The following is a 71,834-nucleotide window of genomic DNA, read 5'->3' as shown; positions in this document are numbered from 1 at the left end:
GCTAAAAGCATTGCAAAAAACACTGCTATTGACAGCGTCGCTAACTTTTGCGGCGTTTTTTAAAATAAACGCCGCTAAAGGTCAGTGCTTCTAACACAAACGCCGCTAAAGATCATTAATTTTAGCGGCACTTCTTCGAAAAACACCGCTAAAGATCATGACTTTTAGCAACGCTTCTTTCCACAAACGCCGCTAAAGAGCACGACTTTTAGCGGCGCTTCTACCACAAACACTACTATAAAGAATGACTTTTAGCGCCACTTTTTCACAAACGCCACTAAAAACATGACTTTTAAAAAAGTATTTCAATATATTTATTTCTATTATAAATATTATATTATGTTTTATTTCTGAATTTAAACTTTAAACTATATACTTTTAAGGATAAAAAATATTCAATTAAATTTTCTATTAAAATTTTAACTTTAAAACTAAATATAAAAATTAATGAATTTAAATTTAGAATTAAAATATTATGTTTAAATAAATGAACAATCTACCTCACAGCTCATCTGATCTATATTAACTCGGCCAAATATAAAATAAGCTACAAAACACGTAATAATTAACAATCATGGTTAAAGAAGCTAATACACAATGTAGCTACAAAACCCTATTTCAATAACACCAAATTCAAGTTCCGACTAAGATAAACGACCATGAAATGCAACATTAAATAACACTCCACTTGAAGAAGTGCTAAGCCTTGCAGATACCTATCTCCACCAACCACGGGGCTTGCATTCCATTTGTAACATCACATTCGGCAAATGCTAATTCACAAGCTTGCATGAGTAGTGGTTTCTTCATAACATGAGCTACCTCGAATAAAAACTGCCAGGAAGAACACAAAACAGTACAATGAGCCATCTACTGATGAAAAAATTGCTTGAGTTGTCTTTTGGACCAAAATTAAGGTGAATTATCATAACAGAGAGAATTTGGATGCTTATACAAGCTAGTAGTGATCAACTGAAGGTAATATAATAGCAACATTATGAGTAATGACAATGTTACCATGGTCATGGCCGGCTAGCAACACACTATACGTAAAGCTAAAATTAAGATATAAATAAATAGAAGCACGAAAATTCTAGGGAGGTAAAATTGCAGCTTACCTGCTTGAATGTAATTGATCCATTCTTCTCCACATCAAGGAAATCATGAAGTTTAACACAGCCACTGCACGAAGAGATCATTAAAAACTATTAAAAGAGAATGGAACGATATATCTTTGTGTTTCTGAACTAGAGATGGTGCAGTTCTATGAGTTGAGCTGGCCCGATAACAAGAAAGGACTACCATAAATACGATAGTGATACCTAGTGTCCGGATTCATGGAAAGAAACTTATCCAGAAAGTCCACGGCCTCCAAGCTGCTTATATGGTACAGCTAAAAAACGATATAAAATGTTTACCGAGTGAGAGGGAGTGAGCAACTTCACAGAAACCAATCTATCAAATATAAGATTAAATCAAGTTCAAGTTCAAATTCAAATACAAATGTATTTTTATGGAAAGACGAATAAGAGTTTCAAATTGGACTCACCGATTCAATCCTGACCATTTCAACCATATAACTCCAGGGCCTTTCCTGCAAAATTTATGTTAAAAGAATTATTAACTCTAAAACAAATAGATATTCAGATGAATTACGTGTTACGAGACCCGATTCCTCACAAAGTTAACATAAGTTTTATCACTTAAAAACGTAGTAAAAAAACCCCAAGAGAAGCACACACTTGTTGCAGTTCAGCAGCTTTCATTAGGAGCATTAAATCCCCATACGAATGAGATGTTTGTACAACATTGAGAGCACTTGCCATAGCTTGACCAGTCTGCCGACAAACATACGACTTAATCAATAATCTAGAAAACCCGACACTAAATATTTTAAATCATCTAATAAAATTATTAATTTTTCAGTATTATTAAAGTAGAAATGAAATTGTTCTAATAAAGATGTTATTATATAGTACTGTTTCCCTAATTCCTCTAGCCACTTCTAATAAATTCTAAGTGATTTTGGTCGTTTTGGATGGGGGTGTTTGAATACGTACTTTTCCTGTCACAATACAAATTTCGTTAGTCACACAAGAGAGTAACAAAAATTTGAGATTAGATACATATAACTGCCTGAATCTGGCAGTGATTAAACATGCACACGCAATAACATAACTTAAAAACTGATTTCACATACGAAAGTGAACCAACCAAAATCAGTTAGTTATAAACTTTTTTAAGGGAGTTGATTCTTAACACCAATACTACGTTCATAAAAAACAACCTTCTTGCATAATTATTCAAAGAAGTATAAGAAATTATTTCTCTTTAAACTCGTTTTTTTTCATGCATGCTGGTGCATCTTCACACTCATGCATTCATTTTAAAAGTATTACAAACATTAGTTAGTACTCCTGATTTTACCCAGGCTCCAATTATTTTAGCAGCTCATAGTTTGAAAATAAGGTGCTAAGATCTTTGTTTTTTTTTCTCTTTATTTATTTATTTTTCTTTATTTTCCTCCTTCGAAAATATATATATAACTGTATTTTCTTTATTTTACTTCTTAAAAAAACAGTTTATATATATATATACGAATATATTAGAAATAAAAAAAAGAGAAAAAAATTTACCTCGAACTCTGGCCACCGTGTACGGCGGCCGACGGCGGTCCCTTCGCCAGATTCTGGGCAATGACTGGTGTTGAAATCGTTTTTGAAAACAAAAACGGAAATCGACTTTTAAAAATGGAAATGGAGTCGCCACCAATAATTTAGGAATTTTTATATTTTGTGAATTATTCAGTTGATGGACTTGAAAGATATTAAAACTATATACTTTTAAATGTTTCAAATGGATATAATTGCCTTCAAAATAATTTCCTTGGGTGATTAATATTTAAGCTATTTTTATTAGGTTATTTCTTTCATTTTTTAAGAGAAGTGTTGTATTACAATTTAATTTCTAGATTGATTCTACTAGAGGTAACCGTTCGATCGAATCAAGTCAAATTGAATAAAAAATATTGAGATTATCAAGTTCACGAGTCCTATTTTACTATCCTAACTCAATTTGAAAAAATTTCGAATCAAATTGAGTGAAATGAAATTCGAGTCAAGTTGAATTGAGTGAAATTGTTCGAGTTAAATTTTAAAAAATAAATATGTCAAATAAAAATATTGTTACAATATAACTTATTTAGAACACATAAATTTGAAACCAAATATATTGGAAATTTTTTTCAAAGCAAAATAATAATAATAAAAAGATAATTGAGTATGATAAATTTGAATCATTAATTAGGTCTCAAATTATTATTTTAGAAAAAAAGTTAAAATTTTAACTTTTTTATATATACTTGTAGAAGTTTTTTTTTAAAACATAAATTTTGAAATTGTTTATAGATATTTTAAATTTAAAAATTATTTTGAAAATTTGAAATTAATTTTTATTTTTATTTTTTGTAATTTTTGTTGTGAGAGAGACCAATTTGCTTATTTTTAAAGTTGACATGGATCAAAAGGGTCTTTACACCAAGCTGTTATTCGAATTATTCGAATTGTGAAATTCTACTCGACTTAAATTCGAAACTCAGATCGAGTTATTCGAATTAACTCGAATAATTCGATTTGATTAATTATCTTAATTATTGATGATTTCTTGGTCAAATGATTTTAATTAAGTCTAATTTACATTCAGTACATCCCTTGCTTTGATAATTTATTTTCGTCCCAATTTAACAATTTAATGCTATTTTTGAGCCATGGCGCAAGACAGGGGCATTTGGATGTTTCGAATGGACTCAATTTGGAATCTAATCTTCATGAATGAAGCTGTTGGATAAGGATCGTCGTATGCTGGTTTTGACAAGTAAACTGATGTGGTCAAAATGCAGAATTGAAGTGACCAATTCGACCGCAAAAGATCTTGACAGCAAAAATAGAATTCGGTCCACCATAAGGTGCAATAGACCGACATCGTAAAACCAGTCAGCAAGGGAATTATTTTTAATTCTCTAATTTTCCTTCTTGCTAGCGGTGGCCGACTTTAATCAAATCAAGGGAATCCAATCAACCCTTGAGAAGTTAAATTTAAGTAAAACTCTGGTAGGCTGGAGCTATTTTTATGCGAAGGGTTGAGCTAAGATCAAGGGATGAGATCAGATTTTGTTTTTGAATTATTGGAGGTTAATTTTGTTCTATAAAAGGAGGAGAAGAAGCAGCAGACGGCAGATTTTTTTGCAGGCATAGCTCGGGTTGCTCATTCCAGGAATTTTTGAGCCAGCACGTGTTGATCAAGCAACTGGAAAGCAGTCCAAAAATTCAGCTAGTCGAGAAGAGGAAATCTCGACAATTAAGAGTAGTTTTCCATACGAGATTGGTTCGAAATTCATGTTGTCTTCAATTAATTTCTGTTCTGTTTTCCTTACTATGAGTGGCTGAATTATTTCCGCTTAGTTAGGCACTCATGAAGCCAAGTACAAGTTGATTCAAAGACATGATTTACTCTAAATTCAAATTTGGTATTCTTTAATTGTTTGTTTTTATCGTTCAAGGAAATTTTCTAAATCAACTTGGATTGATCACCTAGTTAATTTGGGAATTTTCTTACAATCATCTAAGTACAAATTGAGTGATCGAATTTCTTAATTAAACTTAGAGTAGATGATGACTAATTGGCCAGCAGCTAATTAAAACAACTAAGGATTTAATTGTAGAAGCCGCTGGAGGATTCTCTACGATTGATGCTAGGTGAAATCTCTAAAATTCTAAATGCATCTTTAATTTGTCGACAGAGAGATAATTAAGGGTATGATTTCAGTTATGAACGTTCTCTAATTGGATAAAATTACCGGAGATAGGAAGTCACTTCGTAAGTAATTTTTCAGCCTTGTTGCCGAATTAGTCTACTGGGATAATTTAAGGTCACAAATGACTTGTTCTTGGTGGATTGAGGAGTCCATAACTAAGCCTTCTTTCTCTCTATTGGCTTAATTATTTCAAGCAATTTTAATTTGAATTTATTTTCTTTCATTACTTTAGTTTTTTTTGCTAATACTGAAACAAGAACCCCCTATTTCCTACATGCGTGTGCGTGGTTTATATTGGTTTAATTTTGATTTTCTTCAAATAGGTTTAACACAAGCTTCTTCATGGGACGATTCCCTATTTTCCCTATATTAAAAGTCGATATTGGTCGAGTAGCGGATTTAATTCGGTAGAAGTAACGATAGCTACCATAGGTACATCAGGTGATGCAATGCGATACGAATGGAGGAGGAATGAATAATCTAGAATGTCTACCCTACAATCCTAGCACAGAGAACGAACAAATCAATTATATGGGTAATAATTTTAGGCCTCAAAATAACCCTTATAGTAATGCCTTTAATGCAGGTTGGAGGAACCATCCAAATTTCTCTTAGGGTGGTCAAGGAAATCAAAGAGCACAACCCCCTTCAGGCTTCCAACAACAACTTTACCAGCAAGAGAAAAAATCGAACATTGAGGAGATGTTGATGAAGTTTATCTCGGTGTCAGAAATGCATTTTCGAAACACTGAAGTAACACTTAAAAACTAGTAAATGTCGATTCAAGGGCTCGAGAACCAAATTAGACAACTTGCTAAGTTAATTTCAGAACGACCACAAGGAAGTTTGCCTAGCAATACTGAAACTAACCCAAGGGAATAACTTCATGAAATTACTGTGCGAGATGAAGAAGGGTTAGTTGAATCTGAATCAAAACCGAGGCAAAAAAAGTATGGTAAGTAACGGTAAGGTTGAGGTAAGCCAGAATGAGCAAAAATTGGTTGGTAAAGAATATAAACCTCAAGTACCATATCCTAACCTGACGAAGAGAGACCACACGAATGAACAATTTGGTAAATTTCTTAAACTTATGAAAAAATTACATATTAACTTACCTTTTATTGAAACTCTTTCGCAGATGTCCAATTCTATTATATTTTTAAAGGAGCTTTTGGCAAACAATAGGAAGTTAGATGATTCGTCACATATGGAACTAAATGTAGTTTGCTCAGCCATATTGCAAAATAAACTACCCAACAAATTGAAAGATTGAGGGAGTTTTACTATTCCTTGTTTAATTGGTAGTTTGAATATTAATAATGTTTTGGCTGATTTACGGGCTAGTATTTTAATGTCATGCCTTATAAAATGTTTAAGCAATTAGGTCTTGGGAAACCCAAACAAACTAGGATAAGTATTCAATTAGCATACAGAACCATTAGATTTCCTAGGGGTATTATTGAAGATGTTCTTGTAAAAATTGATAAATTCATAGTCCCACTTGATTTTGTTGTTTTAGACATGGATGAGAGTAATTAAGTACCTTTAATTTTAGGAAGACCCTTTTTAGGAACTGCTAGAACTATAATTGATGTTGGTACGAGTGAGTTAGTACTTCATGTAGGTGATGAACGATTACTCTCCAAGCTCGTGATTCTGTTAAGATATCTAATGATCGAGATGATTTTACAAGTTCTATTAATATAAGTAATCATGTGGCTCAACCTTCTTTGCAAGAAATTCCTCGAAAAAAGGTAATGGAGCCATGTTCCAGTCAATACGACAGAATGTGTAGAGACCCAAAATCCGTGGGCAACTGAAAAGTACATTATCGGGCCTCCATCTTAGTAAACTGAGTCATAAATAATTATTAGAAGTAATTATGAGTTTAGTCGAGTGCTGAATTAGGTATTAATTAGGTGAATTTAGTCTAATTAAGAATAATTAGGAAAAAAGATCAAATTGAGTAAAGAATGAAAGTCTAATTATAGATTTAAAAGAAAATAAAAAAAACCAAAATGGCAAATAAGCCATTTAGCATAAGTGAGGCGGCATAAGCCTTTAAAATCTAAGATTTTTATATGATTTTATTATTAAGGTTTTATTTATTATTAAATTATAAATTATATTAATTATTATTATATTATTTAATAAATTAATTAATTAAGACATAACAAATGTAGGGTGACAAGTAGAGGTGATCATGGGTCGGGCGGCTCGACCCGGCCCGACGGCCTGCCCAAAATATGGGAGGGTTCGGGTAAAAATATAGGCCCGAAATATGGGTTTGGGCAAAAAAATGAGGCTCATTTAGAAAACGGGTCGGGCCTCGAACACCACTTTTTTGGCCCGAGCCTGGCTCGGCCCGACCCGAATATATAATAAATATATATATATTTTTTAATTTTAAAATATTTTTAAAATACTTTTTTTTATTTTTTATTTTTTAAATAAATTTTTGGTTTTTATTAAAAAATGGGTCGGGCCGGGCCGGGCTCGATCTTAGGAATTTTTTCCCGGGCCTGGCCTAGACAAAATTTCAAGCCCATATTTCGGGTCGGGCCTAGGATGCGGGCTAAAATTTTTTCTGGACTCGGCCAAGCCCATGATCACCTCTAGTGATAAGTGGTACATGTGTAATATGTGAATATTTATACACTTGTATTAAAATTTATTTATTTGCTTAAAATTTAAGTAAAAAGATATTTATAATATTAATTAATATTATTATCATGATATTATATTGTGCCAAATGTATGGTGATTAAACAATACATGTAAAAAGAAAAATATATTCAATTGTAATGTTATTATTTGTTGTTAAATAGATTTTTATTGAATAAATAAGGTAATGTACAAATATATGGTACAAAATTTATACAAGTGTAATAATATAAATATGTACAAATGTAATTAAATAATTGGTTTACTTAACATTTAAGCATAAGATATTATATTAATTATTAAGTAAATAAAACAAAGTAAATAAAAGAAACTAAAGAAATAAAAGAAACTAAAGAAGTATAAGAAACAAAACAACAGCAGAAGCTAAACGAAAACAGGGGAGAAAGGAAAGGGCAAGAAAAATAAAAGGGAAAACTAGGGATTTGAAGCTTGAAGTTTAATTGGTAAGTTAAATCAAGTCCTTTTCTCATAAATTTGATGTTTTTGGAATCCTAGAGTGAAATACTCTCGGATTTAAGTTGAAAACTTGAAAGTTAGTAGATTTTTAAGTAGGGTTTATGTTGAATAAATGATGGAATTGAGGGTTTATTTGATAGAAATTTTGATTGGAATTGAATAAAGGATTGAATTGTAAACTAAACTATAAGTTTTGAATTTTAGGGATTAAATTGAAATAAATTTGAAATTATGAAAATATGATAAAATTTAAATAGTTAAATGTGAGTTTGACAAGAAATTGAGTAGCAAAAAGGTATGAATTGAGAAAGAAAAATATATAGGTTTAGTTAGGATTAAATTGGAATTAAAGTAAAAGTTAGATAAAAATTTCAGCAATTAAATTGTTTTGTGCTAATGATTGTGAAGTTATTTTAATTGTTCGTAGCTAATATCGAGCCTGAAGCATCAACCCAAAAAGGAAAAGAAAAGATCGTCGAGGATTAAATCTGAAGAGAATTTTGGTTTGTATCACTATTGTAATGGCGTAATATTGCCCGACCCATGCATAAATAAATACCAAATAAAAATGCAAAGTCCATTAAACAGATAACCAAAACTCCTAGCCCAATACAAACTAATTTACCCCAGGCCCAAAATCCACCAAAACCCTAGCCTTAGAGCAATAGCAGCCACTGTTTCTCCAGCGCCGCAGCAACTAAGACCTAGTCTCTACCCTCGCACATGCGCCACCTCTATGTACCACGCCTCCAGCCACGCACCTCCGTACACTGTCCTGTAAATAAAATGAAAACAATGTAGCAGAGAGAATTTTTTGTATTTTATTTTATTTTATTTGGCATATACGGCTATAAAACCAGAGAGATAGCCTTTGTATTTTTTTACACGGATACTGAATAGAAAATAAAAAAAGAAAAAAGAAATCAAATACCAGTTTTTGCTTGAAGGTGATTCTCGAATTTTTTATTTTCTCGATCTATTTTATTTTTAGTTTTATAGATATACATGATAAAATAAAAGAGAAAAGGAGAGGTTTGTACCTTCGCTAAAACGCTGAAGAAGCTCCGTTCACTCCGCTCGAATCGGAGTCGGACAAAGTTTCGGCTGGTTGAGGTGGCGCTGGAAGAGAGAATGTTTGGGTTCTTTTTTAGTTTTTTTTTATTTTGTTTTGAAAAAATGAAGCAGTGGCTGCCATTAGGGTTTTTAAGTATTGGCTTATATACAACATAAAAAATGGCACCGTTTGGGGCCTGTTTCAGTGGCTCCAAAATGATGTCGTATTGGCCATTACCCGCGCGGTGACCCGACCCGAGGGAAGGATCCGCCCATTTTGTGCTATTGGGTAATTTTCGCATTTGATCCCTTTTATTTTGTAGTGTTTTCAAATCAGATTTTATTTATTTTAAATTTCAGCTTTACATTTTTGTTTTTGTTTCACTTAGATCCTAAACAGTGCGCAACGTTTTGGGGGCGAGGAAATATTTCCAATCTGCCCCTATGTAATCCGCATATTACGCTTTAACCCCTCATCTTGTTTATAATTCTATTCTTTTCTTGTTAATTTAGATTTAGTTGCGATTTAATCCATTTTTTAACATTTTTTTAATTAATTAATTAATTTATTTATTATTATTATTGGTATATTCGGTCATATTTTCGTTTATGTTTTTGTACATTATCTTATTATATATATTATCATTTTGAGTTTTAGTTATATATTATTATAATTTTATAATGTGTTGTTTTATTAATTCAACATAATATATACTTTTTTGTGGTCTTATTTTTTATAATATATTTTTAATCCATTTTTATGTACTTTATATTTAAATATTTATACAATAATATTCCTATAATATTTTTATACATGTACAATTTATATCAAATTATTTCTTATACGTGCATATATATACATAATATATTATCGATTACATGTTATTATATTATTTCCACTTATTTCACATATAATTTATTTCTTTTAAAATACTCCATTATATACTTTATTTATTTCAACCTTTTTATACGTACTATTATACATATACCATTATATGAAGTTTTTCAATCCCTATGCATTACTTATTTAAATTAATATAGGTATATTATTTAATGTATTTTGATCTATTTTTATATAATATTTACTTTAAAATTTATCTAATACTATTATTTTATGTAGTGTTTATTTTTTTATTCTTTTTTGAATACATTTCATACTTATATATCTATATTGTTCATTTTTAAAACTTTTTTGTACGTATAATTTATTGATTATAATTTCTTCTTTTTTAGTGTATCTTTAAAAATTGATTAGTAATTCATTTGATTTTTGAATGTCGTGTGATTAAAATCATTGTTGCTATTCTTGTTTGAATTTATCTATTGCTTGTTTATTACTCTTTGGTGTATGTTTAGGTGACCAATTATCTTTTACGTTACACATTACTATTCATCACGCTACATTTGTTTTAAAGAATATGCCTCACTAAAGCATTAAAATCATTTTTTTTTGTAAATATTCAAAATACTTGGTGTTCACGATTTTCGAGAGAATGGCGCCCTAACTTACTGGGCTTCAATTCTTTTCGTTAAATTTAGATATCCAAGTATCCCTTTTTAAATAAAATCGTACAGATTCTAAATAAAAGTTTTCGAGATTTCAAAATGTTGGATCCTAACTCATTGGATATGACATTTTGCTACCTCGAATTAAGGTTTTAAAAAAAATAAAGGCAATATTCGGTGTTTAGGAATTTCGAGAAATTGAACCCTAACTTACTAGGTTTTGATTTTTTCGTTCAACCCAAATAACCAAATATCCTTCTCAAAATGCTTGGGTTTTAAAAAGATAAACTTAATTTTGAAGATTAAAAATGTTGCGCCCTAACTCGCTGGATATGACATTTTATTTCTTTGAAATAAGAGTGTCTTATTATTCAATTCAATTTATTCAAGTTAAAAGGATAGTATTTTAAAATCTTTTCAAAATTTTGACACTAAGACATTAAACAATCGATTTGGTACCAATTTAGGGCGTTACGAGGGTGCTAACCTTCTTTGTGCATAACCGACTCTTGAACCTATTTTCTCAAAATTTGTAAACCTAAAATTGTTTTCAAGGTGATCCGATCACACCTCAATAAAAGATTAGTGGCAACTCCAATTTTTGTTTTTAAGTAGACAACTAAATTTTTGTTTTCAAAAAGTGGTTTCGACAACTATAATTCAAACTTTATTATTAAGTGTTTAATTTGCTAATTATGTGTGGCAAGTATTTTAAGGTAAGTGTTTAATAAATGATAAATTTATAAAGTGGTATTGAAATTGAAACTGATACTGAACTAAATTATGGAATACTGGATATTGTTTTGAGCATTAAGTGAATTGTGAAAATACTGAATATTGTATGTATTATGCATTGAATTGTGAAATTACTGAAGTAATGAATTATTGCAATACTATGAAACTGATTGAAATAAGGAATTTTAATTGATACTGAACTAAGATGGAAACTGTACTGAAAAGTGAATTAAATACCCTATTAACTAGTCGGGCTAGTCGGATATAGTTGGCATGCCATAGGATATGGAAGAGTACGGGGTATTTGTCGGCTTACTAATCAGGCACTTATGTGCCGACTACTATTACTGTTACCAATTCGGCACTTTGTGTGTCGAATACTATTACTGTTACCAATTCGGCACTTTGTATGTCGAATACTGTTACTGTTACTATTACCGATTCGGCACTTTGTGTGTCGAATACTGTTACCGTTACTGATTACTGTTTACTTGTGTGTTTGGTTGGAATCCGTGTATCCGCCGAGTCCGAGTCAAGTTAATAGGGACAAATGAAATAAATTTACTGATGAAACTAAACTTGAATGATATAGTATATGTGAAAGGTGAGAATTGAAATAAAGAGATAAGAATGATATATATATATTTAATCAATTGATAATATAAAAAATTGAATTGTTCATTAAGTAATGACAATTGTAAAGAAAAAGTATGTGTGTGATTTAATGTATTTAATTATAAATTGAATTATAGTGATACCACTGAGTATATGCATACTCAGCGTACGGTTGTTTCCATGTGCAGGTTGTAGAAGTCAAGTACTGAACCAGCATCCAAAGCTAGACCCGACTTCAACAAACTTTTGGTGATGTATAATTTCTTTTGGTAATGTGGCATGTACATAGGATGTGTATAAAGGTTATTATGTTTTGAATGTAAATGGTTAAAAATGTTAGTATTATAAGTTTAAGAATTATAATGAAATAAATTTATCCATTTCAATCTAATTAGTACATTGATAAATTTAAATTGATATTATATTGATTGAGTTTGATTAGAAGGTATTTAGAATAGGAAATGAAAATGTGAAATAAATTAGTTGAATTGGTTATGTTTGGAAATGATACGTTTTTAATTGCATGGGGTTTTATGTGAAAATAAGCAGAAATGCTGTCGAAATTTATAAAAAAAAATAAAAAAAATATTTTGGAATACTTGAACAAGTTCCGTTCTACTTTAATACATGTTTTAGACTTTGAGAGTTCATCATAAGGATTTAATTATTCAATTATACTATGAATGTTATTTTAATTATGAATTATTCGTAAGTTGTCTGATAGGTCCGGTATTGCCTCGTAACGTTGTTCCGGTGACGGTTTGGGGTTAGGGGTGTTACAAAATGACTCATGAAGAACGAATATTACGAATCGATGAACCAAATGAATGGTGAACACGTGTCAAGGAGAAACGAAAAAGCACAATTAAGAGCCAAAGCGACGCTATGATGAACATGTGGATGGAACGAACCAATTTAATGTTGGAGACAAGGTACTACTAGATAAAATGGAGCCTCGAATTGCCACTTCGAAGCTTTATGCAAACGGATCAAATCCCTTTATGGTACTGAATGTCTTCCCATACGGTATAGTCGAGGTAACTCATTCTAAATTTGGCACATTTAAGGTAAATCCTACTCAACTTAAACCTTATTTTAATAATAGAATTGATACAGAGAAAGAGGAGTTTCGACTCAGTGAACCATCATGACTGTGTGAATACGAGGTAAGTCGAGCTTAGACTTTAAATAAGCACTTTTCGGGAGGCAACCTAGGTGTTAACACTATTAATTTTCTTAATTTTATTTCATGTTATTTTTAAAATTAATTAATTTTCAAAATAAAAAAAGTGTTTCTGACCCACACGGCCTAGACACAGGAGTGTGTCCCAGGCCGTGTGCACTATAAGAGGTTCGATAGTGAGTTACACGGCCTGGGGACATGGTTGTGTGACCCACATGGCCTGGACACATGGGCGTGTCCTTGGCCGTGTGGATCCTAGGACTTTATTTTTCAAAAATTCAATGGAGACACAACTTAAAATAGTTCACACGGCCATGTCCTAGACCGTATGAAACCTAGTGCTAATTTTTTAAAAACTTTAAATTAATTTAAAGAGTTACATGGGCAGGGCACACGGCTGTGTGTGAGATACGACTCAACCACACGGGCGTGTGGGATCTCACACAGGCGTGGGAGAAGCGAAGGAGATTGCACATGGCCATGCGACATGGCCATGTGGCACACACGGCCTGACACACGGGCGTATCCAAGGCCATGTGAAGACTGACACCTGAAATGCTGTTAAATATAAAAGAAGAAGTCAAGAAACAATTTGATATTGGCTTCTTACAAGTATCTAAGTATCCAGGATGGGTAGCTAATATAGTCCCGGTACCGAAAAAGACTACAATGTGTGAATGTGCGTGGATTATCGCGATCAGAATTGAGCAAGCCCTAAGGATAATTTTCCTTTGCCATACATAGATATATTGGTGGATAATACGACAAAATATTCATTGTTCTCTTTCATGGATAGTTTCTTGGGTTACAATCAGATAAATATGGCTCCTAAAGATATGGAGAAAACTACATTCGTGACAATGTGGGGAACATTCTATTATAAAGTGATGCCATTCGGATTGAAGAATGCTGGGGCAACATATCAGAGAGCCATGGTGATGCTATTCCATGACATGATGCACAAAGAAATAGAAATTTATGTGAATGATATGATTACCGAATCCCGAGAAGAAAAAGAGCATGTTGGGAACCTCAGGAAGCTATTCGAAAGATTAAGAAAGTTCCAGTTGAAGCTTAACCCAACTAAGTGCACGTTTGGGGCTACCTTGGGGAAATTGCTAGGTTTCATTGTCAGCGAGAGAGGTATTGAGGTTGATTCAGATAAGATAAAAGCCATACAGGAACTGCCACCTCCAAGCACACAAAAAGAAGTTAGAGGATTTTTAGGAAGATTGAATTACATTGCTCGATTCATTGCTTAACTTACAAACCAGTGTGATCTATTTTTTCGACTCCTTTGAAAACATAATCCGGGAGAATGAAACGAGGAGTGCCAAGTGGCCTTCGATAAGATAAAATAGTATTTGTCTAATCCCCCGATGCTAGCACTGCCGACCCTTGGAAGACCTTTAATGTTGTATCTAACCGTGTTCGAAAACTCAATGGGTTGCGTACTGGGGCAACACGATGAGTCGGGGAAAAGAGAAAATGTGATTTACTACCTCAGCAAAAAATTCACAGAGTATGAGGCAAAGTACCCATCAATCAGAAAATTATGTTGCGAATTGGTTTGGGTAGTTCGGAGGCTCAGACAATATATGTTGTATCATATGACATGGTTAATTTCAAAGCTAGATCCATTAAAGTACATAATGGAATCACCCGCATTCTCAGGAAGAATGTCTGATGGAATCACCCGCACTCTCAAGAAGAATGTCACGATGGCAGATCTTGTTGTCTGAGTATGACATCGTGTATGTGAGCCAAAAGTCGATAAAGGGAAGCGCGATAGTTGACTTCTTGGCAGGTCGAGCAATGGAAGAATATGAGCCTTTGAAATTTAATTTCCTGGATGATGACGTGATTTGCATTTCTGAAAAAGAAGGTGAATCATCAAAAGATCAATCATGGAAGATGAGTTTTGATGGTGCATCGAACGCATTGGGGCACGGGATAGGAGCCATCTTAGTGTCACCAGAAGGGAACATTACCCACTCACTGCCAGGTTGAATTTCCTTTGTACCAATAATATAGCAGAATATGAAGCTTGCATCATGGGACTTCGTGCAGCTATCGAACGGAAAATTAAAATTTTAGAAGTGTACGGGGACTCAGCATTAGTGATTTATCAAATTTGGGGAGATTGGGAAGTGAGAGATTTGAAATTGATCAAGTATCACGGTCTCATTGCAGAATTGGTCAAAGAATTCAAAGAAGTAACTTCTAACTATTTCCCACGAGAAGAAAACCAATTGGCTGACGCCCTAGCCACCTTGGCTTTAATGTTCAAAGCAAACAGAGAAACTGAAATAATGCCTTTTTAAATGAGCATATATGAGGTCCCCGCACATTGTTTTAGCATTGAGAAAGAGTCAGATGGACGACCATGGTTCCATAATATCTTGGAGTATATCAAGAATCAAAGGTATCCCGAGCAAGCAAATGAGAATGACAAAAGAACAATCAGGAGAATAGCGATTGAATTTATTCTCGATGGGGATATTTTATAAAAAGAGGAAAAGATGAAATGCTATTGAGATGCGTGGACGCTATTGAAGCCAGAAGAATACTTGAAGATGTCCATGAAGGAATTTGTGGAACGCATGCCAATAGTTTCATTATGGCTAGGCAAATTATGAGTCTGGGATATTATTGGCTAACGATGGAAAGGGACTGCATTAGTTACGCACAAAAGTGTTACAAGTGCCAAATTTACGGCGATAAAATTCATGCAGCTTCTTCGCCCCTTCACGTCATGACTTCTCTGTGGCCTTTTTCTATGTGGGGATGGATATTATAGGGCCAATTTTCCTGAAGGCTTCTAATGGACACCGATTCATCTTTGTGGTTATAGATTACTTCAAAAAATGGGTAGAAGCCGCTTTGTTTGCTAATGTGACGAAGACTGCAGTCTGCAGGTTCCTAAAAAAAGATATCATATGTTGATATGGTTTGCCTGAGAGAATTATTCCAGATAATGCTTTGAATATAAACAACAAGATGATGAAAGAAGTGTGTGAACAATTTCAGATAAAGCATCATAATTCCTCACCCTATTGCTCGAAAATGAACGGAGCAGTAGAAGCGGCCAATAAAAACATTAAGAGGATTACCGGGAAGATGACTGAGACATATAAAGATTGGCACGAGAAACTACCATTCACTTTGTATGCCCACACCTCTATGCAGAAATCTACGGGAGCAACTCATTTATCTCTGGTCTACGAAATGGAAGCTGTTTTGCCCATCAAAGTTGAGTTCCCATCCCTACGTGTCTTGATGGAATCAAAATTAGAAGAATCAGAATGGGTTCGAGCTCGATATGATCAACTAAACATTATTGAAGGAAAACGCTTGAAGGCAATTTTTCATGGACAGATGTACCAGAAGAGAGTGATCACGACTCATGATAAAAAGGTACGGCCACGAGAATTCCACGAAGGGGAACTTGTACTAAGAAAAATCCTCCCAATATAAAAAGACTTTCGAGGAAAATGGTCACCAAATTGGGAAGGACCATACGTTGTAAAAAAGGCATTCTCCGAAGGGGATCTAATTCACACTGAGATGGATGGGAAAGAATTACCTAATCCAGTGAACTCAGATGCAGTGAAAAAATATTATGCCTAAAAAAAATAAAAGGTGAAGATGAAAACCCAAAAAGGGCGTCTTGATAAACAAAAAGGATTAGGATGAAAACCCGAAAGGACGTCCTAATGAAGCGGGTTCAGACTTAAAGAGCAAGACAACTTGAACAGGAAGTAGAATGGCGAGGTTACAATATTTGAGGCATTCTCAGAAGCTCAAAATCTTCTACACAGGAAGCCATGCTCGAAAAGATCCTTGATGAAGAAGCGTGGAAAAGTTCATGCGTTGGATATCTAGAGCATTTGTGGCCATTAAATTCATTTTCCTTTCTTGGTGACGCTTTCTTTATCGAACTATTCTTTGTCAATTTTCTTTGTTTGTTGCTTTTGAAAAAAATATGAATGTGAGGTATTTCTTTTGTACCTACTTTGCCATTGTCAAGCATCTCATGTTTGGTTCATTTAAATGATAAATAGTAAGATGACATACTCTAAACAAAAAGGAATGTTGAGCATTAGCTGGATGAGAATTTGATAAGTACGAGGGCCCTGAAGCAATGACAAAGTTCAACAGAGGGCATGAGGTGATATGTAGAGAATGTGGGTTACTCGCAAAACTTGAGGATGAGTACAAAACTTGAAATAAAAGTCAAGGATTGAGGCAATGAATGCAGTCCCTCACAAAAAAGGGGCACATGACAAACAGCCCAGGGTGCATGGCATGATTATGTAGGCATAAAAGCATTTAGGGCAAACAAGTGCTTATCATAATAACATCATACATGACATATACAGGTATCCCAGTAGAGCAAGTAATTTTGGGAGAAAGCTGCACAGAATCAATGAAAAAGAAGGCTTTTAGTTTCACCTGATGATTTTTTCGAAACCCTGATTCTTTCAAGAATTATTTTCAATTTCTACTTTTTTCAAAAATCAACTCATAATCCGAGAGGTGAGTTGAGCCTCGGGTCGCACATTGAGGTATTTTCAATTTATGTTTTTTCAAAAAAATCAACTCATAATGCGAGAGGTCAGTTGAGCCTCAGGTAGCTCGCTAAGGTATTTTCAATTTATGTTTTTCAAAAAAATCAACTCATAATGCGATAGGTGAGTTGAGCTTCGGGTCACACGCCGAGGTATTTTTCAATTTCTATTTTTTTTTCAAAAATAAACTCATAATGCGAGAGGTGAGTTGAGTCTTGGGTCACACGCCGAGGTGTTTTTCAATTTCTATTTTTCAAAGATCAACTCATAATCTGAGAGGTAAGTTGTGCATTCGGATCACACGCCGAGCTATTTTCAATAAAAACAAAAAAAAATTGGACAATCGAACAAAATTTAGTACTTTTAAGGCTTTACTCTATTCCTATTTCACAGCGATGAGCAAAGAGGGGCAGCTTAAAGCACTAAATTTTATCCGGCTCGGTTTCATGTTTAATTTTCAAAATTAAAAATTAAAAAAATAAAAAAATTTGAAATTTATATTTTGACCCCTAAACTTTTTAAAATTACAATTTTACCTCATAACTTCCCTAAATTTACATTTTCATCCCTAAACTTTTTAAAATTACATTTTAACCTCCAAACTTTCCTAAAATTTCATTTTAACCCTTAAACTTTCTAGAAATTACACTTTGGACCTAGAAATTTTATTGCATTTGCAATTTAGTCATTTTGGCAGTTAAGCGCGATTTGCGCACCTACCCTCCGATTTTTCGGCCACTGACCTAGGGCATGGCCCCCTCCTCCTTTGCCACTTGCTCACTGTAAAAAGAAGCAAAAAAAATAAGCATAAAGGGGTTTTTTCCCCCAGAAATCGAACACCCATGAAATAAAAAAAAGAGAGAGTTTCAAAAAAAAGAGAAGAAGAGAGGAAGAAAGAGGAAGAAAAGAAGAGAGAAGAGGAAACAGGGAAGAGACGGGGACGGAGGAAACGGCGCAAGCGGCAAAGTGACAGTGGGTTAAGGTTTTGAAAAAGAAGAACGAGAAGAAGAAGAAGGGAAAGAAGAAAAAGAAAAAAATAAAAAAAATAAAAAAAAATAATTTTTTTTTAAAACAGTCGGGTCGACCCGACCCAGGCCAACCCAGCAGGCCCAACAGGCAGCAGGCCCAGCGCAGGCCCAGTCAACAGGTAGCCCAAACAAAAAAAAAGAAAAAAAAGTAGGCCGCCCAGCGGGCCTGTCCAGCAGGCCCAATCCAGTGCAGGCCCAATAGCAAGCCACAGCACAGCGCACAGTAGGCCAGAACTTGGCCCAACAGCTAGCACCCACTGCAGTAGAACCAGGCCAGCTAAGCAGCAGCCCAACAAGTGCCCACCCGAGCAGAAAAGAAAAGAGAAAAAAAGAAAGAGAAAAAGAAAAGAAGAAAAAAAAGAAAAAAAGAGCTGGGGTCTGTATCTCGTTCTTCAAGTCTGTAATTTTGGGCTTTTCGATAATTTCTTTTTTCACTCATTTTTAATTTAGTTCGTGTATTTTTTATGACATCTCCTTCTTAATATTATTAGCATTTTTAACATATTTCTTTTTTAATTTTTGATATTTTATAATTTTTAATTTAAATATTTTTAGTTTAGAAATATTTTATTTTATAATTTCTAATTTAAATATTTTTTTATTTAAATAATTTCAATAAATAAGGCAACGAATCGATTTAACATTAAGCCATTGATTTCATTGCTATGTTGGGTGAATATCATTGACTCGTGTTAAATATGGGACATCCTTCTAAAAATCGAGAAATTCAAAAATTCTCGTGTTTTGAAATAAAATATTTATTTGTGTGATTATTTGTTAATTATCGAAATATCATTTTTAAAATGTGTATGCTACGATAATATGTAATTTATCAAAATCCTCGTTTTTGTAAAAAAAATTAATCACAATTAAATATTAAATTGAAAACGTATTTTTGAAAATCAAGATAACGCACGTTTAACGATATACCAATTTTGGGCGTCGCGAGGGTGCTAATACCTTCCACGTGCGTAATCGACTCCTGAACCCTAATTTTCTCTGGATTTTGACGTGGACCTAAAATTGACTTTTTTTTTTAGAAATTTTAAAAAAAATAATTATTCTTCTAAAAAGAGAATTTAATAGGTGTCTGATCACACCTAAAAAAAATCGGTGGCGACTCCTCTTTTTTTTTAAAAAAAATAAAATGGTGACTCTGTTTCCAAATTTTTAATAATCACCTCAACTAGCGCCCGTGTAAAATTTTTTGGGTCGCTACAGACAAAACAAGATGAACTCCTCACACACCCAAAACTTAGAATAAAAAAACACGACTACACAATAAGTCCCTAACAAGACATCATCCCCAAGCCAAACACCATAACAAGCAAAACCCAAACCATAACAACTATACAAAATCGTAACAATCTCTTAAGCAATCACATGTTGCTATACTGTAAGTCAAGGCTCATTCACCATCATCCCATGTTGATATACTGTAAGCATTATCCCTTTGTAACACAATAACACAACTACCACTCATGATCCCTTGCAGTAAAACCTCAAAAAAAATCATTTGAGACCAAATCAGAACTGCACCAAAAGAACAACCATAAAACCCATTTAAATAACAATGCCTCGATTCATTCACCAACCCTGAAGTCTCAAGAAATCATGAGATTGATATAACACCTTAAACATAATATGACATGTAAAAGTGATACAAACATACATATGAATTATTGAGACGGTAGGATTTAAATAACTTCTTAAACACAATATAACATATAAAAGCAACATAAACATGAAATGGATCGCTAGATGATATAGATTCTTAATTCCTCAATAAGAGACTGAGATTGGATCAATGAGCAAAGAAGTTATCCCTTCTTTTGTATTTTTCCCAACATGTGTGTACTCATCTCCATTCTTGTAAATGAACTCGGTGACCCTTGTAAAATTGAGTATTCGTGTAAGAACTGGCCTTGGAACAACTTTGGATATCTCACTAAATATCAATTCCTGGTTTATATCTTTCCAAGCATTCTCGACTCTCTTCTTCAATTCACTACATGCTTCTTCTTTTGAAACCGCATGTTCTCTCATGTAGCATTCAACAGCCCTCTCTCTTGCTCAAACTATATATTTATATTAGTTTTATTCATCAAACATAAGTTATTGAAAATACTCTTTGAAAAATTAGAAAAAAAAAGATACCTTGTGTGAAGTAACATCATTCATGAGACGAATAGCAATGGATGAAGCATCAATGATTTTAGGCTTGTTAGATGCCCAATTAAAAATCTCAGGCGTCACAAAATCTTCCATTCCAACAAAAGATGTGACAGTTAACATGATATAACCAGCAGATAAAACTCCGTTCCTCATATACTCCTCCATTGTTTGTACGTAATTTTGATTGTACCATTTGGCATCGAAAAAAATGATTCACACAATTGTTTAAACTATAAAAAAGAAAAAAAAAGCGATTTAGGGATAATAAATTTTCAAGTTATAATCTTTCAAATATAAATTTTTTTATATAAAATAGAATATACTCATGTTAAACATATATCTATATTTAGGGATAATAAAATAACCTAAATCCATATGATGCAACCCTATAAAACATATTTTCTTTCTATAAAAATTGAATTGGGAGACAAGCAAAACAGGTTTTTAATTAAAATTTTAGAGTTTCCGCAGTGATAAGGTTTTGATTAAACTTGCATAGTCGTCTTATCTTAAAAAAACTACCAAAATATTTTTTTTTAATTTCATTACTAATTTTATATAATTTAATTATAATTTTTTAAAACTTCTATAAGATTTTATAAGATTAATTTTTTTTAGTTAGATATTTTAATCTTTTATATGATTTTATAATATGCATTTTATTTGAATTGTAAAAAGTAATACAACATAAAAATTGTTTAATATTTTTGGGGTGAGTTGGGTATAGTTGAGAAACAATTTTTTTGTTGGATATAAAATTTCAAATAAAATTATGGGATATCTGAGATGGTTTACTCCTATTACGAGAAAGGGGGCATGATAGAGGATAGAGCTTTGGTTCTAAATGATTGCTTAGAAGTGATAAAGTTATCCAAGTGGTGTCCAAGGTAGGAGGTATAGAAATTGGATGGAGTTGAGATGAATAGTCCCACTACGCCTCACTGCACTACGACTTGCCTCATAACCAGTCTTACTTATATTTGACACTTCCCTCATATAATATATGAGAAAAGGGTTACTAACTTTTACTGCTTAAGTAAAATCATTTAAAAGATGAGATAGGATACAAACATGCCACATCTTTCGCATATTTGATACGATATGATTTTCCTTGCTTAATCATTGTCTCCTCCTTTTCTCTATAATAATCTAAAAATGGTTTGTAAAATGATTTCATGTATTTTGGGAGTTGATCTATATAATCAACATCCCACCTGAAAATTTAATTAGAGAAAAGTTCAAAATCAAACATAATATATATGATTACATGAACGAATTAAATCAATTTTAAAATTTAAAATTGAATCGTGTGTAAATATATAAGTTGCTAACCTCTAAATTGCATTCGTGAGGAGTTGAAGTTCTTCAAATGTACCATATGCGTCATATATGTCATCCATTATTGATGCAATGACCATTGTTTTCACTAATATCTCCCTAGCAAAAGAGTATTGTGGCTCAAAATAGACTCCCAATATCCAAAAGTAACTTTCTACCAATCTATCTCGAACAAAAGGTAGTTTTGTAGTTAAGTCTAAACCTTTCTTCCACCTGAAACAAAACCCACATTATCCTAACTATGTACAGTTTATTATTAGGCATCAATTTGTCCTTTTAAATTAGGATAAACAATTAATGTTGAATGTTGAAGGAGTAATATATTGCCTTGAGATCTTGCTTAGCTCTTCCTTGTGTGAAATTTGTAACAAGTTGAAATCCAACTCTGCAAACTTCAACAGCGTTTTGTTATGTGAAGCATCGCCTTGGTAAATGGAAATGAATCGCTTAGCCTCCAACCTTGGCAAGCCCTTGCGGATGGATTGGTATAGAGCATGGGAGACTAAGGCTGAAAGGGGATATTCGATAGTGCCAGAAGCTTTGGCTAAACCTAAATGAGTGGTAGTGAAACCAAGCGCTTCTTCAAGTATATCTTCCCCGTGCACACGTAAATGTGAAGCTTCATATAATTCGAGTAAGCCTTTCACATCACTTGTTAAGGACATGTTAAAGTTTCCATCATCATCTTTGAACTTGTGGAACCATTCTAATCAACCCAATAAAATATTATTATATTAATCATTGTAATATAGAAAAATTAAATCTAATATGGATCTCGATCTGGAGTATTGAATTGATTATTTATTTGTGTTATATTATAGAGTGAAAATTTCAAAAAAATTATTTTATTTTTTAACAATTTTGATTAGGTTGGATCATCTATTCAAGTTACTGGGAGCTGGAAAATTTTGTTGAATCAAAATAGTTATATTATTTTGTTGACCCTAATTAGTAGTCAAAACAATAAAAAAACAAGATTTGACGTGAAAAACGGGAAGGAAAATGGACTCACCACAAGGAACACCCAATCCGTTCTCTCTAAGCAATCGAAATTGAAGAGAGGTAGTCTCGAGAGTTTGGTCATCCTTATAGTCATGCTCATAAATATTGAGCAATACTTCCTCTATCTCTCTTTCAAAATGGTAACTCACACCCAACCGTTTGATTGTATCAATTAAACGCAATTTGTAGAGCAACTCATCATCCATCACTACCTTAATCATCCTCCTTACTTCTTTCAGTTCTTCATGTTGTAGTTTAGTTTTAGCATCAACGTTCTGCAAAATTGTAATGTAGTACAATACGAAATCAATATAAACACGAAAACATATTTGCTCATGTGCAAACACTTGTATATATGTGATTTAAGCGTAACAATATATTAACGACTGATATTTACTCGTGTGAAAACACAGGTATGTATCTAAACTCTTTACCGTTGTTGGAGATGGAAGGAAAATATCCCCCCAAACGCAAGGATGAAACTTGGCTGTGGGACGCTTCTGGTTGGAGATGGATCCATGAGTTGAAGAAGGAAGCTTTGATGAAGACATTTTGTTAGATAGTAATTCTGTATGTGGGAAAGACTACGAAATGAGATGAATTGGTGTGAGGCAAAGAGCTCCTATGTTGAACTATTTATAGAACTTTCTCAGCATGACATCTTGAAATTGAACAGTATGTTCCGGTAAAAATCAATTGGCATAATGCCTTATTAATTACTTTTTTTTAAAAGATCCAAAAAAAAAAGAAAGTTGTTAAAATTATTTTAAAAAATTGTAAAACTTAGAAATATATTATAATTTTAAAGAATAGTATTTTCATTAATTTCTTTATTTTTGACATATCTTTTCTCGATATTCTTACTTTCTTTTTTAAAATTTTTAGTAGGATATCAATAATAATGTGGATAATTTAAAATAACGACATTTCGCACTCTTGTATTATCAAAACTATTTTTAAATTTTAATGCATTTTTAGTGGTTTCATTTTAAATAAAATTAAACTCATGTTTACATTTTTTAAAGAAAACAAGTCAAAAACAATTTTTTTTAAAAAAATTAAAATAGTTCTACATAATACGGTTTAATGAAATTCATATAAATTATCCTCAAAATAAATACGGTTAGTAGAAATGCCTAATTAAAAAATGAGCCTTAGGCTTGATGGTTAAGAGCTAGTCTTATATCCTAGAAGTTATAAGTTTGAGCTTTCTTCCTCCCATTTATTATTTTTTCAATTTCGGCAAGCATGAATAAATTACCATTGTCTCCCCTAGGGTTTACAAACCCTAGATATATAATCAATTTTTATTTCGTAATTAAATTTTTCAGTTTGCCCCTTTCTCATAATTCTAATAGAATTGTTCTCCATACTCTCTTTTTTTTCTGTTTTTCTCCCATTCTTCCATATTTTCACTTTTGTACTTTAGATTATTTTTCTAACCCCTACAAAATCATCTCTCACTCATTGAGTTCTATCAGTATTTAGATTACCATCAATAACATCTGTATCTTTTTCAAGAAATGATAAATGCACCTTATTTCGATGATTAAATCTCGAATTTCCATAATATTAATGTCTGATATTAATCTTTAGGTTAGATTAATCGATCTTTATGAATCTTGCCAAATCTTTGATAATCTTACAAAAACCTTGATACCAACCTTTAATTCGTTTGTAAATGTTGTTTGAAAGATCAAATTTAGGTGAATCGGAGCAAAATCAAGCGTGAGGAACATTGATCGAACCCATGGTGAAAGGTGTGTATTTTTTATCAAGTAAATCGGGACAAACTATGTGTAGTTTAGGGCCAGACGATCCCCCACATAGCCATGTGCACCTGTAGATTTTAGGGACTTTGTGAACCACATGACCTCAGCCTGTTACACAGTCTGCCACACGACCATATCTCTCCTTTCATCTCTTCCTTGAAAGCTTGCAACTTGGCGTCCATCTTCGCTTCTAGTTTCGTATCTAAGAGGGCCAGATCACTTTGAATCTTTGCAATCTCCTGCTGTAGGCCATTGACCTCCTTTTGCAGATGTATGGTAACCCCTTCCCTGACCATGAAGATAGTGCTTGTTTTGATACCCTTGATGTGGATTGAAATTGTTCGGTAAGAATAAGAGAAATTAGGGAAAAAGAGAGTAGAGAAGAGGGAAATGAAGAGAGGAGAAATTCTTGTGTATTTTTCGGCATGCCTTTTCTGGTTCTCCATAACCAACATAGAAAGTGGAAAAACAACCGGGAAAGATGGTTCAAAAGTTTGTTACTAACAATAACACAACATTTAAGTAAACTAATACTTATGCCAATACGCCGCGTTTAAGCTAACTGTTGCTCCTTAATTAACTTGTTTTCATTGAAATAAAATGCACCGTTTTTCATCATTTCTGATTTTGGCCCATAACATGCTGCTGCTAAATAAGATATAAAAAGAATTAAGCTTACATTTTATAATTATTATAAAGTAATATTTTCCTTTAATAAAGAATAAAATCTTTATTATTATTTTCATCTTCGTCATCTTTGGAGATGTTGAATGTACAATCACGATTATTGGAAGGATTAGTCTTGGGTAGTAACTAATCTTTAAAAATTGTACATTGGGTCAATATATCTACATTCTATGCATTCTTTGTAGTATATGAATGATCATCTTGTTATCCAAGAAAATGAATGTTTTGAAAAACAAAATGAGAATTCGAATTCGTACAAGTGGCAGCCATGTTTTGGCTTGGGTAGTTGATGAATTTGCACAAGGTATCAATTTTAATAGCTTAATGACGTAAATAATGTTTTTTGAATAATAGAAATCACGGAAACATACCTAAAATGCCAACCCAATAACTCGGAGAATCGTCAGAATCCCCACAAATGAACAAACCCTACCATGCATATCCACATACAAAATTATCGACTTTAAAACATTTAAGGAAAAGGAAAAAAAGAAGATTAACAAAACAAAACAAAAAAAAAAGTTCCCAATTTTAACGGAAAGAAAACCCTAAATGTGAAATAATTAAGGGACGCAAAAGCAAAAAGAAGGGTGCTGAAATCATTGAGGGAAAAAGGGTTACCTTTAAAACAAGAAGATCGCAGCTTTGATAACAGAGTGTAGATCGATTCAACCCTTGCTTTGTTTCTTTTGATTTTGAAGTTCTCCTGTGATTTCTTTCTTTGTATTTTAACCAAAGCCTTAGTTGATTTTAATATAATTTTTATAAACATATATTTTATTTAATTTTTCACCCACTGTGAATATGCTACAATTTAATAATTTGTAATGTATTAATAAGTTTCTTAATTTTTTTTAGTTTAATTGAATTTGGATTGAATTACATTTCTACTTGGAGGTTGAATTAAGATTATTTAGTTTAATTGAATTTGGATTGAATTACATTTCTACTTGGAGGTTGAATTAAGATTATAAATAATTAAGAACCCCATGTGATGGCCTAATGATTAAGGGTGTTCACCATCTAAAGTGTGACTTAGATTTGAGTTGTACTAGTCACGTTGGTTGTTCGGATTTTATCCTATTAATTCACAAAAAATATAAATAATTAAATAAATAGAGGTTAAGATAATGGTTCAATGTCATGTATATTAAATAATAAAAAATATCATAAAACACGTTAGATTTAAAATAATATGAGCTGATTTATGAAATCATTTATTATTCTAATATAATATACCATGAATTAAAGAGGTGTTAACACCTCAAACATAGTATGACACGTACAAGACACACAAACATACACTATGAATTATTGAGACTCTAGGACTTAAATAACATCTTAAACACAATATAACATAAAAAAGCAACACAAACACGAAATGGATCGCTAGATGATATAGATTCTTAATTCCTTAATAAGAGGCTGAAATTGGATCAATGAGCAGAGAAGTTATCCCATCTTTTGTATTTTTCTCAACATGTGTGTACCCATCTCCATTCTTGTAAATGAAATCGAGGACCCCTGTAAGATTGAGAATTCGAGTAAGAACTGGCCCTGGAACAACTTTGGATATCTCACTAAATATCAATTCCTGGTTTAAATCTTTCCAAGCATTCTCCACTTGCTTCATCAATTCACTACATGCTTCTTCTTCTGAAACTGCATGTTCTCTCATGTAGCATTCAACAGCCGATGCACAGTGCCCTCTCTCTTGCTCAAACTATATATATTTGTATTAGTTTTATTCATCAAATATAAGTTATTGAAAATACTCTTGCAAAATTCGAAAAAAGGTACCTTGTGTGAAGTAACATCATTCACTAGACGAGCAATAATGGAAGAAGCATCAATGATTTTAGGATTGTTAGATGCCCAATTAAAAATTTCAGGTGCCACAAAATCTCCCATTCCAACAAAAGATGTGACGATTAACATGATATAACCAGCAGTTACAACTGCGTTTCTCATATACTCCTCCATTGTTGGAACATAGTTTTCATTATACCATTTCGCCTCCACAAAATAAGCTTCTGACAGTTGTTTAAACTATAAAAAGGGACAAAAAAAAAAGGTCATAATAAAATTTCAAATTTAGAGTACATATGTATTAACTTATAATCCTTTAAATATAAATATTCTTTTTATAAAATGGAATATGCTCATGTTGAACATATATCTATATTTAAGGATAACAAAATAACTCCTTGTCTCCTTGCCAACTCCACTTATATTCGACACTTTCCCCATATGATATATGAGAACAGGGTTACTAATTTTTATTATTTATGTAAAATTATTTTAAAAAAAAAAGATAAAATGCAAACGTACTGTATCTTTCGCATATTTGACATGATATAATTTTTCTTGCTTAATCATTGCCTCTTCCACTTCTCCATAAAAATCTAACAATGGCTTGTAAAACGACTTCATGTATTCTGGGAGTTGATCTATATAATCAACATCCCACCTGCAAAATCAATTAGAGAAAAGTTCAAAATCAAACATTTTAAATATTTTTTTATATATAATTACATTAATTAATTGAATCGCTTTAAAATTGAATCCTGTGTAAATATAGAAGTTGCTAACCTCTGAATTGCATTCTTGAGGAGTTGAAGTTCTTCAAGTGTGCCATATGAGTCATATGTGTCATCCATTATTGATGCCATGACCAATGTTTTTGCTAATATCTCCCTAGCAAAAGAGTATTGTGGCTCAAAATACACTCCTAATATCCAAACGTAACCTTCTACCAATCTATCTCGAGCAAAAGGTAGTTTTGTAGCTAAGTCTAAACCATTCTTCCACCTGAAACAAAACCCACATTAGCCTAACTATGTATAGTTCATTATTAGGTATCAGTTAGTCCTTTTAAATTAGGATAAACAATTAATGTTGAATGTTGAAGGAGTAATATATTGCCTTGAGATCTTGCTTAGCTCTTCCCTGTGTAAAATTTGTAACAAGTTGAAATCCAACTCTGCAAACTTCAACAGCGTTTTGTTTTGTGAAGCATCGCCTTGGTAAATGGAAATGAATCGCTTAGCTTCCAACCTTGGCAAGCCCCTGCGGATGGATTGGTATAGAGCATGGGAGACTAAGGCTGAAAGGGGATATTCGATAGTGCCAGAAGCTTTGGCTAAACCTAGATGAGTGGTAGTGAAACCAAGCGCTTCTTCAAGTATATCTTCCCCATGCACACGTAAATGTGAAGCTTCATATAATTCGAGTAAGCCTTTCACATCACTTGTTAAGGACATGTTAAAGTTTCCATCATCATCTTTGAACTTGTGGAACCATTCTAATCAACCCAATAAAATATTATTATATTAATCATTGTAATATAGAAAAATTAAATCTAATATGGATCTCGATCTGGAGTATTGAATTGATTATTTATTTTGTGTTATATTATACAGTGAAAATTTCAAAAAAATTATTTTATTTTTTAACAATTTTGATTAGGTTGGATCATCTATTCAAGTTACGGGGAGCTGGACAATTTTGTTGAATCAAAATAGTTATATTATTTTGTTGACCCTAATTAGCAGTCAAAACAATAAAAAAACAAGATTTGACGTGAAAAACGGGAAGGAAAATGGACTCACCACAAGGAACACCCAATCCGTTCTCTCTAAGCAATCGAAATTGAAGAGAGGTAGTCTCGAGAGTTTGGTCATCCTTATAGTCATGCTCATAAATATTGAGCAATACTTCCTCTATCTCTCTTTCAAAATGGTAACTCACACCCAACCGTTTGATTGTATCAATTAAACGCAATTTGTAGAGCAACTCATCATCCATCACTACCTTAATCATCCTCCTTACTTCTTCTTTCAGTTCTTCATGTTGTAGTTTAGTTTTAGCATCAACGTTCTGCAAAATTGTAATGTAGTACAATACGAAATCAATATAAACACGAAAACATATTTGCTCATGTGCAAACACTTGTATATATGTGATTTAAGCGTAACAATATATTAACGACTGATATTTACTCGTGTGAAAACACAGGTATGTATCTAAACTCTTTACCGTTGTTGGAGATGGAAGGAAAATATCCCCCCAAACGCAAGGATGAAACTTGGCTGTGGGACGCTTCTGGTTGGAGATGGATCCATGAGTTGAAGAAGGAAGCTTTGATGAAGACATTTTGTTAGATAGTGTTAAGATATGATACGAACTAATCTTTTATTAAACTCTTGAAAACTTCAGTACAAAGTTGCTGTTTATTTATAGAGCAGGAAGGTTAAACTGCACTAACTGACTTTAACAACAGACGTAATAGTTTGTTTATTAACTAACTAGTTAACTGATTATAGTTATAACATTCTCCTGGTTCGGTTTGAATTTTTCACTTTGATCACACAGTTGAACTTTTAAATCCTGTCGAAAACCAGCAAACTGCTTTGGAGGTATGGGTTTTGTGAGAACATCAGCTATCTGTCTTGCAGAGGGAACAAAATTGACCTGGAGAGCTCCTGCAGTAACTTTTTCTCGTATGAAATGATGGTCAATCTCGACGTGCTTCATGCGTGCATGATGGGTTGGATTGGCGGCCATGGAGACAGTAGACGTGTTGTCACACCAGACAACTGGTGTTTGACACAAAGAGACCCCGACCTCGTCAAGTAACTGTTTAATCCATAATAACTCAGCAACGCAATTAGCCAAACTGCGATACTCAGCCTCAGAAGTTGACCGAGATACAACTGATTGCTTTTTAGAGCACCATGCAACTGGATTGGGACCAAGGTAAATTACGTACCCCGTGGTGGAACGCCTATCTTCAACCGAGGCAGCCCAATCTGCATCCGAGTAACCCACTAACTCGCACTGCCCTTTGGAAAAAAATAAACCATGGTCCATAGTCCCAATGAGATATCTCAGAACACGTTTTACTGCTTTCCAATGATCATCACTAGGAGAGTTCATATATTGACTTAGCTTGTTGACGCAAAAGGCCAAGTCGGGACGTGTAACACACAAATATTGAAGCATGCCAACTATGCTTCGATATAGCTGACCATCAGCAAACAATGAATGACCATCAGATGTAACAAGTTTTTGGTTACTCACCATGGGTGTTGGAGTGGATGCAGCTCCTGTCATCTCCGTTTTCTGAAGAATCTCTGAAACATACTTTCTTTGACTGAGGAACAGTCCCTGAGTTGTGTGATGAACCTCAATCCCTAAGAAGTAGTTCAGTTGCCCCATATCTTTGAGTGCAAATTTTTCGTGCAGTAAGCGAACAACAGTGTCTATCTCCTCATCCGAACTCCCTGTGATTACAATATCATCAACATATGCCATAAGCAGTGATAGATGTCCACCAGATGAGCGAATGAACAAAGATGAATCTGCTTTTGAAGCCCGAAAACCAAGATGAGAAACAAGATGCTGTTTGAGTGTCTGAAACCAAGCACGAGGGGCTTGTTTCAGCCCGTAAAGCGCTTTGGTCAGTCTGCACACAAGTGTCTGCCCATTAGCTCCTTTTATTTCAAACCCAGGAGGTTGAGCCATATATATCTCCTCTGTCAGATCACCATTAAGAAAAGCGTTATTCACGTCAACTTGCCTTAGAACCCAGCCATGCATGACTACAATAGATAAAACAGTTCTAATTGTTGCTGCTTTAACAACGGGGCTAAATGTGTCTCGAAAATCAAAACCCGGGTGTTGAGAAAACCCTTTGGCCACCAACCGCGCCTTATACCGCTCCACAGTGCCATCAGCCCGCTTTTTGACCTTAAAAAGCCATTTGCAGCCAATAATCTTTCGATTGTCAGGGAGAGGGCAGAGATCCCATGTCTTGTTGCGAAGTAGGGCCTGTAACTCCTCTTGAACAGCAGTTTGCCAGCAGCCATGTTGCATGGCATCATGAATATTAGTAGGAGTCTCTGGAACCTCATGACTAACACTACTAAGATATGCCTTTGGTTTATAAATACCCGCTTTGCTTCTGGTAGTCATTGCATGTGAGTTTACAGGCAACGAACTAGGTTCAGTAGGAATAGTAGGGCCAACTGAAGACTGGTGTAAGCTGGTATGTAACCGAGAACCATGATCTGAATTAGTGCTATCAGAAAGCAAATTATTACTGAAGGAGACCATTGGACTGTGCTGTCGAGCTAAAGTATTACAAGGCTCAGGTAAAACTGATGTAGTGGATGGAGCTGAAACAGTTGGGCTGGAATGAAGAACCAGCAACTTGGAGCTAGAAACAGAAGCAGGAGGTTGAGCAACTGTTGTCTGGGAGGGAGACTGTTTGAACGGAAACTCTCCTTCATGAAAAGTAACATGGCGAGAGATATACACCCGACCATCAACTGCCTGACAACGATAGCCTTTATGACTAGGGGAATACCCTAGAAATGTACATGGACTGGATCTAAACTGCAACTTGGAGTTATTAAATGGCCGTAGATTAGGAAAACACAAGCAACCAAATACCCGTAGAAAACAATAGTTGGGACGCTCATGAAACAACTTTTCATAAGGGGATACCCCTAAGGGAGAAGTAGGCAACCTGTTCACCAAGAAAACAGCACTAGAAAACGCATCATTCCAGTAGGTGATGGGTAGACTTGCGTGAGCCATCATAGAGAGACCGGTTTCAACAACTTGCCTGTGTTTGCGCTCTACCAGACCATTCTGTTGAGACGTATATGGGCATGTGACACGTCGAATAATACCATGATGTAACAGATAACCAGCCAAAGATTGAAACTCTCCACCACCATCAGTTTGCAAAGCTTTCAACTTGTACCCAAGAAGCCGTTCAGCTTGTCTATGAAAAAGAGGAAACACACTTAGAACATCAGACTTTCTTTTAAGAAAATATATCCACGTATATCTTGAATAGGCATCTGTGAAAGCAACATAGTAGCGAAAGCCATTTGATGTGACTGGAGCAGGTCCCCAAACATCAGCAGCTACTAGTTGTAATGGGGCAGTGTATTCAGAATTAGAGTGTGCAAAAGGTTGCTTGCGTTCCTTCCCTAAATGACAAGCAACACAACAAGCAGTATTTTTATTTTCAACAACTGAGATATTACATTGAGTCAACGCTTTTTTAAGCGTGGCATTACAGGGATGCCCTAGTCTATAACGCCAAACATCAAGTGGTACCATAGTGCTGGCAGTTAAACAGTGAGCAGAGTTCATCTTTGAGTCAGAAGCATTCGAGTGTAGCTTGTATAACCCGTCACTTACAGAACCAGCAAGAAGAACCTTTCTCGTCTGTAGATCACGTACTTGGCACTGTGTGGGATAAAACTCAAACATCACATTATTATCCTTGGTAAATTTGGAAACAGAAAGCAAATTCTTTGTTATGCCGGGAACATGCAGCAACGACTTCATAAGCAAAGGTCGTGATCGAGTAATTAAGGATGATTGACCCATTGACATAACAGGAAGAGCGGATCCATTACCCACATAAACTTTACCTGGACCGTTGTACGGTATAGTTTCACTGATTGATGCCCCTGAATTGGTCAGATGATGAGTGGCTCCAGAGTCGGGGTACCAGGCATTATCCGCCACCGTTCCAGGAGTTGTAAGAAAGGCTTGAGACTGTAGAATTGGAGTGGATGCAGAGACCTGAGACACGTTACCATGCTGTGGAGAGGCAGGAAGAAATGGATTAGACCAGTTAGAAATTTGAGTAGGTGGACAATACCAACCTGGGGAAACATTCGGATTCACTGCAGGTGTAGGGCCGACCCAAGATGGAGTCGGATAACCTGCTCCAAACATACTGAGATTTGCTTGAGGGGCTGAAGAAGGTCTGTAACCTATACTTTTATATGACGCATCGAAGCGATGGTAACACCGATCAACAAGATGCCCGGTCTTCCCACACAACTGACATTGCACTCTTGACCCATACGAACGACCACGCCCACGTCCTCTGTTATTAGAAGAAGGTCGATAATCTGGTGTGGATACATTCTCATTCACAACATTCGGAACCTGACTAGATACTAAATTTGCCGAACTAGGAACCTCACATACGATAACTTATTTTCGTGTCTCAGCATCAAGAAGAATGGTTGTAACTCCTTGGAGCGTATACGGAACCTGGCTGGAGGTGACAATCGTGATGACGGACTCATACTCAGGTGGCAAGCCATTAAGAATGGCAGTGATGTGCTCATGATCACTAATAATTTCCCCACAGCTCGCAAGACTATCACAATAGGTTTTGATTTTCACAAGAAAATCTTTCATAGAGAGATCTCCTTTCCTTTGTGCATGCAAGGCTCTCCTATACGACATCAACCTAGATGTTGTCTTGCTACCATACAAAGTAACAATGGCATTCCAGATTTGAGCACTGGAATCCATACCAATAAGATGTGGCAATACACCCGGACTTACAGAAGATAACAGCCAGGAGGCAAGAGCGCAGTCTTGTTGCTCAAACCTGGCAAACTCCGGATTCTCCTGAGGAACCCCACTTTGATCCATAACCTGTTGAGGCGGAGCAGTCGTGCTTAAGTCAAGAAAATGCTGTAGACGATGGGTTTTGAGCGCCAAAAGAATCTGCTGACGCCATAGCAAATAGTTATTATCATCAAGCAATACGCTGATTTTCTTGGTTGCAAAAAAACGACTATCAACAATTCCATCAGCAAGATTAGACACCATTGTATAAGCAGCGGATTGCACACCAGAAGGACTGGAAGGCAGATCCATCAAACACAAAAATAAGAAAAGAAGAAAAAAAAACTACAAGAAGTAATAAACCTCTGATACCATGTTAAGATATGATACGAACTAATCTTTTATTAAACTCTTGAAAACTTCAGTACAAAGTTGCTGTTTATTTATAGAGCAGGAAGGTTAAACTGCACTAACTGACTTTAACAACAGACGTAATAGTTTGTTTATTAACTAACTAGTTAACTGATTATAGTTATAACAGATAGTAATTCTGTATGTGGGAAAGACTACGAAATGAGATGAATTGGTGTGAGGCAAAGAGCTCCTATGTTGAACTATTTATAGAACTTTCTCAGCATGACATCTTGAAATTGAACAGTATGTTCCGGTAAAAATCAATTGGCATAATGCCTTATTAATTACTTTTTTTTAAAAGATCCAAAAAAAAAAAGAAAGTTGTTAAAATTATTTTAAAAAATTGTAAAACTTAGAAATATATTATAAATTTTTTTAAAAAATTTAAAAAATAAAAAATAATTAATCTTTGATTTGACTTTTATGTATATGTCCACGTTAGCAAAGTTAATATTTGTTAAGGTTAGAAATGGTATCAGAGGAACCTCATATTAATAGCCCGTTTTCCGTTATTGTTATTTTGGGATTGTAATTATTAAGTATTTTTCTTGTTTTTATAACTTAGGTATGAAATTGTTTAGCTTGTTTATTTTAAAACATAAGGTTTACCTAAACTGTGATATTTGCATGCTTTTAGGTTTAGAAAGCTATCACCTTAAATATTTTTGCTCCTTTATAAATACTTAAATGTTTTGATAAAAACTTTGTAAAACGTAATCGTTTTCTCAAAATTACACCTCAATAATATTGTAATGAATTGTTAATTAAAGTCGGTTTAAATTAATGAATATTTTTTCTAAAAACAAAAGAACAAATTTCATATGAATCCATTTGAGAAAAAAGTATGGCTTTACAGGACCACTTCGATGATCGGATGTAAAGCCTTCGACTTAGCCGAAACTCCTAGACCGGGTTGGAGGTGTTACAGAATCACAAGTGAAGTGATAAATAATTTGCATTCAAGTTTTAAGTTGACATTGACATTATTGTCAATGTAGGAGGATGTGGGTTTAAGAGGGTTAAAGCGTGTTATCCTCCATTTTAAGGATTAGGAAGGGAGTATAGGTAATTCGGGACATTGTACCAAAATTTAAATTAGATTATAAATAAACAATGTTAAAATATTAAATAGCCATATAATCACCATTTAAATTAAAATTTTAAGAAAAGTTGCAAAACTATGTAAAAATTAGGCATAATGACTATTTTGCCTTCCAACTTTACAAAAAAAAAGGACATTTTGGTCCTTTATTTAATTTTTCGCCTATTTTAGTCTTTAAACTTGACAAAATAAATGCAATGTTAACTTTTTCATTTTTTGGGGGTGATTTGATAGAATAAATGCAAGTTCGAGAGTTAAAAAGAGGCGAAAAATTAAATGGAAGCTGGTATTTTTTTGGGGGTAATGTTGGAGTGCTAAATAAGTCCTTATACCAAATTAATTCAATCAAATAAAAATAGAACTAAACTGTAAACAAAATAATTTTTATATGAAATTGAATCACAATTAAAGTGATAAATAATTTGCATTCAAGTTTTAAGTAGACATTGACATTGTGGTCATTACAGAAAGACGTGAGTTCAAGCGAGATGAAATGTGTTACGTTATCCTCCTTCCTTTAAAGGATTGAGAAGGGACTATGGATAATTTTAGCCATTGTATAAAAGTTTAAATTAAATTTTAAATAAACAATGTTAAAATATAAAATATCTATATAATCATCATTTAAATTAAAATTTTAAAAAACATTGTAGGACTATGTAAGACTTAGGCATAATGATTTTTTTTTTTGCCCTCAAATTTTACAAAAAAAAATGTCATTTTGGTCCTTTATTTAATTTTTGTTTATTTTAGTTCTTAAATTTTTTTTTCAAATCAACCCAAAATAAATGGACACGTTTATATTTGTTATCTTTGTTGATGTGATTTATATGTAGATGATATGTCAGTATTTAATTAATTAAAAAATTAAATAAACAAAACATTTTAAAAGTTATTTTAACTTTGTTACTTTTTAAAAATATTTTTAAGGTATAAAAATAAAGTTAATTCCTAACATTTACTCATTTTGTCATGTTAGTTCTTTTTTTTTTTTCCTTTTGAATCACTTTGGTCCCTCAACATTTAAAATGTGAAATTGTTTTTTTTTTATGAGAACTTCGATTGAACGGTTCAAATTTTAACAAGGGCAAAATTTATCATTACACCTATTTTTACTTAAATATGTTTTAAATTTTTTTTCCAAATATGTTAGGGGTAAAATATTTATATTTATAAATATGTTTTCAATAAAAATATTTTTTTCAAAATTTATTAAATTAAAAATATATAAAAACTATTCAAAACCTTATAGAAATAAGTATCTTTAAATTTAAGCAAATTTATACATTACTTAAATAAAAAATTATTCTATAATTTTTAAAACTAATATTTTTTTAAAACTTCATTATAAAAAGCATAAAATAATTAGATATTTTTAATTTATATGCATAACGCAAATTAATATATATTACAAAGCCTAAAACTAATGTTTATATAATTTTAAATAAAATGAAAATCATGTTTAATATTTTTTAAAGGAAAAATGTCTAAAACATTTCTTTTTACAGAACTACTTTTTAATTAAAAATTATATTAATTAACACAGTTCAGAAAAATTTTAAATTAGTTTTTTTTTAATTTCTCTAATCGTATATATATTATATATATTACAAATCATATATCATAAGGTCTTAAAACCCAAATTTGATGTGTACAACTTATTTAATTATTTTTAATAATTTTAAATAAATAAAATTTAAAATTATAAGTAAAATTTGAAAAGGTTAGATTTTAAAATTTTATCTAAATTCTTTAGGTAAGAAAATAAAAATATATAAAATTATTATAAAAATAAATCATATTACCATAAATATAAACATTGATTAATTATAATTAATATTTCAATTTTTAATCATTGGATATTTAAAAAAAATCATCCTTATAATTTAATTTAAAATTTATTTATAATTATTTCATTAAATTTAAATATTATCATAAAGTATGCATTAGTTAATTATCATTGGATATTTTATCTAGTATTTAAATTTTTTTTTAAATCACTTGATAGTCACATGAAAATAAAAATAACCTTAAAATTACTTATTAGGATTTTTTTCTTAAAAACACTTATTCAAAATCGTCAAGATAAAATAATTTTGTTTGTTGAAATATTTTTCTTAAAAAACAATGTTAGCATTTTGATTGAAATGCTTAACAATTGTAACTATTTAGACTAACCGATAACATTATAAATGTAGATGGACTAAATTATGTCAAAAAACAAAGTATATAAATTAAATCTCAAGTTTCAGGATAGTCTAGAGGTCAAAATTTACTTGTGGTCATTGCCTTATAATGTCAAGAAAAAGCGACACAAATCTAAAAAAAATGGGAAGCCATATGTTAGTCTCTAATACTCTTAGAATATTCCAATCATATATAACTATATAATGTTTTATTTGAAAAATATAAGAACAAAATTATGTTAAAGATTAAAGTATATAGATTAAATCTCAAATTTAAACCTATTGAAGGGACTGAAATTAAAAATTAACTATTTTTATAAAATGCAAGTGCATAGTAAAAATGTTGCAGTTAGGATCTGCTATCACAGTGGGTATACTGGAAAACCGTCGCAGATGGAACCTACTATCGCTGTGGGTACACACCAACATTTAATAGCAGATATATTGTCGATTCTTCCTCCTATCACATCAACCCACCTATGCAATGCATTACAATCAATTTGTAAATATTAGGCATAATGACTTTTAACCCTATACTTTTAGAATGTTACAATAACGATCTAAATATTAGGCATAATGACTTTTTTCCCCTCCAACTTTATAAAAAAATTATTTTAGCTTTCCATTTAATTTTTAGCTTGCTTTTGCCCTTAAAATTTGTCAAATCACCCAAAAATGAACGAAAGAGTTAGCATTTGTGAACTTTGATAATGTGACAAACATGTGAATTGTCATGTGGATGATATGTTAATATTTAATTAATTTTTTAAATTTAAAAATTATTATACTATTTCAATAATTTTAATAATTTTTTATTTTTAAAAAATTTATAAATTTTTTGAAATTTTAAAATTTTTAAAATTAATTAAATGTTGACTTGTCATTCATGTGGCAATCCATATGTATTCCATGTCTACAAAGTTAAAAAAATGTGAATTTTTCTATTCATTTTGGAATGATTTGACAAAATAACGCAAGCTTGAGGCTAAAAAAGGCGAAAAATTAAATGAAGGGTTAAAAAATGATTTTGTCCTTTTAGCTCTCTTTTTTTTCTTTTGAATCACTTTGATTCCTCAACCTTTAAAATGTGAAATTGCTTTCTTTTGGATGGAAAAATTTTAACGACATTTGCAACTTGTGTGGTAATTTATATATACTTTATTATAACATAGATAATTTTTCTAAAAAATTTAAGAACTTTTTTTTTTGAAATTTTGTGAATTATATGTGAATTGTCATGCGAGTGGTCATGTTAATATTATTAAAACTTTAACAATTTGTTTAGTGTTTCCGTTTAAAAGAAAACAAATTTACTAAAATTTAAAGGTGGTAGGTAAAAAAGATCCAAAAGAAAAAGAAGAATATGTTTATTATTATGCTTATTTTCACTTGAATATGTTTAAAACATTTTTTCGGGAAAAATATTTATATTTATAAATATGTTTTCAATAAAAATATGTTTTTTTTCAGAATTTTTAAAACTAATATATATATATAAACTATTCAAAACCATATAAAAATAATTACCTTTAAATTTTATCAATATTATAAATTACTTGAATAAAAAATTTATTCTATGATTTTTAAAAATTCATTATAAAAAATAATTAGATATTTTTTCATTCATATACACAATCAGGCATCGCAAATAAACCGTAAGATTAATGTTGATGTGAATAGTTGAAAATGACACTCTAAATGAATATTGCTTGTATTGTCAAAACTATTTTTAAATTTAATACACTTTTATTAATTGTACTTTAAATTAAAATAAAATCATATTTTTATAAAGAAAAATGTCTAGAAGATTTTTTTTTTTTTTACAATTTAAAATAGTTCTGCTTCATATTGTTTACAAAGCTACTTTTTAATGAAATTCGTAAAGTTATTCTAAAATTAATAAAGTTCAAAATAATTGTAAATTAGTTTTTTAATTTTTACAATCGTATATATTATATATATTACAAAATATTATGTTATAAGGTCTAAGACACAAATTTGATATGTACAACTTATGTAATTCACAGAGGGATTCTGATCACATCCCAAAATATAGGGATTATTGTCCTCCCTAAAGACCATATCTTTTCTTTTTTTATTTTCAACAACATAGAGTAAAAGCACCAACTAAAATATATAGGGTTATGAGTAAACTCTTAACTTTCAAATACAGTTGTGTATTTCAGGGATTTCAGGGAGACATGGTCGTGTATGTGACTGTGTGGACTGGGCAGATTCAAATTTAACTCGGTTTAGTCATAAAAGAACACCCATATGACTTTTTGAGGTCTTGAGCAATGATCCTTCATTCAAACTTGATCTAATCACCTACAATGGGTCTTCCAATCAATCCAAAACGCTAAGATTAATGACAATGTTCAAGATTTATCATCTAATCAAAATTTTTTAAGTTAATTCGTATTCGATGTGAAAGATCGACAAGAACGAGATGTATTCCAGATCTCAAGGGTTTAACAAAATTAGGTATGAGAATACTTACTATTCTTGACATGATTGAAACAAAATTGATGGCATTACAACGATTGGGTACTAAAATTGAATCGATTGAAACTTGATTTAATCTCGAGATTTCAACGAAATTTTTAGCAAAATCAAAGAGTTTTTTTTTTGTAAAAGGGGGCTGAAGAGAAAATAGGGAAGAAATAGAGAGGATTAGGGTTCAATTTTGAGTTGAAATAGAATAGGAAGTCCTAGTGGGGTTAGGAAAGGATTTAATAGTTGGGGTTTGGAAAAATTGAGGGGTTGTTTGGCAGATGGCTCATTTTGGCCGAAATTCGAAAAAAGTTTTGGAGGAAACGACGTGGATAAAACTTAGTACAAGGTGGAAATTTAGATAATACTTCGGCCATTAGGCACCCATTTTATGGTTTTTGAATTCCACCACATTTAATAGATAAGCTATTCTAAGTTTGTTCCTTAAAGTGCAGAAAAATAAAAAAGAAAGGAGAAGTGTGGGTTTAAACCTTGATTTTTAGAACTTCACACCAAACTCTTAACCACTAATATTGAGATTTTTAAGATTTATTTCATAATGAATTTAAGAAATTTTTAACCCTATACTTTCATGATGTTACAAAAACTATGTAATTATTCAGCATATTGACTTTTAACCTTATACTTTCATGATCTTACAAAAACTATATAAATATTAGGCATAATGACTTTTCCCCCCTCCAAATGTATAAAAAAATTATTATTTTAGCTTTCCATTTAATTTTTAGCTTCCTTTAGTCCTTGAAATTTGTTAGATCACCCAAAAATGGATGAAAGAGTTAGCAGTGAACTTTGATAATGTGACAAACACATAAATTGTCATGTAGATGATATGTCAACATTTAATTAATTTTTTAAATTTAAAAAATATTATACTAGTTCAATAAATTTAATGATTTCTTTAAATTATTTTTTGAATTTTTAAATTTTTAAAAATTAATTAAATATTGACGTGACATTCACGTGGCAGTCCATATGCATTCCATGTCTATAAAGTTAAAAAAAATGTTAACTTTTCTATTCATTTTGGGGTGATTTGATAAAATAACGCAAGTTTAAGGGCTAAAAAAACAAAAGAAATTAAATGAAGGGTTAAAAAATGATTTTTTTTTGTCAAGTTGGAGGGCCAACTAAATTATTATGTTTATAAAGTAAATATGTTTTAAATTAGAACACTTTAAAATTTTAAATATATTTTTATACATAATTTTATAAATTGTTTTTTTTCAATTTACAATTGTTTAAAAAGAGATTTTAAACTGTTAAAAAAAATTTAAATTTGTTTCAATTAAAAATGTAAAACCTTTAATATAATTTTAAATAATCAAAACATTTTAAAAGTTATTTTAACTTAATTTTTAAAAATATTTTTAAAACATAAAGATAAATTTAGTTTTTAACATTTACTCATTTTGTCACTTTTAACTCTTATTTTTTTCCTTTTAGATCACTTTATCCCTCAATCTTTAAAATATCAAATTGCTTTCCTTTGAATGGAAAAGTGATTAAATTGTTAATATTTTAAAAATATTCATAACTTACACTTCATTGAAACATAAATAACAATATTTATGACTGACAGTTTTTTTCATTTCTTTATTTTACATATATTTTTTTTCCATTTTTTATTGTATAAAATTTGTTTTGGCCAAGAAAAAGAATTCGTGGAACATGTTAGTGTTAGTATTGTCATATTGCATTTAAAGTATTATATAAATTTATAACTTCAAAAAAAAAAACACTTTAAGAAACTGAAATCAATATCAAGCTAGTCATCGAAAAATGTCATTGGAAATTTTGATAGCATCTAGTGATCGGGAAATTAGTGAAGGAGACTCTAATTAAGACCGTATCACAAAGAAAGTTCGTTTCAAAGAGATGACCGAAGACGCTGTTGAAGATATGGTCGTCGATCTGAGTTTGAAGGCTGTGGTCTCTTGGGCCATTGTTAGGCTCTGGTATTATAAATGACGAAGATTTGGTCTTTGTTGAGGGTAATATTTTAAGATCCAACGTCAACGGAATCCCGACCATCGATTTTTCTGATCGTATCAAGAAATGGCTTGTTAAAGACATGGCAACTACTGTTGTTGTAAAGCTGTTGGGACGAAATATAAGTTATAGAGTTTTACATAGTGGGATCTCCAATTTGTGGAGGCCCTCTCAACCCTTTCAGCTTATGGATGTTGAAAACGGGTATTACTTGGTTAGGTTTCAAAGCAAAGTTGACTACAATATGGTGTTTGGCTCAAGGGCCATAGGTTGTTTTTGGCCATTACCTCACTGTTCAACCTTGGACGGTTGATTTCAACCCGTAGAAGCCGTTTCCAAACATGGTCCTAGTGTGGATCCGCTTTCCGGGCATGTTGGGTTTTCTCTATAAACGACAAGTTTTAGAAGAAATTGGTAGCTTAAAGTAACCCGGTTGGATGTTAAAACAGAAAGTGGCGCAAGAGGACTGCTTGCAAGGATCCTGTCTTCGTTGACTTGGAGAAGCTACTCGTCTCGCAGATCCTTGTCGATGGAAAGCTTCAAAGGGTGGAGTTTGAGTCTCTGCCAGCCGTTTGTTTCTCCTGTGGCTGTTATGGCAACCTTAAGGACATTTGCCCTTCCAATGGTCCAGATCTGAATTTCGCCGCCGGAAAGGAGCAGGTTTCCTGTCCAGGCGTCGTTAAACCAGCTTCGGCGAGGATGGGGGATTCTTTTGGCCCATGGACGATTGTGGAACGAAAATCGTGCCAAAACCAGAAGGAAAATCGAAATCAAAAGCCAAAACTTTTTGATAAAGAATTAAGCAAATCTTGTTTTGAGGCGTTAAATTCACTGTATAGTGGGGCTGTTGATTTGGGGGATAAATTTCAAAGGAGAGTTTTGAAAAAAAAAATCTAGGTGCTTAGGCTTAGGGCAGTTCTTCATTGCTTTTGAGGAGTGTTTTTGAGAAATTTGAGTGTTTGGTATTGTTGTCAAAAAGTGGTTTTAAAGAATAAAATGTCCATTTTAGACATGCCATTATAAAGTAGTAAATATATATTTAAATAATGTTAAAATTAGTTAATATTATGATATTTTAGTAAAAATATAAAAAAATAATTTATTATAACTTATTGCTAATATTTTAATATATAATATTAATTTTAAATATTTCTTAGTAATTAATATTAATTATTTATAAAATTTAATATATTTAAAAATTTAAATATAAAAATTAAATATTTTTAATTAGATATTGATACAATTGTATTATTATAAAAATTATTTGTAAAAAAGAATCCATTTCTAATTTGTCCAAGTAAACAAATGGATGAAATTGCATAGAATTCGGTAATTTCATTTCATTTCCCATATAGAAATCGACTTGTTTTAACAAACAGTAATCAAAGCACAATAAGAAGAAAAAGTGATTTGTTATGAACATGGTGTTGGGGTCAATAGTATGGCAACTCAACCTTTCAATAGCCAGACAAGTGTTTCGAAATTTATTAAATTTAAAATAACTCGATCTATTTAACATTTTGACAAAGAAAAGCTAAATCCTTAAAATCGAATGATTTAGATAAAATATAATCTGCATTTGAGCATTAACTTGGAACCTTTTAAAATTTAAATTGGCAGATGATTAAAATTTATTTTTTTAAATTTTAAAATTTTAGTTAAATTGTTAATCTTATAAAAATTATTTTTATTAAATTCAAGTTAATTGAAACATTTTTAATTACATTATTATTAAAGGGGACTTTTTTATTTAAAAAATATCACACTAACCAATTTAACAAATACAATTAATAGTGTTAACAACTAATCTAAAAAATGTGCCAATTAGAGATGACAGATTCAATAAAAAATCAGATATAACAATTCTGAATTTGCACCTTGTTAAAGAAATAAAAATGAGGTTTGTAAGGAAATTAAACAGTCAAGTATATAAAAGTACAATATCCATAAATTTATTTGTAACCCCCTCTTTTTTTCCCATTTTCAATGTTCATGTTGTTACAAGGAAACAAATTATGTACATTGCAAACTGGGGCTGTGTTCATCCTTTTTGTTTTTAAGACATCTCATAGTTTGGATAAAATTATCAGAGAAATCAACTAAAATAAAACATCTTGGTTCAGGAATTTACAACATCTTTTTGTTCATATGGAAAGAGGTTACAAGCTCATGTCCTTTGGTAAGCTTAGTTCGAGAAAGTATAGGCTGCAGACAAAACCAGAACGAGATACGTCAAAGTTCGTAAGAAAACAAACATATATAATGCAAGTATCATTGTTTGTGCACGATTAATCTTTCGATACGAAAACGATAATCAAAGTGCATGTGTACATACGAGCTAAGAACCGAATATTAGAAGTTTGTTACCTTGCAGACATGAAAGCCATCCCGAAGAACACAGCCTTGACAGCTTGCTTCTGCCCGGAATAGTCAAATACCAATGGCAGCATTTCATGTAATGTTAGGAAGGCCATCACCCCACCAACTGAAAATTTTAAACATAAATTTAGAGTAGGTTTTCACTAGATGATAATATCAGAGAGCACAGTAAACCAGATTCTTTTTTTCCCGAACCAAAATCCAATACGAATGATTGATGGTACGACAAACCTGATCCTAACAAGCCCTCGAGAATTTCGGGACTTAAGCTGCTCGGGAACAGATAAGCTCGGGACTTAAGCTGCTCGGGAACAAACCTGATCCAATACGAATGATTGATGATACTTTAACTTGCACTCTTTAGCATGAATAAATATTCTTTGATAGAACAATGAATTAATAATAAATATATCAATACAGAGCAGGGTTTTTTGATTATGAATCAACAATGCAGATATGCTCTCTCTGCTTCGTGGACTGCTCTCAGTCATTCTGTAACTTTATGAACTTTGAACAATGGATCAGGACCAGCATTTGCAACTCCATGACACCATGATATTTTACCATTAAAATGGGGTTTAAAATTTTAATCAATATCTTATGAAGTTTTATTGAGAGAGAAACAACAGGAGGCAAGAAAATCTATCACGTTTAGATTAAGGATTTGTTTTACATCAATATTACATTGAACAAGAAAGAGAAAATAAAACAACTAGCAATGGAGAGAAGGTGCAAGCAACAACCTCCTTTTAACGTGACATTCATATTAGACATTCATACGAAATGAACTGCAGCTCTTTTAACTTCTGTTTCCAGCAGGAAACAAAACTAGACTCACTCCCACAGTGTACTCCCCTCTTTGTTAAAATTTTTCTAAAAAAATAAAACACCTTTCTAGGCCTTGTATGTAAGTTATAACAGTGACATTCCAAAGGGTGCAGAAGGAATTAAAAGAGGCAAGAAAAAGCTGTGAATTTTCAGCAACCAAACAGACAGTAAAAGAGGAAACAAATAAATAAGACAGATACAGTTTGTGTTCTTTTCACATATAGTTGTCAAGCTACCAAACAAATCTAAGATTATCTCCAAGACATGATCTCCAAGAAACAATTTTAACGGACTAAATGAAAAAGAAAAGAATACAACTGTTTGATCTCCAAGAAAATGGAGGAAACTAAAAGTTCATTATCTCTTTCACTCTTAGCTTTCTAATTTCTAAAAAGTAAAAGTATAACAACTTTCAGAACAATAACACAACAGAAAATATACTCGTGGATTTTCAGACCTCATAAAAACGGATCAACTTCGTTTAATACTAAGATTTTACGCACTGTTGTTCAAAATAAAAATAGTAAGTAAATTTTAACTTGCTTTATAACCCTAAATTCAGTCCTTAATAAAGAAAGTAACTAAAAACTTTTCTGATTAGATCAAAATTAAATTAAATCATTGAGAAAACAAAAAAAAAAATGCAATGGTATTCAGTATTCATACTCTTTTTCCTACATTTTCTCAGCATCCAAACAATCATAAGAACTACAAAAAGTACTCACCGAAACGTAGTCCTCCACATCATCAATTCCTTCCAAGACGATTCCGGAAGACGATGCCGTTTCACCGGACATTGTCACGAAACAAAAAGGAAATATACGGAAAAAAATTAAGTATCAACAGGGAAACTGAAATTTAACCGAATCCGAAGAGAAATTCCACTGCATCGCGTTTTGTTTTTCTAAGTATAAAATCTTCTCTGTTTTTTTTTCAGAGGTTGAGAGGTCTTCAATAACCCAGCCCCGGCATTTTTCTTTTCAGAAAGAATCTTCTTGACTAGGGGCCGGCTTTTATATGTAAAAGAGATTCAATCCTTACCCGGAAAGTAACCATTGTTGTCTCTTACTCTTTTCGCTCGATGTAGGAGATGAAGGAAGCGTTGACAACCTAAGTTTATCTCCTATCCAATCTTCAATCAATTACGAAAATCAATCCCAGACAAATAAAAATATACAGAAGAAGAGAAGAAAAAGATAAACTCACCGGCAGAGGGCAGAGGAACAAAGAACCAACAGAGGGCAGGGATGAGGGCAAAGAATCAGCAGAGAGCAGAGAGCAGAGAGCAAAGAAGGGCGTTCGTGTGTGGCTAAAAAAGTAAATGAACCAGCCCAAAAGCACTTTTTGGCTGAAAAGCTAAAAATTTTCACTTCTCCGTCTGGCCAAAAGCACTTCTCAGCTTCTGAGAATTTTGTCACTTTGTCACTTTGTCATTTACTCATTTTATTTTTTCCTTTTGGATCACTTTATCCCTCAATCTTTAAAATATCAAATTGCTTTCCTTTGAATGGAAAAGTGATTAAATTGTTAATATTTTAAAAATATTCATAACTTACACTTCATTGAAACATAAATAACAATATTTATGACTGACAGTTTTTTTCATTTCTTTATTTTACATATATTTTTTTTCCATTTTTTATTGTATAAAATTTGTTTTGGCCAAGAAAAAGAATTCGTGGAACATGTTAGTGTTAGTATTGTCATATTGCATTTAAAGTATTATATAAATTTATAACTTCAAAAAAAAAAACACTTTAAGAAACTGAAATCAATATCAAGCTAGTCATCGAAAAATGTCATTGGAAATTTTGATAGCATCTAGTGATCGGGAAATTAGTGAAGGAGACTCTAATTAAGACCGTATCACAAAGAAAGTTCGTTTCAAAGAGATGACCGAAGACGCTGTTGAAGATATGGTCGTCGATCTGAGTTTGAAGGCTGTGGTCTCTTGGGCCATTGTTAGGCTCTGGTATTATAAATGACGAAGATTTGGTCTTTGTTGAGGGTAATATTTTAAGATCCAACGTCAACGGAATCCCGACCATCGATTTTTCTGATCGTATCAAGAAATGGCTTGTTAAAGACATGGCAACTACTGTTGTTGTAAAGCTGTTGGGACGAAATATAAGTTATAGAGTTTTACATAGTGGGATCTCCAATTTGTGGAGGCCCTCTCAACCCTTTCAGCTTATGGATGTTGAAAACGGGTATTACTTGGTTAGGTTTCAAAGCAAAGTTGACTACAATATGGTGTTTGGCTCAAGGGTCATAGGTTGTTTTTGGCCATTACCTCACTGTTCAACCTTGGACGGTTGATTTCAACCCGTAGAAGCCGTTTCCAAACATGGTCCTAGTGTGGATCCGCTTTCCGGGCATGTTGGGTTTTCTCTATAAACGACAAGTTTTAGAAGAAATTGGTAGCTTAAAGTAACCCGGTTGGATGTTAAAACAGAAAGTGGCGCAAGAGGACTGCTTGCAAGGATCCTGTCTTCGTTGACTTGGAGAAGCTACTCGTCTCGCAGATCCTTGTCGATGGAAAGCTTCAAAGGGTGGAGTTTGAGTCTCTGCCAGCCGTTTGTTTCTCCTGTGGCTGTTATGGCAACCTTAAGGACATTTGCCCTTCCAATGGTCCAGATCTGAATTTCGCTGCCGGAAAGGAACAGGTTTCCAGTCCAGGCGTCGTTAAACCAGCTTCGGCGAGGATGGGGGATTCTTTTGGCCCATGGACGATTGTGGAACGAAAATCGTGCCAAAACCAGAAGGAAAATCGAAATCAAAAGCCAAAACTTTTTGATAAAGAATTAAGCAAATCTTGTTTTGAGGCGTTAAATTCACTGCATAGTGGGGCTGTTGATTTGGGGGATAAATTTCAAAGGAGAGTTTTGAAAAAAAAAAAATCTAGGTGCTTAGGGTTAGTTTGGATGGGCAGTATTTACTTCCGGTGGAGTTAAAAATAATAGTGGCGGTGAGATTAGTTACTCTAGTGGTGAGATTGGATACTGTAGCGGTGAGATTGGATACTGTAGCAGTGAGATTAGAAATAATGGTGAAGTGTGTGTTTGGATTCAAACGCAGCTTTAGCGGTGAGGTGGGAAGTATCATATTAGAATTAATATATAATAGAAGTTTTTAAATTATTTTACTTTTTTAAAATTATTAAAATATATGAATTTATAAATTCATTTAATAAAATATTAAAATGTATCTTCTAATATTTTATTATAAATATTTTAATGAATTATATAATCAATTTAAATTATTTATTAGATAGAATGATAATTATTATTAAATTTTTTATAGTTAAATATTCTTTTATAAAAATGATAAATATTATTTTCACAAATAGTAACATTATACTTTGATTAAATTTTGAAGTATCTAAACGGATGATTTTTAATAAAAAAAATATAGTAACATAAGAATTAACAAGTTTCATTATTACTAGAAATTAGGTTATGATACAAAATGTTTTTACAAATATAGATTCATTAAACCAGTTGTAATGGTTTTCCTTAACATCGCGATTTTAAGGTCACTTTCACTTTTAGAAGAACTCGATTCACCTCTATCAAAATGGCTTGAAGAGATAGGCATGTCAGGTATATTCTCAATTTGTCGAAAATCCTCATCATTTTGCCATTTTTTTCCACACTCCAAATGTTCGTTCAATCACAAAGCGTAACGAAGAATGGGCATGATTAAAGGTTTCTTTTTTTTAAGATACTTGATGATTACCTCGACGTAAATCAGGTAAACGATATCGTTCCTCCTTATATGGACCTAGAAAACCTGCCATTTGTGGATATCCTGAATCCACAAGATAATATTTTCCTACAAAAAAGCAAAATATAATATCAAGTTTAAAAATAAATTAAAAATTTTAATATTTTTATATAAAGATTAATTAAAAAATTAAAGTTCAACCTGGTGGAGGGTGTGAAAACTTTAACTCTTGTTTTCTAAGGGCTTGTAAAAAAATTCTACTATCATGTATTATTCCTTCCCAACCAGGAAATGCAAAAATAAAGCACATGTTGAAGTCACAAACTGCCATAATATTTTGAGTTGGTTCACCTTTCCGTCCGATATAAGGTATTTGACAAGAAGGCGAAATGCATGCTTTTATGTGTGTTCCATCTATGGCCCCAATACAATCCTTTAAAATAAATACAAGTAATGAGATAAAAGTTAGAAATAATTTATATTTTAAAAATATAAAGATTGTGTAAATTTTACCTTAAAGTAAGGCCAACATCTTGTATCATGTCGAATATGGTTCGGTACTTCCTCAAATTGACCTTTAGTGGGTTTAATCATGTCTATTCCCATTCGAAGAAATGTATGCAACATATCAGTAAAAATTTGACTAACAGATTCCCCAGATTGTTGAAATCACTCTGTTGCATTTGAATTTGATTATCTATTTCTAAGAATGTACAATGATAATGCTAACTTCTCCATCGCCGATACTTTTCCATGCTTTAAGCCATAATTTGTTTGCAAATCATGCAACAAGCTGTGAAATATATTTTTTGGCATCCTAAAACTATTCATGCAACGATCATCATGCCCATTTAATGCTTCGTTCACCTACATTTGACCTGTATAATTTAAATCCATACGCGGTTGCATAATGAAATAAGTTTCATGGTGTACCAATACACTACTTAACACATATTCTTCCTCTTCATGATAATTGTTGTGCTCAACTTGGATAACAATTGTGGCTATTCTTCATTGAGCTTCTTCACTTAATTCAGGGGTATCATAATTCATATCAAAACTATTATACATATTGTTAAATTCATCCATAACCTGAAAAAGTAATCAACTGAAAATAAATTAATATTTTGTGACATTCTATACAACACAGAAACTTGAATAAAAACATAGCATAAAAATACCAAACATAAAAAATATCATACATTAGTTTTACATATAAAAAAGTAGTATAGTTATATTACAATAATAATTCTAAGGAGCTTATGGTGGAGGTGGTTGATGGTATGGTTGGAAGGGAAATGAGGATGTTGCTACCAAGGATGAAAATGATGCAATTGGATTTTGTTCAGCATACGTCGAAGCCACCAAACCCTAACATCTAGATCTAAGTTCAAAACCACTTCTCATTTCACCAGTATTTGGAACATTTTGATGGCAAAATAGTATAGTTCATCTTTTTTTTGGAATTTCATCTCCCAAAGCACGCAAAGCATCCATTGCATTTGAAATAGTATATTAAGAGTGAGGAAAAATAATTTCATTCACTGACTTCCTTGGACTAGCCATACCCTCACACAATGTCTCAATCTGAGTAGTTAATGTATTTCTTGATGATTTTCTACTTGAACTTGATTTTTTTCCTTTACCGTGTACAACCCCAAGTGTTTGCTTTCTTCGATTAGGAATTTCATGAGAAGGGTTTGATGGTACCTCATCAGGAGGAATACCTTCATTCTAGTTACTATGTTCAACTGAATCACCGAATCCCTCATTAGGTGCATCATCTCCCATAGGAACCCCACTTGGAAGAACACCAGACAAAGGTGCCCATGCATTCTCTCCAGTGGCTATAATGCCACCAAACATTTGCCACATTAACTCATTCAATCGTGGTTCAATTCCTTTCTTCTTAAATCCTTTAAAATCAGGATTTTCCTACATAACATGTTAAGTGTTAAATGTTATACTAAGATTTTTATAATTGTAAATTATTAATTTCAATAAACTTTATGCATTAAAATAATGATAAAGTTAACACTAACCTGTATTTTTTCAGCCCACCATTCTTCGATAGCATCGATCATCTTTTTAGATGGACACCATCCAATACCTGTAGATTCGTTAAGCAACTCTCTCCATAGCCTCCATTCCTTTTTTAATGTATCCAACTTATTTTTCAATTGAGGTTTTCCATAATTTTTTTTTCTGTTTTTGCTTGAAAAAGAGCAATGACATTTTCCCATCCTTTTGAGTTTAGATGAGTTGTCGGTCTATTACCATCATTGACTTCATTCACGCAAAGTTCACAAAATATCAATGTCAGCTCATCATCTCAAACAGCTTTTGTTGCTAAGATACTATCTCCCTTCACAAAATTTCGTGTTTTTACCATCTATTATAATTATTTTTATTTTAAATGTCAACCGACATAATACCATAAATATATAGTTTCATAAAAAATAAGAATAATACATCACGAATGGATGAAAGCCATAAGATGAACACTAAAGAAAAAATTCTCAAAAATCCATGGTAAACAAGAATGAGGATATAGAAAGGATAATTGATTATGACTATCTTTTCAAAATGAATAAAGGCATTTTGAAAGGATGAAAAAATCATTTAAAATCAGACTACTCAAAAGAAAAGCAATAACAATAACAACAATAATAACAGTGAGTGACAGCAAACCCTTGATTGCATAATAATTGACCTCTTAAAGAGGATTTATCTAGGTGATAGAAGATTTGGCAAATGCAACACTACTAAAGAGGGTAAAAAAGCTACTAGGGAAAATCTGGTGTAAGGAAGAAAAGATTAAAGGCAGATATCAATATTCTTTAACCAAGATACTGCCCTTTCAAGTTTCAATTCTTTCATAAAAGAACATACTTAAAAGTCATTTCTCAATAACTCATTGCTTCGCAACAAAAGAATATGAAACTTCAGAATTGTAAGAAGGATAAAATTAAGTTACTAAGAAATATTCTCTTTCTTTTTTTTCTTTTTAATTTATCTGGATTTTAAAACTGTGTACAGCCAAGATAAGGTTCGATGGTGTTAATCAGATTTGATTGATTAAAGGTAATCAAAAGGTCAGCATCTTTAAAAGAATCTACTTTTATAAATAGACAAAGAATAAAAGAAAGTCGAAACTACAATTTACAATAGACAATTTTTATTTTTAAAAAAAGGGAAAGTTTATCCGTTCATACCACAAGGAGGTTAGCCTCCAGCACCTCTTCCAAGGTTGAATGAAATGCTTCCACCGACTATAAGAGCAATATCCATTAGTGAATGAAGACCGAAAATAGCAAAAAGGGGAAAAATATAATCAATGACACATATACTCAATGATTTTCAGTTACCTGTACTGGCAGATCAGATATGAATCCCACAGTATCACTGAGAAGCACTTTCCTCCTGAATTATTATGTGCATAATTAGATCAATTGCATAAGATTGGAATCTCCTCAGTGATTAAAAAGCATGTTTATATTTGGTTGCCAAAATTTGTGAGAGAGGAAATTAGATTAGATATGGACCATCTCATCTTGAAGGAAGAACAACACTTTTTAATCTACCATCCAATGTTGCAAACAATTTGCACAAAGCCATTGCCTCCAATTAGGAAAAAAACATCCATCCTTTTACTTTTAACAAAGAATTTAACTTTGAGGAAAATTTTTTTTAAAAAATAAATATACCTTGCATCACTATACAAATTACTATCTGAGAATGCACTAATTAATGTAAACTTCCCCTGTTAATTGAGAAAAAGGGTAAATGTTGAGCATGAGAAAATAGAGGGAAAAAACGCAAGATATCTCTAACTTGTTAGTCTGATTGAAACAAAATGCAATTTTGGTCAGAATTTGGCCACCTACAGCATTTGTGTACCATATAATAGCAATAGTAGCCAAACCTCGGCCATAAAGTCCACCTCGTTTCTTACAAGCTGCACGTTGCATAGCTCGGGTACGGCGAACCTCTTCAATCTGGGATAACAAATGATTCTCCCACTACAAGATTCTGAGAATAAGTTCTAGTCAGCGAACATATAAAAGAACACAGTATTGTGATTCGCCTGAAGCCGGGTCAAAGAGGAAGACAAACCGAAAGGTCTCTTGGGGTTTTGGTAGGATTGTAACTTTTTGTGTTTTAACCCCCTAAATGTGTTCTCCTAAAAAGGGGTTCAAAAAATGACCTTTTTTGGGTTTTCCGGCCACCGGAGGCGGCGGTTGCCATCACCAATGACTGGTGGCCGAAACAGATGTGCAACAGCCCCCATGGCCAGACATAGGGTTGGTTTGAGAGAAAAAAATGGAAGGAAAAAAGTTTTTTTTTTAAAAAAGGTTTGAAATGAATTTTTTTAAATAAATTTTACCTTATATAGGCTCCCAAAACAACGTCGTTTTGGACTTAACTTCAGAATTCTCAAAACGACGTCGTTTTGAGTTTGACCCGATGTCCAACCCGACCCCTCACAAGATCCGCGTGTTTTGGAAGGAAGGGGTTATTTCCTATTTTGGCCCTTCTGCTTTTTAGCATATTTTTAAATTAGTCTTGCACATTTTTTATTTTATTTCATTTTTACCCTGTTATTTTGATTCCTTTTTCATTTGATCCTTTGACCTACAGTCAACCCAAGGGAATGACACGGATTGAATCAATTGCCCTCTGAGTCCCTAAACTTTTTTATTCCATTTTAATTTAATCCTTATAATATGTTTCCTTGTAATTTAGGTGCTAAATTTTGTTATATTTGCAATTTAGTCTTTTGCTTTCCTTTTTCTTATTTATTTCGCAATTTATACTTTAAGTTCTGTTTAAATTTTAATTTAATCCCTCATTTATTTAATTTTTCCTCTTTATTTATTGTTTTATTATTTTATCCCCTAAAATTTTATTATGGTTTTGATTTAATCCTTTTTTATTTCACCTTGCCTTTTTTTATTTAATTTTTCGCATTAATTAATTCCTTCGTTATATTTTATCCTTTAATTTACATAAGTTGCATTTTTATCCTTAAGTTTCTTAATCATCTCATTTTAGTTCATTTTTGTTTCTATTTGTTTTATTTTGTTGATGTTATTGTTAAATGATTATTTTTGCTAATTAATATTTTATTTTGTCATCACTAATATTACACGACCATGATCATAGCATTATCATACTCTTTTATTATTATATCTTCCTGTCATTACTAATGTTCCACTTATTATTTTACTATTATTGGCATTAATAAATAGTATTATTAATCGGCTAAAAATTATTCCAACTACCACCTGTTATTATTTTGTTATCATTTTTTGACCCCGTAAGCTATTCTATACTATTTTTTCCATTTCCATATTATCCAGCATGTTTAAACATTCATTTTTTTTGCACCAAGACTTGAATAAATTAATCGCATATTGCATTTAATGTTATATTCGTTTTTACCCGATGCATAAAAAAATGAATTTTTTAAAACTGAGGCAATGTTCTTTGTTTAGGGATCCGAGATAGTAAGTTATTGTAGTAAAATTCACTTTCACAGGCAACAAGTGAACGACCATCGTCCTTGCAAATCAAACCGGGATGGCCAACTATTGTAGTGGGTTTTTGGAGTGTCGACAAGGATGGATAGGTGGAAACTTTAAAACATAAGTTGCATCATATAAAATTTTTATTAATATATTTATTATGTATTTCATGATGAATGCTTTAATTTCTATTGAATTTTTATATATGTTATTTTTGTCAATTATATGCAGGGATTTAGAATTTAGTCTCTCACTGAGCCATTGTAAGCTCATTCTCCCTTTCTTTCCCTTTCAGGTAACACAGAAAACTAGGATTTGGAAAGGCATTGGAGGAACCTCGGATTAGCAACTCGTTTTTTGTTATTTTTATTTTGAAGTTTTTATTTAAGTTTTCTTTAATTGTTCTCAAGATTGTAATTCATTCTAAGACATGTCACTTAGATAATACTTTGTTATTTGCATGATTGCTTTACCATTTAGAAATCCATTACTTTAAGTGTTTTCTGCTGCTTTATAAAATACTTAAAAGTTTTGTTAAGTCTTTTCTTAAAAACCTTACCTCGTTTTCCAAAATCTTTACAATAATAATATTGTAATTGAATTGTTAAGCAAAGTCGGTCTAAATCAAATGAATATTTTCCTATAAACAAAAGAGCTATTTTTCATACAAAAGCAACACACCTAAAAAGGAGGCTTTATATGTTCACCTCAGTGATGGAATGTAACGACTAGGTTGGGAGTGTTACAGTTTAATTCTAAAACTAAATTGAACTTCAATTTGATATTAGAAATTAATTTGAATTTTCATCTTGAAGTGAGGGACTAATTATGCAGTTAACCTTTTCATTTTAAAGTTTAGTAAAATTATTTTTGTGCTTGTGTGTTGGTGGTTTTATTATTATTGATTTTTTTTCTTGAATTACAATGATAAGATAATACCCGAACAACAAATATAACTAGTATGACTTTAACTTAAATCATGCTTCTACTAGTCTCATATAATTTACTCAAGTTCGCCTATATAGAATGATCATCCATAATTATCACGTGTATAAGAGACATCATGACTCATCAAGCGTACCGATTAGAGAACAAAAGGCAACATTAGGTCCGCATAAAAGGGTTGCATATAGAATACTCAATTCTCATGCGTGGAGCATGCAACCACTCTCAATCTCATGCTCTACGAACTTGTCCTCTCTCCCCCCGTATCTCCTATATCCAACAGCTCTCTGCATCCATCTGTGGGGACCGTCACCAAACATTACCTCCAAAATTATACATCAACTGTATAACTATATTTTAAATAAATATATATAGATTGATTTATTGAAAATTGATTTTATTTTGAAATTTTGATAATTAAAAGTCTATCACCAAATTATCTATGGGTTGGGTAGCTCATCCTATAGATGTGATCTAATATAAAATTTTTATTTTAAAATAATAAAATTGATTATTGAATCTACTTGGGTCAAGCAAAGTTAGGAAAAAAAATTAATTCGAATTGTGATTCGGATCTAGCAATCCCTACCGATGAAGCCTATGAACTTCATATTTTCGTTCTACAGAAACAAAAGCAATCAAGCAGAAATTATCGCTGATTCAGCGACTACTAGCAAAGCCTATGGATGATATTTTCGATGGCATAGTTGCATGCCATATTAATAACTGGGCGTTAACACTTCAGCTGCCCTCTACCATTGACTCCATTGTCTCAGTCAGTTAGTCTTAAATTTGTTGATACTTTGAATCCCAAGAAAATGACTCCTAACCACATGACAGAGGCGAATCCTGTGAGGCAGCTCTAAAATGAAAATTTATTATTTTGGTCTTTTTGAAAATTTTAAAATTTTAAATTAGTGAAGGTAAAATTATACTTTGACCTCTCCTAAAATTATGAAAATTTAATTTAATCATTTAAAAATTATAAATATATAGACTACTAAAAATTAAAATTTCATTTCAACCACTAAAAAAGTTTTGTAGCTTCATCTCTGCACATGGAGATCGATGTTGTTTACATCCAACTGCCACTTCAGGCAAGCAAGCTACAAGCTTTGCCCACTGCTTATACCAAAAACTAGGTTGTCTCTAGGTACGGAGGAGACCTGTCAAGTTAAGTTTTAAAATTTTAAAGCTTTTTTGGATTAGGGTTACGAATGGTTTGAAGTTTGACATTTGAGTTTAAGTGCTTCTTTTTTTTTTCTAAATTGGGTGAGAGTAATTTTTTATGATTAAATTGAGTTAAGTTAAATTCAAATGTGAATTAATGGAATCAAATTTTCATATTCGAATAAAGAAAAAAAAAACAACTTTGTTTCAAACTTCACCCCTTTTCTGGACTCTGCCTACTGCACTAACAAAAACGAAGTAGGGAAGTCAAGGGGTAAATATATACTTGCATATACAGAGTTATTTACATATTTGATCCTTACATTTTCATGGCAAAACCTCTTTCCGTTCAATTTTGAATGAGTCTGCTATGCAGTCCACCCCTTCTACAAATCATCTCAAAAGCTACATTCATTTTTCATGCATTAAACTCTGAAACTACACGTTACCTAACACATTGCTTAACGTCATAAAGATTAAGCAATACTGGTTTTCTAGAAAAGAAAATCCTTTATACTTTCAATGCATCGTTATAACTACTTACACTAGGATTCTTTCTGTCATAATACGCCATAAGATTACACTAAGCAAATTTGCCATGGATTATGGTGGATTGAATTGGGTTAAATTGAGCAAATTTGAAGTTCAAAATCATATCAAATTTGACATTTGTTGATGGGTTTTTCATTCTTATCCTTCTCATGGGCTCATTTCATATATTTATAAGTAGAGGTGAAGTTTGAAAATTTTTTAAGGGCGGAAATTAAATTATAATTTTTAATAGTCTATATCTTTATAATATTTAAAAGATCAAATCAAATTTTTATTATTTTTAAGGAGACCAATGTACAATTTTACCTTTACTAATTTAAAATTTTAAAATTTCTAAAGAGCCTAAATAAATAATTTTCTATTTTATGGGGCGGGCCCTGTCAACCCCTAATTTAGGCCACTGTTTATAAGGTATGATCCATGATGGCATGTTAAGGATAATTAGATGGCATGCATAATAACATGTTACCCTCTTTAAGCTTGACACGCATTCTTAAAGATATACCTGCATGCTAAGACCCCATGAAGTGAGAAGCGATGTATGGAGGTGCCAAGCTAACGGGTTTGAAGGTGACAAGCTATATGGCGAGCGAGTAGGAGGATGGTGGTGAGCTATATAAGGAGGGGATCACGCGAGGCAGTGGTGAGGCGCAAGGGGGCCCTGCGAGAGGATTCCGTGAGATGGTGTGCTGGATTGGTCTTTGAATCTCAAAGACGGATCAAATTTGAATGGGATTGTGATATATTGTATAACAATATTTATTTATTTTAACAAGGATATTTAAATTATTTAAGTATCACAACTGAAATTTAATTCAAATTGAGAAGTCCAAAAAGTAAGTTATGGTGTATTATAAAGAGTTCCGTCCGGAAGCATAAGAAAGTGGAGGTAAAGAGAGCGTCAGAGGAGATAGTTGGAAGATTCGTTGGTTGACTAAGTCAACTTGTCAAAATCACGAACGACGGCTATCATACGTATATGAATGAACCTTTTGGTGCTTACGATCAAACAATCCTAATCTCATTGTCCTATTCCCCCAAAAAAGTAACTAACAAAAATACTTCACTGTCCCACGTGTTACATGATCACATGCATGCCATAAAAAGATAAATGTTTCAAAAAGCAAGAAATAAAGATATTATAAATAAAATATGAAAAACATATATAAAATTATTACTGCATAAAAACATTATATTAGTAAAAGAAACTATAATATTATAAACATTTTTTTTCTTTTCTTTTCCTTTTCTCTTATTTCTTCCCTTTTTCTTTTCTTCATTTCCTATCTAATTTCCCTCTTTCTCTCTTGAATAAATTTTGCTATCACTACTTTATTTTAGTCATTTTAAATATTTTTGAATTTCTAATTCTTATTAGATGATAATTGTTAAATTCAATAAGTTACGTTCTTTTATTTCTAAAATTTAATACGGCAAATATATTATCAAATAGGAAACAAGAAACTACGAGCTTTTCTTGAGAAATAAAATTTATTCTTAAAAATAAATTGCCATTATTTTTCAACAGAACAACAATGCTCCCAAAGTTGTGTAGATAGATTAACTCATAATATCAATTTATAGAAAAATAATACAAAAATTCAGTTTAAATAATGTTTAATTAAATAATAAAATTTCAATAGAAAATACAAATTCTACTCTAAGTTGATTGCACAGAGCCAACAGCATCTCTAGGTATCTAGGATTTATCACTCCTCACATTAAAACTATGTTTTATTGCCCATTTTGTGTATTCAGTGCAATTATATGTTTTATCTAAAATTTTATCGACACTTATAATTTATCCAATCTAATAATTATTTTTTATTTTCTAAGATATTATTTAATTTGATTATAAAACACTTATAAATTTATTATCAAGAACTGGTGCACAATAATATTATAATATTTGTAAAAGAACTAATAACTACTTCGTAACACCGATTCATGGATTATGACAAAAGAATATGGTATAATGATATGTAGAAAAATTGGAAGTAGTTGGAATGGTTTATATTTGGGTAAACTATCAAAATAGTTATTTTTGTTTATCTCAGGTTATATTTTAGTCACTTACGTTAACATATTGTAATATTTTAGTCACTGAGCTGTTAATTGTCGTTAACTGTATAATGGTAAGCTAATGTGGCACGTTAAATCATCATTTTAAACAAAAATTTTAAGTTACATTATATAATTAGTTCCCATATTTTTTTGTTTTGAGCAATTTAATTTTTTTCTTTTATGTTCTTTTAACTTTTTTTTCTTTATTTTCCATTATCTTCTGCTTCTCCCTTTGTTTTCCTCCCTTCTTCATCTTTGTTTTCCACATAATTAATTCAAAGAAATGGGATTTCAAACATAAGGCATTTGCAAAGTTGTTTTGCTTGAATGATCTAATAATTAATTCAAAGAATTGAGATTTCAAACATGAGGCTTCTGCAAATTTTGTCAAACAGTCAACTAAAGGTTACTTGTTAATGTGTAGCATTTAACCATATGATGGATTTAAGGGCTAGGTTGCACAAAAATCATTTGAGGCATCTATTGAAACCACAATTGGAATATGAAGAAGGGAACATAAAATAAAAAAAAGGAAATTTAAAAGAATGCAAAAGAGATGGAGAAGGGAGGAAAATAGATGGAGAAGCAAAAAAGAATGAAAAATAAAGAAAAAAAAAGAAAAGTTAAAAGAGCATAAAAGAAAAAAATTAAATTTCTCAAAGTGAAAACATATAGAGACCAATTGTATAACTTTACCTAAAATTTTTGTTTGAAATGATAATTTAACGTGCCACATTAGCTTATTGTTACACCATTAATGATAATTAAAGGCTTAGTGACTAAAATGTTACAACACAATAAGATAAGTGACTAAAACGTAGCATTTCAAACATAAGTGACTAAAATGTAACTTGAGACAAACAAAAGTGACTATTTTGATAGTTTACTCTTTACATTTTGTAATGTTTGAGAGGATTTTGAGAAAGTTTTATTTAAATTTTTTTATTTTTTATTTTCTGATTTTTACACGTGTTAAGATAACAATATCTCAACACCCATAGATATTGAATTCTTTTTTTAACACCCATAGATATTGAGGTTTTTTTTTTTTTGGTAAGAATTTGACACCTATGATAATCAAACTAATTAAAAACGAACATAATGAAACTAAATAGGTTGTTGTATTTCACTTGGATGTTTGCCTCTCAAATGATTTTGAGAGTACTTTCAATCAAGTGTTTGCTTGCTTTTTACTTTGTATTTTTTCACTCTTCTACAGACTTTTTTGGAAAGTTAATATTGATTGTAAGTTAAAGATTTTAGGTGAGTGATTATAACAATTAGATTTATTGTTGGGTTGTAATTATTATTGTTGTAAGAATAGATTAACTTTAACTAATAGGTGATCCGAATTAATTATTGAATAAAATCATACGAATTACGTCAATTAATATCGTGTATTCATTTTTCTTTACCTTACTCTCCACTTATAATTCGGTTATGAAATTGTGAAGTTACAACTTGTGTTAGAACACCGGTTGAGACAGCTAATTGGAACAACTTTTTCAAAATGTTTAAATTTTTTATAATTTTGTAAATGAAAGTTTTTGATTGGAATTCAACTATAAATAAGAAAATATAAAATTTATAAATTGTTTAGTATTAAATGGTATTTTGCGCAACTCACACACCACACACCGCTAATAAGAGAAAATCACCGCCACATATGCAATATCCGTGATAGGCAATTACTGTGATTCTAACCCACAAGTTGGATATAGGGTGATTGCCCTTGGCTAGTAAACTAAATATTAGGGTTGGGTTAATTAGTAAATGCTATCTCTATTAAAATTTAAATTCTTTGATTTTTTTAATATTATATAAATTAAGTTTATTCATTTAATATTTAGACTAATTTGATGTAATCATAATAGATTTACTTGCTATATAACAACATGGCTATAAGTAAAGGAACAGAGAAATCATTAGAAAAGCACAAATTTATTAATTTAAATTTCTTTATATAATATATGTCCGAGGAAGGAAGCCTTTTAGTTTAGGACACTGCAAATTGTAGGATATGCTATATATAGACCAATTAATTTATTTAGATACAGGCAATATGCAAAGGGTAAGTAAAATTGAGGATGGCATGAGTTTCAGAATCCACCGCCTCGCGCCAGAACCTTCGCTTCCTCTTCCGTTATAAACTAGCAGCCATAGGGGGGTGGGTAGTAACGCTTGGCGCCGTATGGCATTGGATCATAATCTAGATCAGTTTGGTCCCCTCCAAATTTGGCAGCTCCTAGCACAGCCTTTGTTTTTTGGGTAGCCGCCTTACCTGCAAAACTCGCAGCATTATCAACATTCATGTTAGGATACATTTCAATTCATGAAATATAAATGAGAGGAGATGATAATTAATTAATTAATTAAAAAGCCATGTTGGCTGCTGACCGTTGTTTGTTTCAGTAAGGTCTCTAGCTGCCACTTCCGAAGAAATGGAAAGAACAATCACAGATAAAACAGCAAGGATGAGAAAACTCTTGCAAACCGAACCCATATTTGACTTTTGTTTTTTAAATCAAAGTGAACAATCTTGGATAAAAGTGTTTGGAGAGTTAAGAATGCTTAAACAAAGGCAATCTACGTCTCTATTTATACGCCCCAGTCATCAGCTTATATGCATAGATAAGAAAATGTGTGAGCGTAATAAAACATAAAGATTTGCCTGTGGACCACGCAATGCAGCTGGCAGTTGAATAGTCGCCAAACTATTCAACTTGGACTTTGGAAAGTGATTGGACCAAAAAGTGGAAGTAGCAAGTTGATGCCTCTCACTAACATAACTCTACATGAATATTATTAAATCACGATTTGTGATGGATGTGGAAATGCTCTCATCTGAAAATGCTAGTCACAAAACCGGTGAACCTCTTAACATCCGGGATAGGCTACCAAGAAAATGAGATTGAGGGAGGATGATCCGCCAAAAACAGCGGTGATTTATGATGGACCTCGTATGTCCTTTCAAAATCAACTAGTAAATGGAGAGATATATGTTCTCACAGGTTTCGAACATGGTATCCGACTGTTGGAGGACGATATTAAAAAAGGATACTATGAAGGGTGTCCCATTGATACGATTCTCGGATCGCCTCCACTTTTTGATAGAATAAAAAGTGTGATCAAGACGGGTATTTTTTTTAAAAAAACAAAATTGTCAAAAAATAGGTTTTAATGCTCTTTAAAATAATACTTTCGTCTGATGGAAGCCATCCTTTAACTTTCAATTAATGAATTTGGAGAACAACTATATGGCAAAATTTGTTCCGATTGAGGATTATAATAAAGTGTTTGCAGGCGGGCTAGCCGCGAGTAATCTTTGACGGTTCAGACATCATAGTTTCCCGTATCTAAAGACCGGTGGAATGGAGAGTTTTAGAAATTTAGTCTATTTTGTTTTTAAATTTAAAAATGTAAATTCAACGGTTAATAATGTTAAGAATCTTTTATTAAATATAATTTTTTATAAATTTTTTATTGCATGATTATTAATTTTCATTTTATTCTAAAATATTACACTAACAAATTTAATAAAATTAACAATTTCATCCGAAATTTTTAAAAAGTAGAAACTAAAAGTAATTTTAAAACTTGGTGGATGGAAGGGACAAAGGAGAAACAGAAAGAATATAATTTTAAGAGCTCCTTGGTACAATAAAAAATGGAACGAAAGAAAATGAAAGGGATGAGATTTCTTTCGCACCATTTGTCCAAATTGAGGGGAAGAAAGGGAAGAAAAGTTTAAATTATGAGATTTTAAGCATAAACATCTAAAATTGCTCTCGATTAAAGTAAATATTCATTTGTATTATTTAAAATACCTAATTTTATGGGAGGGATTCACTAATTTTAGGGTAAATTTTAAGTAGTTTTACATTCTTTATATTTTTTTATGATTAGTATTTTAGTAATTTAATTATTGAATTTATCAATACATTAGTATTTGTCATACATGTAAATTTTTTAATTAATCTGATATTTCTTTCATATCAATCTAAAATATTATCTATACCTATATATTTAATAGTCGAAAGTTCTTTGCATAAAATAAATAACTAGAAAATTTCTTTCGAGTATAAGAGCAACTGACTTTAGGTTGATTAATTGAAATTTCTTTTTAATTAAAATCTCTATTATTGTATTAACTCATAATATGGATTCCCCTATTAGATTTGACTCTAATTCGATATATTTATATCTTACTATTTCTAGGATTGCATACAACTCCACTCAACCATGCAATATCTACTCTTAAACAGGAAGGGTCTATTCAACCACTAATTTAAGCACATCAAACATGGATTAATAGTCAAGAAATATCAAACCAAGATTAAGCACACATAATTGAGAAAAAGAAACAAAATATTTATTGGATAAAATAAAAATGAAACGATAAAATCCATCATAAGGTTCATCTCCTTAGATATTAAGAAAATTAGTTCATACTTAAAAATAAAAACATCCAAGATATAGTATAACTGAAAGAAACAAAGAAACTCATTATAACTTCCCAAAACATCAACTAGGAATATTCAATCTTGACGAAAATTTGCTTCAATGGTGTTTTTTGAGTTCTTTTCTTGAATATTCTCTGATGGCCCACTCCTATCTTCTTATTTTTTGTCATATATACGTCTTAGAATGCCCAAAAACCTAAAAATCGTGATTTTTCGCTGTTCAAAGTGCAATTTCGTGAAATCAACACGACCTACCACGCATTTGTGTGGTCTAACTGTGTGGAATGGTTCAGCCCATGTGGCTCTTGTAACTTGCTCCGACACTTCGATTTTCTCTCATTTTCGATTCCCAAGTGCTCTATTAAGCATTAAAACATGAATTTAAAATATTAGGAGTATAAATTTCACAGTTAAATTGAATAATCACCCAAAAATGTATTAAAAATGGAGGTAAAGTATATTACTTTTAGCATTTATCGTTCATAGAGGGTCAAAATTTCTACTTGAATGATATAATAATTTTTTTCATAGAATGTGATTATTATAAAGAAAGCTGACTATATTTAAACATATAATAAATTTTTAAATGAAAAAATAATAATTATCTTCTTGTCACTAACTTTTTAATATATTTTATTTACGCTATTTTCAATATTTAATTTTTCATTTTTTTTAAAAGAATCGTTCTATTATAATTTAATTTATTAGGTTGAATCTATAATTGACTTAAAAGGAATTATGTTAGCGTATTAGTTTACATTTTTAAAATATCAATATAAATTATCGTAAAAAGAAGTTCTTATTAAAATAAAATATCTAAATAAGGCTGTATTTAGTCAATGGCGAAGGGCGGGGGCAGGCAAAGGCGTTGGCGTTCCCAAAATTAAAAAATATTGGTTTAAACCCTTTAAATGTTATAGATTTATAAGTTAATACGTAGTAAAAAATATAGTTCCTCTCAAATAATAAAATTTAAATTTAATTATTTTAAAAATTATAAAAATATAAATTAAAATGTATTTTTAACTTTAAAAAAATATTTAACATAACTTAAACCATCTAAAAAGGTTTTCTGACAACTACCTTGTGCTTGGTGCTAAAAAAACAAAATTACAAAAAGAAAAATAAAAGCTTTCAACACCAACTGTCCCAAGAAGATGGGAAAGAAAAGTTCAAGCCATGTCATTTTAAACTCAAAATTACAAAAATGCCTCAATCTAAATAAAAGCTTTCAACACCAACAATGGAAGGTAGGACACAAAAATGTCTCTATCTAAAAAAAAAGCTTTCATTTCTATTTTATGAATGTATATTTGAACAATAATCAACAAACAATCTTATCTCCTATATTTTCAAATAGAGTGTGGATTACTAAAATTAAAAGTTTGAACAAACTGTTTCTTGAAATTTTAAGAGTTTTTACATTCGCCAAAAATTCGGTATAAGTGTTTTTATATGCATGGACTTGAAATATATTAAAACAATATATTTTTACATGTTTTCAATTGATATAATTGACTTAGAAATAAATTCATTGTTGCAATTAATTTTAAGATTGAATTTTTGAAAAATCTGTAATCCTCTTAACTTGACCTAGATGTTAGACTTAAATTCAAAAAATTACATCAACCATCAAAATCCCCGTATTCGTTTTCGTTTTTGTTTTCAAAATCCAAGTGAACCATTTTATCAAAAAAATGGTTTCGACAGCTAGCAAAATTTGGGCTTTACAATAATAATAAGATAATTGAATATGATAAATTTGAATCATTAATTAGGTCTCAAATTATTATTTTAGAAAAAAAAATAGTAATATAACTTTAATCTGAGTTGAGCCCTCCAATTTGTCGATTTCGCTTCCTAACATAGTGGGTTATCTGTAAAGATATAAAGAAAAGGGAAGTGAGCTATGAAACTCAATATGAGTTTGGTCACAAGTAAACTGAAATGAAACCGTAAGCATATCGCATGGTTAGCAGTTATGAGAATAATCATAATCATAAAACACTTTAGAATAAGGGTTTATCCTATCATCACTTCACTACAATATAACAGAAAACACGGTTTTATATGCACATGCTGGTGAATGACAATGCAATTTCAAATTCAGAAAAGTGCTACCCAACTCCACTACACACCTCACTTATGAGTTTCCCCGAACTCATCTACCATATTACTTCAGTTTGTGGATGAACCACCGTTGATTTGCAGATGATTTGCCTTGTTGTGGATACATAACTACAGATAAAAACTACCACTGAGTTTGTAAATATGTTAGGTAAACCACTAGTATTTTTAGATAAAAATATTTGCATCTAAGCTGCCACTTGGTTCGTGATCGAACCACATATTTGTAGTTACTTCCACTTGCTGCGAGTGCACAACATGTTTGCATATTAAACAAACTGCCACTAGGTTTGTGGAGAAGCCACTACTTGTTTGCATATTATTAAACTGCTAGTCTTCCTTCGTACAAATCATCCTACCCTATGCAATGCAATATGACATACTTTATAACATGATAATTGAAAATTTTGTAGGCATGCTTAACACTTATTTCACTCAACACTAGAAATAAACATGTATTTAGCAAGGTGATAACAGTGTTAACACTCGCCATTTATCAATATCCCTTAACAATAGCCATAATTAATACTACATATTTATCCATAGCACCGTAGTGATCAAGTTAATCAATATAAATAAACACATTACAATAGTACAATTTTAGGCATATAAATCATTGATTCTTATATAAACACAAATTCAAGGATGAATTAAGTGCATAAAAACTTCTAGGAGCAAATCAGGGATCAAACAGGGACTAAATTCAACATAACATAAATTTATGGGAAAAACTGTAAAACAAGGGACACATGACCATGTGGAAGGCTATAGGCCATGTCGAAGGGTTACACGACCGTGTGGCCAGGCTGTGTGGAACATGCGAAATTAGGCTACAGAGGAGACACGATTGTATGGTAGGTTGTGTGAAGTGTTTTAGATCGTGTGAGAATTAAAATATCCTAGGGTTTGAGGGGACATGGTGGTGTGAGGGGTCGTGTGGTCCAGACGCCCGTGTGGCTGGTCATATGACACTATTCTGAGGCACAATTTGCCTCGATTAGCTTGTAAAAGAACTGTTAAGAAATGGCTTAAAATTGGTAGTGGATTGTTGTTGTTGGTAGTGGATGGTTGTTGGTGTCCATTTTCAACCACAAATCTTTGCCAAAGTTTTGGACAATTATGTCCTTGAACTCTCTTATAAATAGAGAGGTTCATTAGCCATATTGATCATCCCAAACCAAGAGAGAGCAAAGCTTGTTCTTTGAAAGCTAGGATTTTAGCTTTCGGGTTTTCTATAGGGGTTGAGAGTTGTGAGGTTCTCGGGTTGTGTCTTGAGTGTAAAACACTTGTAATCTTCATCTTGTTATAGTGAAATTTCTTTTCGCCTCTGCCCGTGGACGTAGGCATTAAAGCCGAACCACGTAAATCCTTGTGTTCACTTTATTTTTCGTTCCGGTCAATTTACTTGTAGTCATATCGGAGTTCTCGAATCGATCCTTTCCGCAACAAATTGGTATCAGAGCGTAGTTGAAGGAGTGATAATATTTTCTGAATTGCCCTGTGACTGCAGCTTTGTCTGATCTTTCACATCAGGAAGAAAATATTATCATTCATTCAAAGGTTCCAAATTATGGCTACAAGTGTTTCATCGACTAAGTATGATGTCGAGAAATTTACCGGGAAAAATAGTTTCAGTTTATGGCGCATCAAGATGCGGGCAGTGCTGGTTCAACAAGGATTGCTAAAAGCATTGTCTGGTAAAGATAAATTACCAAGCACGCTTTCGGAAGAGCAAAAGGATGACATGCTAGAAAGAGCACATAGTGCTATTCTGCTATGTCTAGGAGATGAAGTGCTACGAGAAGTAGCGGATGAGAAAACCGCGTCCGGTTTGTGGCTCCGGTTAGAGAGCAAGTACATGACGAAGTCATTGACGAACCGGCTCTACCTCAAGCAAAGACTCTATGCCCTGAAGATGGAGGAAGGTACACCTGTTTCCCAGCACCTGGATAAATTCAATTCCATTATCATGGATTTGAATAATATCGATAACAAAATCGATGATGAGGACCAAGCAATAATTGTTTTGTGTTCTTTGCCTCCCTCGTATGAGAATTTTGTTGATACAATGATGTACGGTCGTGATGACCTGACTCTAGAGGAGGTGAAAAATGCCTTAAGTTCCAGTGAGTTGAGGAAGAAAATCACTGGTAAGGTGGTCGAAAACAATGAAGGCGAAGGCTTGGTTGCTCGAGGAAGATCCAAGGCAAAGGGTGGAAGTTCAAGTAAAAGCCATCCTAGATCGCAGTCCAAGAAGAGAATACAGTGCTACTACTGTAAGAAGTACGGGCACATGAAGGTAGATTGTCCGAAAAGGAAGGAGAAATCAGAATCACAGGAGCAACAAAATGATCGTGCGAATGTAGCTGATGCAGATTCTTCAAGTGATGCCGAGATCGTTCTTGCAGTATCCGACTCTTACGCTGGTGGGAGATGGATTCTTGATACGGGAGCTACATTTCATATAAGTACTTCGAAAGATGCATTCTCAACATACGAGAAGCATTCTGGTTCAGTACTAATGGGAAATGACCACGCATGTCAAGTCATGGGGATTGGCACAGTTCGTATAAAGATGTTTGACGGTATTGTTAGAACTCTAACTGATGTTCGGCACATTCCAGAAATGAAGAAAAATTTGATCTCTTTGAGTACGTTGGACAAGAAAGGCTTTCGGTACTCTGCTGAAGGTGGAGTTCTCAAGGTATTCTCGGGTGCTTTGACTGTGATACGTGGTAATTTGGAGCGGGGCCTTTACTTCCTCGATGGTTCCTCGGTTACAGGTGTTGCGGGAGTGTCATCATCAGATGATCTAGATTCTGACACCACGAAGTTATGGCATATGCGGCTCGGGCATATGAGCGAGAGAGGCTTATCGGTGCTAAGCAAACGAGGATTATTGTCTGGGCAGTGTACAGGAAAGTTGAATTTCTGTGAGCACTGCGTCTTCGGTAAGCAGACTCGGGTAAAGTTCAGCACTGGGATTCACAAGACAAAAGGCACAGTGGATTACTTCTATTCTGACCTTTGGGGGCCTTCTCCGACAATTTCTAAAGGTGGTTACAGATATCTGCTTACCTTTATCGATGATTACTCGAGAAAGGTTTGGGTGTATTTTCTGAAGAGCAAGTATGAGGTTCTCATCAACTTCAAGCAATTTAAAGCTTTGATCGAAAATCAAACAGGAAAGAAGATCAAGCGATTCCGGACGGATAATGGCTTGGAGTTTTGCTCAGGTGAATTCAATGAGTTCTGCAAAAATGAAGGAATAGTGAGACACCGCACTGTTCGTCGAACACCACAACAAAATGGAGTTGCAGAACGCATGAATAGAACTCTCTTGGAGCGAGCTCGTTGCATGCGATCAAATGCTGGGCTCGGTGAAGAATTTTGGGCTGAAGCTGTTAATACTGCTTGTTATTTGGTTAACAGATCTCCGTCAACAGCTATTGAGCTGAAGACTCCTGAGGAAGTATGGTCTGGTTCTCCTGCTGATTACTCTGGTTTAAGAGTGTTTGGCTGCCCTGCGTATGCTCATGTAAATGAGGGAAAACTCAAACCGAGGGCGAAGAAATGCATATTTCTTGGATACGGCCAAGGGGTGAAAGGATACAGGTTGTGGTGTCCTGATCCGGTTTCGTCCAAGTTCATCATCAGCAGAGATGTGACTTTTGATGAGTCATCCATGCTTCGATCCACCACAAATTCCCGGGAAAAGGAGGAGTCAGATAGAATGGGAGATCACGGTGTTGAGAAGCAGGTGGAGTGTCAGGTGGACGCTCCAATTCCTACGGAAGGTACTTCAGTCCAGGATGATCAAGTTGAGGTGCAAGATTCCGATGAAGATGAGTCACCTCAAGAAAAACCATATAGCATTGCCACTGGAAGAACGAAGAGACAAATCAAACCAAATCCGCGTTACGCTAATCTGGTGTCTTTCGCGCTCAGTGTGGCGGAGTCCATTGGTATAGAACCTTCCAGTTATAATGAGGCTGTCACGTGTGATGAGTCGGCACAGTGGGCAATTGCTATGAGTGAGGAGATAGAATCTCTTCACAAGAACCATACTTGGGAGTTGGTTAAGCCGCCAAGTAACCAGAAGATAGTTGGTTGCAAATGGGTCTTCAAGAAAAAGGAAGGCATCCTAGGGGTTGAAGCAACTAGATTCAAGGCACGATTGGTTGCTAAAGGCTTCACTCAGAAAGAGGGGATTGACTACAATGAAGTTTTCTCCCCAGTCGTAAAGCATTCTTCCATTCGTGTATTACTTGCCATGGTGGCCAAGTCTGATCTAGAACTTGAGCAGCTTGACGTAAAAACGGCGTTCTTGCATGGTGAGCTCGAGGAAACAATCTACATGCGTCAACCAGAGGGTTTTACAGTTCCTGGTAAAGAAGACCATGTCTGTCTATTAAAGAAGTCTTTATATGGATTGAAACAATCCCCAAGGCAGTGGTACAAGCGGTTTGATAGCTTCATGATTCAGCATGGTTACACAAGATGTGACTATGATGCTTGTGTCTATCATCGGAAGCTCTCAGATGGTTCGCACATTTATTTGTTGCTGTATGTTGATGACATGTTAATTGCTTCCAAAAACATGTCGGAAATCAACAAGTTAAAGTCGCAGTTGAGTGGTGAGTTCGAGATGAAGGATCTGGGTGCTGCCAAGAAAATTTTGGGCATGGATATTCACAGAGATCGCAAGGCGGGCAAGCTTCGTGTGTCGCAGAAGAACTACATTGAAAAGGTTCTTCAACGCTTCGGCATGGATAAAGCGAAAACTGTGAGTACTCCGTTGGCACCACATTTCAAACTCTCTGCAGAGTTGTCACCACAATCTGATGAAGAAAAGCAGCAAATGTCTCACATTCCATACTCGAGTGCAGTTGGAAGCGTGATGTATGCAATGGTTTGCACTCGTCCAGACATTTCACATGCAGTTAGTGTGGTCAGCAGATACATGAGTTGTCCTGGCAAGGAACACTGGCAGGCCGTGAAATGGATTCTCAGGTACTTGAGAGGTTCTGCAGATTTATGCTTGGTATATGATCAGAGTGACTGCACTAGCAGTGTCACGGGCTATGTGGACTCTGATTATGCTGGAGATCTGGACAAAAGAAGATCTCTGACGGGTTATGTTTTCACTTATTCTGGAGGAGCCATTAGTTGGAAAGCTGTGTTACAGTCTACCGTAGCCTTATCTACGACTGAGGCGGAATATATGGCGTTAGCAGAAGCAGTGAAAGAAGCATTGTGGATGAAAGGTCTAGTAAGCAGTTTGGGTTTACAACAGGATTTCACTGTTGTATTTTGCGATAGCCAGAGTGCCATACATCTGACTAAAAATCAGATGTTTCATGAACGGACCAAACACATTGATGTCAGATATCATTTTGTTCGGGAACATGTTACGCAAGGTGACATTGTTATCAGCAAGGTTGCTACCGAGAAGAATCCTGCAGATATGTTAACTAAGGTGATCCCTGCATATAAGTTCAAGCATTGCTTGGACTTGATAGGTATTCGGGATTGATTAGCGCCAGAGAGGCGTTTGGAAGAGGTGATCCAGTTCGAGGAATTCACTATGATGTTCAGCTTGGTAAATTTCAAGCCAAGGTGGAGATTTGTTAAGAAATGGCTTAAAATTGGTAGTGGATTGTTGTTGTTGGTAGTGGATGGTTGTTGGTGTCCATTTTCAACCACAAATCTTTGCCAAAGTTTTGGACAATTATGTCCTTGAACTCTCTTATAAATAGAGAGGTTCATTAGCCATATTGATCATCCCAAACCAAGAGAGAGCAAAGCTTGTTCTTTGAAAGCTAGGATTTT

General features: G+C 32.6%; 5 protein-coding genes and 1 long non-coding RNA gene across 11 annotated transcripts; all 6 read right to left on the bottom strand.

The window, feature by feature from the left end:
* Nucleotides 1–543: 543 nt before the first annotated feature.
* Nucleotides 544–2,299, bottom strand: LOC107929763 (lysophospholipid acyltransferase LPEAT2). Of its 3 annotated transcripts, none has more exons than XR_005920763.1 (5): nt 1,743–2,299; nt 1,550–1,594; nt 1,323–1,455; nt 1,119–1,182; nt 544–834 (listed from the first exon to the last, which is right to left on the bottom strand). XR_005920763.1 is itself a non-coding variant. In XM_041104827.1 (5 exons), exons 1-5 carry the CDS (start codon nt 1,824–1,826, stop codon nt 700–702), a joined length of 399 nt encoding a protein of 132 aa, XP_040960761.1. In that variant the 5' UTR covers nt 1,827–1,889; the 3' UTR covers nt 544–699. The 3 variants fall into 3 exon arrangements, 1 of the variants encoding a protein (XP_040960761.1); XM_041104827.1 differs by having other exon boundaries at nt 1,323–1,393; nt 1,743–1,889; XR_005920762.1 differs by having other exon boundaries at nt 1,119–1,455.
* A 6,136-nt stretch (nt 2,300–8,435) lies between these two features.
* On the bottom strand, nt 8,436–9,126 carry LOC121223416 (uncharacterized). The gene is made up of 2 exons (XR_005920764.1): nt 8,994–9,126; nt 8,436–8,728 (listed from the first exon to the last, which is right to left on the bottom strand). It is a non-coding gene; the product is annotated as an uncharacterized lncRNA (long non-coding RNA).
* Nucleotides 9,127–20,349: 11,223 nt separating this feature from the next.
* Nucleotides 20,350–23,761, bottom strand: LOC121223414 ((+)-delta-cadinene synthase isozyme XC14-like). Its single transcript, XM_041104826.1, has 4 exons — nt 23,594–23,761; nt 23,170–23,434; nt 22,152–22,863; nt 20,350–21,049 (listed from the first exon to the last, which is right to left on the bottom strand). Exons 1-3 carry the CDS (start codon nt 23,708–23,710, stop codon nt 22,439–22,441), a joined length of 807 nt encoding a protein of 268 aa, XP_040960760.1. The 5' UTR covers nt 23,711–23,761; the 3' UTR covers nt 20,350–21,049; nt 22,152–22,438.
* A 3,044-nt stretch (nt 23,762–26,805) lies between these two features.
* Nucleotides 26,806–29,781, bottom strand: LOC107929766 ((+)-delta-cadinene synthase isozyme XC14). The gene is made up of 7 exons (XM_016861271.2): nt 29,657–29,781; nt 29,230–29,497; nt 28,544–28,922; nt 28,211–28,429; nt 27,950–28,088; nt 27,419–27,667; nt 26,806–27,341 (listed from the first exon to the last, which is right to left on the bottom strand). Exons 1-7 carry the CDS (start codon nt 29,771–29,773, stop codon nt 27,033–27,035), a joined length of 1,680 nt encoding a protein of 559 aa, XP_016716760.2. The 5' UTR covers nt 29,774–29,781; the 3' UTR covers nt 26,806–27,032.
* Nucleotides 29,782–44,146: 14,365 nt separating this feature from the next.
* LOC121223413 (zinc transporter ZTP29) lies at nt 44,147–48,341 on the bottom strand. 2 transcript variants are annotated; one of them, XM_041104823.1, is made up of 6 exons: nt 46,634–48,341; nt 46,469–46,559; nt 46,153–46,181; nt 44,831–44,916; nt 44,588–44,705; nt 44,147–44,425 (listed from the first exon to the last, which is right to left on the bottom strand). In XM_041104823.1, exons 2-6 carry the CDS (start codon nt 46,481–46,483, stop codon nt 44,380–44,382), a joined length of 294 nt encoding a protein of 97 aa, XP_040960757.1. In that variant the 5' UTR covers nt 46,484–46,559; nt 46,634–48,341; the 3' UTR covers nt 44,147–44,379. The 2 variants fall into 2 exon arrangements, with proteins under 2 accessions (XP_040960757.1, XP_040960758.1); XM_041104824.1 differs by having other exon boundaries at nt 46,469–46,550.
* A 1,928-nt stretch (nt 48,342–50,269) lies between these two features.
* On the bottom strand, nt 50,270–53,517 carry LOC121223412 (L10-interacting MYB domain-containing protein-like). Of its 3 annotated transcripts, XR_005920761.1 has the most exons (4): nt 53,079–53,517; nt 52,522–52,576; nt 51,196–52,425; nt 50,270–51,088 (listed from the first exon to the last, which is right to left on the bottom strand). XR_005920761.1 is itself a non-coding variant. In XM_041104822.1 (2 exons), the coding sequence occupies exons 1-2, from the start codon at nt 51,394–51,396 to the stop codon at nt 50,888–50,890; spliced, it is 402 nt and encodes a 133-aa protein (XP_040960756.1). In that variant the 5' UTR covers nt 51,397–53,489; the 3' UTR covers nt 50,415–50,887. The 3 variants fall into 3 exon arrangements, 1 of the variants encoding a protein (XP_040960756.1); XR_005920760.1 differs by having other exon boundaries at nt 52,522–53,489; XM_041104822.1 differs by having other exon boundaries at nt 50,415–51,088; nt 51,196–53,489.
* Nucleotides 53,518–71,834: the final 18,317 nt, after the last annotated feature.

This window comes from Gossypium hirsutum, chromosome D11 (genome assembly GCF_007990345.1).
Source record: "Gossypium hirsutum isolate 1008001.06 chromosome D11, Gossypium_hirsutum_v2.1, whole genome shotgun sequence".
In the NCBI taxonomy this organism is placed as follows: Eukaryota; Viridiplantae; Streptophyta; class Magnoliopsida; order Malvales; family Malvaceae; genus Gossypium; species Gossypium hirsutum.
This window is presented reverse-complemented; position numbering and strand designations above follow the sequence as displayed.

Excerpts from the sequence above, each read along its gene's own strand:
- LOC121223412 (XM_041104822.1), bottom strand. The coding sequence starts at position 51,396 with ATGGGAAAATGTCATTGCTCTTTTTCAAGCAAAAACAGAAAAAAAAAT. Across the intron at positions 51,089-51,195 it reads GGTGGGCTGAAAAAATACAG|GAAAATCCTGATTTTAAAGG; the intron begins GTTAGTGTTAAC and ends CATGTTATGTAG.
- LOC121223413 (XM_041104823.1), bottom strand. Across the intron at positions 44,917-46,152 it reads ATGTGGAGGACTACGTTTCG|GTTTGTTCCCGAGCAGCTTA; the intron begins GTGAGTACTTTT and ends GTATTGGATCAG. Across the intron at positions 44,426-44,587 it reads ATGGCTTTCATGTCTGCAAG|CCTATACTTTCTCGAACTAA; the intron begins GTAACAAACTTC and ends TTTTGTCTGCAG.
- LOC107929763 (XM_041104827.1), bottom strand. The coding sequence starts at position 1,826 with ATGGCAAGTGCTCTCAATGTTGTACAAACATCTCATTCGTATGGGGAT. Across the intron at positions 1,595-1,742 it reads AAGCTGCTGAACTGCAACAA|GAAAGGCCCTGGAGTTATAT; the intron begins GTGTGTGCTTCT and ends TAAATTTTGCAG. Across the intron at positions 1,183-1,322 it reads TCCATGAATCCGGACACTAG|TGGCTGTGTTAAACTTCATG; the intron begins GTATCACTATCG and ends CTCTTCGTGCAG.
- LOC121223414 (XM_041104826.1), bottom strand. The coding sequence starts at position 23,710 with ATGTCTTCATCAAAGCTTCCTTCTTCAACTCATGGATCCATCTCCAAC. Across the intron at positions 23,435-23,593 it reads TCCTTCCATCTCCAACAACG|AACGTTGATGCTAAAACTAA; the intron begins GTAAAGAGTTTA and ends ACAATTTTGCAG. Across the intron at positions 22,864-23,169 it reads CGGATTGGGTGTTCCTTGTG|AATGGTTCCACAAGTTCAAA; the intron begins GTGAGTCCATTT and ends TGGGTTGATTAG.
- LOC107929766 (XM_016861271.2), bottom strand. The coding sequence starts at position 29,773 with ATGTCTTCATCAAAGCTTCCTTCTTCAACTCATGGATCCATCTCCAAC. Across the intron at positions 27,668-27,949 it reads TCAAATATGCGAAAGATACA|TTTAAACAACTGTCAGAAGC; the intron begins GTACGTTTGCAT and ends CCCTTTTTATAG. Across the intron at positions 27,342-27,418 it reads ATGATGTTACTTCACACAAG|TTTGAGCAAGAGAGAGGGCA; the intron begins GTACCTTTTTTC and ends AAATATATATAG.